This window comes from Sapajus apella, unplaced genomic scaffold, assembly GCF_009761245.1.
Source record: "Sapajus apella isolate SASKATOON/1434 unplaced genomic scaffold, GSC_monkey_1.0 scaffold137, whole genome shotgun sequence".
NCBI classification, from domain to species: domain Eukaryota; kingdom Metazoa; phylum Chordata; class Mammalia; order Primates; family Cebidae; genus Sapajus; species Sapajus apella.
The window spans coordinates 2,311,766-2,382,007 of record NW_022437077.1 but is presented as its reverse complement, the minus strand read 5'-3'; the positions used below and the strand labels follow the sequence as shown (position 1 = coordinate 2,382,007).

At 42.6% G+C, this 70,242-nt stretch overlaps 1 long non-coding RNA gene across 1 annotated transcript; it reads right to left on the bottom strand.

Annotated features, from left to right (window-relative positions):
• Window positions 1–44,826: 44,826 nt before the first annotated feature.
• On the bottom strand, window positions 44,827–60,501 carry LOC116540221. The gene is made up of 3 exons (XR_004264351.1): window positions 60,465–60,501; window positions 58,519–58,687; window positions 44,827–45,259 (listed from the first exon to the last, which is right to left on the bottom strand). It is a non-coding gene; the product is annotated as an uncharacterized LOC116540221 (long non-coding RNA).
• Window positions 60,502–70,242: the final 9,741 nt, after the last annotated feature.

The following is a 70,242-nucleotide window of genomic DNA, read 5'->3' as shown; positions in this document are numbered from 1 at the left end:
CACCCCTCACACACGCAGGGACAGACACGTCCACGGACACACGCAGACTCACGCAGAGACCTGCAGACACGCTCAGGGAGGTAGGCAGGACACCCCTGGTGCCCGGCCTCCCACATGGGGAGACTCTCAGATGCCACAAAACCCCAGAAAAGTTCAGATAGGCATACACAGTCTCACGCATTCACACTTACTCACAGACACAGCAGAATTCATACACAGTCATACGCTCAGATGAACACACAAGTCAGACCCTGCACACACTCTGTGTCACCTCCCCCGTGACCACCTCAGCACTGTCAAACACTGACACGGCCAGATGCACACACCGTCACCCTTGGACACACAAGTAGCACACACAGGCCAAGACACTGCCACACAGACTCCATCCCTCCCAGCGTGGTGCATCCTGACTGATGCACTGACACCCTCAGACTCAGGCACAGTGAGACACACTCTGCAGGCTCACACTCACAGACTCTGCCCTTATCACCCTGGACCCCCCACAGTCCTCAGACACACATGGGCTCAGACACTCGCAGCCCCAGGACACAGATGAGCAGAATCCAAAACCCACGCTCCATTCCCTGCATGTGACCTGGGACATGATGGTCCCTGCCCACCTAATCAGGCCCCAGATGTCAAACAAATTCCCAGCTGCTCACATACCTCTTTATGAAGCCATCTGGTGACATGGAAACAGTTCAGGCCTCAGAAAGAGAAAGCCCAGAGTTTGAATCTCAGCTGCAGTGCTGTCTTTCTGGGTGGCCTATGGCAAAATCCTTTACCTCACAGGTCTTGTTTCTCATCTGTACAATGGGGACAGGAACCTTCCATCTTGGACAGTTGTGAAGCGTCTGTAAGATAACACGGGTGTTTGTTTTCTATTGCTGCCTAACAAATCAAGTGGCTTAAAAACACCAATCTAGTGGTTTGTGATCCTGTAGGCTCAGAAGTCTGGGTAGCCCCAGCTGGGTTCTCTGCTTAGGGCCTCACAAGGTATTGGCCGGACTGGGCTCTTCTCTGCAGGCTCTGGAGAAGAGTCCACTTCCAGGATCATCCAGGTTGTTGGCAGGATTCAGTTCCTTGTGGTTGCAGGACTAAGGTTCCTGTTTCCTTGCTGACTGTCAGTCAGAAGTCTATCTCAGCTCCTAGAGGTAGCTTTCTGGTCCTTACACACGGCCCCCTCCACCTTCAAGGCCAGCCTCAGAATATCAAGCCCTTCTCATCCTTCAGTAGAATCTTTCTACCTTGCCTTCTGCTTACTGACCTGAGAAACTGCTTTTAAAGATCTCATGTGGCTGGGTGTGGTGGCTCATGCCTGTAATCTCAGCACTTTGGGAGGCTGAGGTGGGTGGATCATGAGGTCAGGAGTTTGAGACCAGCTTGAACAACATGGTAAAACCATGTCTCTACTAAAAATACAAAAATTAGCCAGATGTGGTGGCGTGTGCCTGTAATCCCAGCTAATCAGGAAGCTGACGCAGGAGAATCGCTTGAACCCAGGAGGCAGAGGTTGCAGTGAGCTGAGATTGTGCCATTTCAATCCAGCCTGGGTGACAGAGCGAGATTCCATCTCAAAAAAAAAAAAAAAAAAAAAAAAAAAAAAAAAAAAAAAAAAAAAAAAAAAAACCTCATGTGATTAGAGATCAGGTCCACTCGCATGATGTCCCTTTGACATATAATGTTAATATAATCATGGTAGCAATTTCTGATCATGGTCACAGTTTCCACCCACACTCACACAAGGGCAGGCTCATACAAGGGATTATACAAGGGCAAGGATCACTGGAGTTATTCTGACACATCTGCCCATCACAGTATGCAAAACATCTAGCACAGTGCTGGCCTTCAGCAGGTGCTCCTGAGCTCTAGCCCCTTCCCAGGGAGCAGACTTAGACTTTGAGGCTGCCTGGTGTCACTGTTAAGAGGGCTGGTATCATCATCCCCACCTTGGTCAATGCATTTTTCCACTTGTTCAGATCAGAAATCTTACATACTTAACTCCTCTCTCACACACACCACATTTATCCACCAGCATCTCCTGTCATTTCTATACACAAAATATAACCAGAAACTGACCACTTCTCTACTTAAAACCCTCCCATCTCACAGTCAAAGTCCAAGTTCTACAAGGTCCTAACTTCTTTGGCTGTGCCACCCCTCTGTCCTCATACCCAGGACACCCCGGTGGCTCACTTGGCTTCAGAACTTCTGTTCTGCTGTTCCTGCTGCCTGAAGCCCTCTCCCTTGCAGAGGGAGCATAGCTCACTCACAGATCTCTGCCCCAATGTCACCTTGCCTCTGAGGTCCTCCCTCAGCACTCTTTATGAAGTAGCAAAACCCCTCCCTGAAATGCCAAATCCTCTCTACTCTGCTTTATTTTTCTCTGAAGCCCTCATCACCATCTGACACGTTTTATATATATGTGTGTGTGGTACATGTATCTATACGGACACACACATATGTATGTACATGTGTGTGTATGTGTTTGGATATATATACACACACGCATACACAACACACACGTTTTTTCTTGTTTATTTGTTTATTGTCTCCTTCTCCCCCTCCCCAGGGCCCAGAAGGATTCCTGGCAAAAAGTTGGTGTTCAGTAAATAGTTGTTGATTGAATGCATAAACTCTCACACCAGCCTTAGGAAGGAAGGAGATGCATTTTCTTTGCATCCTCTTCCCATTTTACAGATGAAGAACTGAGGCTTACAGAGGGGAATGGACTTACTCAAGGTCACAGTGAGTGGGTGTCTGGTCAAAAATGGTGGGTGGGTCCGGGCATAGTGGCTCACACCAGTAATCCTAGCACTTTGGGAGGCTGAGGTGGGTGGATCACATGACTTCAGGAGTTCGAGACCAGCCTGGCCAACATGGCGAAACCTTGTCTCTACTAAAAATACAAAGATTAGGCAGGTGTGGTGGTGGACACCTGTAATCCCAGCTACTTGGGAGACTGAGGCAGGAGAATCACTTGAACTCAGGAGGTGGAGGGTGCAGTGAGCCGAGATCTAACCACTGTGCTCCAGCCTGGGCAACAGAGGAAAAACTCCATCTCAAAAAAAAAAAAAAAAAAAAAAAAAAGTGGTGGGTGGGAATCTAACCCAGCATAAGGAGATGGAAGAAGGCTTCCCTGAGGATGTGATGTTTAAGCTGAAAATAGCACCTCCTATGTGCCTGGACTTCTTGGTGTGATTTCTCCTTTCTTGGTTAGCTCATGCCTAAAATTCCATCAATAGGGTTTGGGGCTTTGTAAATCATTACCCTTTGTAAATATGTAATGTTTTCCAATGGGGAATTTAAGTGGTCAGCCACTTACACCTGAGTATGAATAATGCATTATAAGAACAAGTTTGAGGGGTGGAGAGGGATGCTTGAGAATATGAATGAGGGAAATGGTGGATGTGGAACCAGAGAAGGAAGGGATGGGAAACCAGGGACAAACCTCCAGGTTGGACTTCACAGCCCAGTGAGATGGAGGATGCCGGGAACCAGGCAGCTCAGCGGAATGGAGTGGAAGAAGCATTGCCTGACTTGGGTTTAAACGTCTGTCCTTGTTTTATTTATGTGACCTTGGGTAAGTTCCCTCAAGGTTCTCATCAAAAAATGAGAATAATAGGCCAGGCACAGTGAGTCACACCTGTAATCCCAGCACTTTGGGAAGCTGAGGCAGGAGGACTACTTGAGGTCAGTAGTTTGAGACCAGCCTGGCCAACATGGCAAAACCCTGTCTCTACTAGGAATAAAAAAATTCCCCAGGCATGGTGGTGCACGCCTGTAACCCCAGCTACCTGGGAGGCTGAGGCACAAGAATTGCTTGAACCCAGGAGGCAGAGGTTGGAGTGAGTTGAGAGCATGCCACTGCACTCCAGCCTGGGTGACAGAGTAAGACTCTGTCTCTGAAAAAAAAGAATAATTAACACTTCTTTGCACAATCGTGGTGGAGATTGGATGTATACAGAGTGTGTCGCATATAATAGGTACTTGATTGATAGATACATTTATTGAATGTAAGCTCCAAATGCTCACTTTTGTACCCAGCTCTACAAATACAGGGATGAATAAAACAGACCTGGTCTCTGCCTTCATGAAGCTTATTGTTTGGTAATGTTAAACAAATAATTATGACAATAATTATTTAAATTATTTAATTACTACCTTATCTAATAGTCACATAATAATAAGAATTTGAATTGCAATTGTGATAAGTGCCATAAAAAGATATGAATCTATATAGAGTGTGTGTGTGTGTGTGTGTGTGTGTGTGTGTGTGTTTGATATAGGGTGAGATAGGGTCTTGCTATGTTGCCTAGGCTGGTCTTAAACTCCCAGTCTCAAGCAATCCTCCAGTCTTGGCCTCTCAAAGTAGGTAGGATTACAGGCATGTGCCCCCATGCCCAGCCCAGTACCTATATACTTTGCAGTGCACATGTGTACATGTGTGTGCAGTTGCCAGTGGGTGGAGAATCTGACCCAGCATTACAGGATGGAAAAAGGGTCCCCTGAGGATGTTGAAAATGGTACTTCCTATGTGCCTGGACTGTTCTTGGCCCTGTTCTTAGTCAAACTTGTTCTTGGAACACATTTTACTTATTTATATCAGTAAGTAATCCAAATCACTACCCTCACATTTGCATTTTAAAATAACTCTGGGGCCGGATGCTGTGGCTCATGCCTGTAATCCCAGCACTTTGGGAGGCCAAGGTGGGTGGGTCACCTGAGGTCAGGAGTTTGAGACCAGCCTGGCCAATGTGGCAAAACCCTGTCTCTACTAAAATTACAAAAATTTGCTGGGCATGGTAGCAGGCGCCTATAATCCCAGCTGCTCGGTAGAAGCTGAGACAGGAGAATCACTTGAACCTGGGAGGCAGAGGTTGCAGTGAGCCAAGATTGTACCACTGCACTCCATCCTAGGGGATAGAGCAAGACTCTGTCTCCAAAAAAATAAAATAAAATAACTCTAAGGGTGCTCTGGGAGGGATGGATTTGAGTGAATTCAGAGAGTTGCCCTGCCTCTTCTCTTCAGATCTTCAGGTAAGTCCTGATTTGAACCAAAAAGCCATTGCTTGGTTTTTTGCCTCCTAGCAGAGGAAGATGGCTGAGAAAGGATGTGCTGGTGGAAAGGTGAAGTGGAGGAGGTTGAGGGACCGAGGGTCCTAAGGCCAGGTAGGAGGCCATGGCTGTGGGAGGCTGAGACATGGATGGGAGGTAACAAGGCCTTGGCTAAGGAGAGGCCTAAAACTTCAGGAGATCACCTGAGCAGGAGTTGGTGACAGAGTGGATGGGATGAGGGTTGAGAAGGAAAAGGAGGAGCAAAGACACCGCCAAGCTCTGAGCATCAAGAGTAACAGCACATACAGTTGGAGCTTTCCTCTTCAGGAGCCTTTCCCTAAGCCTTGAGGAGGGTGGTCCTTAAATTTTACATATTTTGCAAGACCCAGCTGAGTGGCTTTCATCTAGAGAAAGTGGTAAGTGGCTGGAATGTAGTTAAACCTCTAGGGGGTCCTATTTGCAGTTTCTTCCAAGAGAAAAAGACTGATCTTGTCTGTGTCCTGCCCGTGTGTGTGTGTGTGTGTGTGTGTGTGTGTGTGTGTGTGTCTGTGTGTGAAACTTTCCTGCTAATGTGTCCATGTCTCTGGATAGATAAGCATTTCTGCATATCTGTGTCATTGTCTTTGAGGCAATAACCTTGTTTCTGAATACGTCCTTGCAAGGTGCATGTCCTTGTGTTAAATGTGTTCAGTCTAGTTTCGAATGTGACATGTATACTGGTCTTTGCATATACTGATATTGTATATGTATGTGTGTGTGAAAAACACAAACACACATACACAAAGACAGAGAAAGACAGTACCTGTTTCTGTGTGCACATGACCCATGTATTCCCATTTCCATGTGGTTCTGTGTTGTGTTTGTGTCTTCTGTTGATGGCGTGTTCTTCTCTGTGTTTGCCTCATCTCTAAGCATATCAGTGTCTCTGTGGAACTGAGTTTAGTTAGCTGTATTCAAGTGTCAGCATAAGGTTTCTGTAATGCCTATGCTTGTGTGTGTGTCTTTGCATCCTGTCAGTGTGAATGCATCCCTGACTGTGTGTGAATGTTGCTTTGTGTGAACTTATCCATGTTGACTGGTAGCTTGACAGGGGACTCCTATTTTCTTGGATTAACTTCAGTCTTCTCCTTTTTCACTCCTCCACTATGCCTTAGATCTATTAGGGATAGAGATATTAAAATCTGTTGTAAACTCCAAATCCCCTAAACTACTTATCTTATTAATTTATTCTTTCATCTACCCATCCATCCATCCATTCATCCCTCCATCCATCTATCCATCCATCCATCCATCCATCCATCTATTCATCTCTCCCTCCCTCCCTCCCTTTTGATTGCACTGGCATTTAGTAACTATGTAGTTATTTCTCCTAGGCATGGGTTTTCTCATCTATAAAACAACGATGATAAAGTAGCTACCTGATAGGGCTGGGGGTATGGGGTAGAAATTCAGCAGAATAGCACATATAAGATACTCAACATGTTGCCTAGCACATAGTAAGTACTCACTATATTACCTACTATTGTCACATCATTGTGGTCACTATGATTCAGCAAATTCTCATCAACACTTCACTAAGGGCCACCCCTGAGCTAGAAGCTGGTGAGGCCCTATCCATTAAGTGCTTCTGCCACCACCTTCTTGTGTGACCTTGGACAAAGCCTATGCCCTGTCTGAACCCATAGAATGGGTAGAGCACCCTTGCCCCATCTTCTTACAGAGATTCTGGGTGCATCTACACTTCCTAACCTGCAAGGAGCTGTGCCGTTATGTAGCAGATCAGGGGACATTCCAAAGCTTTAAAATGGCAGACGCCTGTCCTGGGTCATCAAGAGGGTCAGGCAGAGCTGGGACAAAGCCAGATCCCCTGGAACTTCAGGCCAAAACCAGATGCCCCAGCACTGACAGGACTTCCTGTCGTTTCTAGTCCCTGATCTCCCTCTGGGGACACACTGAACGGGAAGCCATGGGGCAGGAGCACACCTTCTTACTTCTCTGCTCTCTGTCTCTCACTTACTATTTGATAAGGATCCTGGCCTTATATTTAAAAGAAAAAGAAAAAAGAGAACTAGGCAAGTGGTGTGATTTCCACTCCAATAAGCTATCACTGTGGACAAGAGACAGACAGAGACACAGAAAGAAGAGAAAGGGTAGAAAGAGACAGAAATTAGGAAGGAGACATGGGACACCATCACAGAGACACACAAAGAGACAAGGAATGGAAGAAGCAGAGGCAGAAACAGGAGAGAGGGAGGGAGATGACTGGGGACAGGAAGAGAGCCGAATGAAGTCAGGCTTTCTTGCAGACCTGATTTGGGCTGCCCCAACTGACAAAGCTGTGAGAGCCCTGTAGCAAAGACTACCACTGTCCTCAGGCCACCCTCATCCAACACACACGCATACTCACACAGTCACATTCACACACTCTTAAACAAACTCACACTCAAATGCTCATACACACATGCTCACAAATGGAGGAAGAAGCAGGGGCGTCAAGGTTGGTGTGAGTTCTGGCCATCGGGAAACCCCTGTGTGACCTTATGCAATGCCAAGCCACATCCCATTTGAGTCTCAGTTTCCTCATTTGGAAAATAAGCCCATGGACCTCATTCAGTGGTTTCAAGGCTAAAGGGGATAATGGATGTAAAGAAGTTTTAGAAATAATGGGAAAATTTGGAAAAGGGCCTTTGGAACTAGGCAAGCTAATGATACAGTTCTCATGGAAAATTGCTGGGAAAATGTGGAGTTGAGGAAAGTGGGAAGGATAATGAGTGATCATGAGCCCTATCCAATCCCAAAACATTCTAAAACTACAGTAAGTTCTTATAAAGGCAAAAAAAAAAAAAGGGCCGGGCGCGGTGGCTCAAGCCTGTAATCCCAGCACTTTGGGAGGCCGAGGCGGGCGGATCACAAGGTCAAGAGATCAAGACCATCCTGGTCAACATGGTGAAACCCCGTCTCTACTAAAGCTACAAAAAATTAGCTGGGCATGGTGGCGCGTGCCTGTAATCCCAGCTACTCAGGAGGCTGAGGCAGGAGAATTGCCTGAACCCAGGAGGCGGAGGTTGCGGTGAGCCGAGATCGCGCCATTGCACTCCAGCCTGGGTAACAAGAGCGAAACTCCGTCTCAAAAAAAAAAAAAAAAGATGGATTCCCTTCATATATAAAGAGCACTTACAAAACAGTATAAAAAGGCCATCACTCCTATAGGAAATGGAGAAAGGCCCTTAACAGGCAATTCACAGGAAAAAAAAAATACAAATGACATATAAACAGCAAAAAGTTATTCAGCATTTTTCATTATGAACAGAATGTCAATTAAAACAAATGCAAGCCATCCTTATTTACCTATCAGTCTAACAAAGAAATTGCTTGAAAATAAACTGTATGGGGAAAGGAGTGGAGAAATAGACACAGTCACACATTGTTAGTGGGAGTATATATTAATTGATGAAAACTTTGGAGATTAATTTGTTAGTATCTATCAAAATATTTAAATCCACAAACCATTTAACTTAACAATTCACCATTTGAACAGAGCAATTCCACTTCTAGGAATTTATTCTACATTCTACATATATACTTGCACATGTGCAGGAAGAGAATATATACAAGAATGTTTTGCAGAATTGTTTATAATAGCAAGGGATTGAAAATAAGCCGGGTACCCATCAAATAAGCTGTAATACATCCATATAGGGGAATTCTATAGTCATTAACATGAACGAGGTAGATGGGTTTGGCACTGATAGCCTAGATATATAATGAAATAAGAAAGCAATGTCTGAACAGTATGTATAGTGCACTTCCATCTGTGTCTAAAATATATATGTATGTAGGTATTTAAATATAAATCTTTGAATGGGCACACAAATTTCAGGAGCCATACACAGGAAGCTATTAATGGTGATTTCCTTAGGTACATAAGACTGAAAACTTCTGGGGGGTAGTCAGTGTCTTTTGCTTTATGCCCTTCTCTATGTTGTGAATTTTTTTTTTTTTTACCATGAGCATGTATTGCTTGGAATAAGATAATTTTAAGTACCTAAATTTTTCACCTAAAAAAAGGAGTTAGTATCCATGGTTAGTAAATAATTACAGTGTAAATGTGTTACCTGGGCCAGGGTTGCCTACAAACTTCCTGTTATCTGTGACTTCAGAACATGGATTAGGTTCCGAATCCCCCTCGGGACCACCCTCAGGGTGGGAGCATGCTTTGCGGCTCAGTCTCCTGGGAGTGGGAAAGTAGGCTAGGCTGCCCAAAATAACCACCTGCCATTTCCCAAGCTGGTCACTTTCTCTCCTGAGCCAAGGGAGGCTCCAGCTGGGTGGAAAAGGTGGATTTTTCTTTCCAGGACCCACAACCTTTTTCTACCGCACCCCTCTTTCCCCTGACCAAGCAACCCTGACATCTAAACCTGTCCCTTGATGCCATCCAGACCAGAAGAAGGCGATGGCTGGAGTCTAGAAATACAGTGCAAGATTAAAATCCGCTCTGCCACAGGTTTGTATTGTGACCTTAGGGAAGCCACTGTCTCCCTTTGGGCCTCAACTTCCCCACATGTCTGAAGGGGGATGGAATAGGATGATTGGTAAAATCCCTCCCAGCTCTGACCCATCTAACTTGTTAGATAGTCAGAGTTCAAATTTGATCTCTGAAACCATTGGGCAAACCACTTCACCTCCCTGAGCTTTAATTTGATCATTTATAAAACAGAGAAAGTAATAAACTTCATAGAGTAGTTGAAGCATTAAAACTGTAAAGCATTAAAACTGTACATAGCACATAGTAACACCTCAATAAATGGCAGCCATCATCATCATCCAGACTTACTTGGACCTGATTCCTCAGAAGTAGCCCTAGTTTAAGGACCTTTCCCACACATCTCCCACACTGTACCCAACAGCTCTCCTGGGAGGGCCATGTGCTCTGACCTAGGAATCAATAAGCATAAAACATTATACTTGCTACTGAATTCACATGGAATCAGGCCGGTGTGGTGACTCACGTCTGTAATCCCAGCACTTTGGGAGGCTGAGGAGGGTGGATCACATGAGGTCAGAAGTTGGAGACCAGCCTGGCCACCATGGTGAAACCCTGTCTCTACTAAAAATACAAAAATTAGCTGGGCATGTTGTTGCATGCCTGTAATCCCAGCTACTTGGGAGGCTGAGACATGAGAATCACTTGAACTTGGGAGGCAGAGGTTGCAGTGAGCTGAGATAATGGCACTGCACTCCAGCCTGGGTGACAGAGCAAGACTCTGTCTCTAAATCAATCAATTAATTAATAAAATGAATTCATATGGAATCATAGGTTAATGTGTGGTCCCATCCAAATCACCTATGAGTATTATAATTGATTAATAAAGAATAAACCTCTGGGATGGTCAGGAAAGGCTGACGGGTGGGAAGGATTTGGGGACAGGGGCCTCTTGGAATTCAACTGGGCTTCATTCACAATATCTTTTCCAGGAGTGGTACCTTCCCTCTAGGTGCTGTGACAAGCCCTTAAGATTCAGGGAAGGTGCACAAAGACAGCTTTTGATCCTGCATAAATTATGTTACCGTGATCACCTCCACATGGAATTGTCTCCAGTAGAAAAAGTTGGGTATTCCTCCACATTTCTCTGTCTCCACTCCCACAAACCCATCCCAACTTAATAACAAGCAAGTGGGCTCACTCTCCTTGCTGTGCCAGGTACCTATCTTTAATGCTGGCTTTAGTGTCCCCTTAGGCCTCAGTTTCCCTAGCTTTACAAAAAGGCAGGTTTTTTTCTTCTTCTTTTGTTTCTAGACAGAATCTTGCTCTGTTGCCCTGGCTGGAGTGCAGTGGCGTGATCTCAGCTCACTGCAACCTCCGCCTCCTGGATTCAAGCAATTCTCCTGCCTCAGCCTCCCGAGTAGCTGGGACTACAGGTGTGAGTCACCACACCCAGCTAATTTTTGTATTTTTAGTAGAGACAAGATGGGGTTTCACCATGTTGGCCAGGCTGGTCTTGAACTCCTGACCTCAAATGATCTGCCCATCTCAGCTTCCTAAAGTGCTAGAATTACAGGTATGAGCCATTGCTCCTGCCCTACAAAAAAAATTTTTTTTAATTAGCCAGGCCTAGAGGCACCCACCTGTTAAATGCTTTTTGTCACCAAAAGCCTCCTAACGAGTAGACCTACCTGCTCACCTGACTATCTTCCGGCCCATGACCTCTTTGACATTCTCTTGCATTCCTTCAATTAAACCCCTCCTCGTTTTGTTTCTTCAAACCAAATAACCTCACGCCCAGCTAGAGCTTCTCCAAGCAACCCCTGAGTATAGAGTTTCATGGAAGGCATCTTTGATTCTGATTTGGGGAAGAAAGTGGCAGGCATTAGGAAGAAATGTAGGGCAGGCTCTGGATCGTGGACATAACATGTAGGGCAAAAAAGTGAGGTAGTGGTGGCATCTCCCCAGCCTTGCGCCTCCAAACCAGGCTGAAACACACCATGGAGCCCTTGGATAGTAATTTTTTTTTTTTTTTTTTTGAGACAGAGTCTCATTTTGTCACCTAGGCTAGAGTGCAGTGGCATGATCTCAGCTCACTGCAATCTTCACCTCCCAGGTTCAAGCAATTCTCCTGCCTCAGCCTCACGAGTAACTGGGATTAAAGGCACCTGCCATCACGCCCAGCTAATTTTTATATTTTTAATAGACATGGGGTTTCACCATGTTGGCCAGGCTGGTCTTTTGAGACTTCAGGCCTCGTGATCCGCCCACCTCGGCCTCCCAAAGTGCTGGGATTACAGGTGTGAGCCACTGTGCCCAGCCAATAGTAATATTTAGTGAGCACCTCTGAGCCATGCATGGTTCTAGGCCCAGGAATTCAGAAAATACCCCAACAGACAGAAATGTCTGCCTTCATGAAGCATCCTTAACTAGTAAGGATAAACAGACAATTAACCTAGTGTTCCATTATTGGAATGCTAAGCTTGTGGGAGTTATTTATATGCTACTGCTCAAGGTCATCACCAAGGCCTGATTTCACACACACACAAAATTGCAACCTCTGGCATACATGGATTAAAAAGAGAAACAAGTAAAAATTACACTGTTTTAGATGTAAGCGCTATTGGAAAATGTATATAAAGTAGAGGAGAATGGGGGGGGGGGGACATCTATAATGTTGTGCAGGATGGCCAGGGAAAGCATCATGAGATGGTGACATTCAAGTAAAGACCTGAATGGGGGAGGATTCCTGCAGATGTCTGGAGAAAGAGTATTACAAGCAGAGGGAACGACACGTGCAAAGGCCCTGAGGTGGGAGTGCCCCTGATGTATCAGAGAATTGGAAAGAAGGCTAGTACAGTGAATGTCGACGACTGAAGGGCAGGTGGGAGCACATGAAGTCAGGGAGCAATGATGGGAAGATGATATAATCCTTCTTGATGTGTGCAATATTCTTTTTTTTTTCTTTTTTGGAGATAGGGTCTCACTCTGTTGCCCAGTCTGGAGTGCAGTGGCATGATGTTCTTGGCTCACTGCAGCCTTGACATCCTGGGCCCAAGTAATCCTTCTGCCCCAGCCTTGTGAGTAGCTGGGACTATAGGTGCATACTCCCGCACCCAGCTAATTTTTAAATTTTTTGTAGAGATGGGGTTTCACCATGTTGCCCGGGCTGGTCTCAAACTCCTGGGCTCAAGTTACCTGCCTCCTAAAGTGCTGGGATTATAGGCTTAAGCCACCATGCCTGGCCATCAATTTGTGCAATACTCATATGCCATAAATATTATTATTTTGTTACTCTTCCTTAAATTGGTTTGCTTTTTGTTTGGATACATTTGAAATGAAAATTTTATATCACTAGTATAAATGAAGGACCAGTATCACTTGCAAGAAATAGAAGGTAACCAAATAAATAAATACAACACTGAAGCAAGTATTAAATTATAGAGAGATGCAGTGACCTGCAGGAGGCTTAAGTCTGATTGACAGTCTTAGAAAAGTGACAAGACATCTGAGTCATGGCACCAAAAAAAATACAAAAAATAAAGAAAAGTGACAAGATATACTAGCACCCAGCTCCTACTTCACGTACCAAAGGGGCAAAAAACATTCTAGCACCAAATTGGGAATTTCTCTGAGATGGTATTTAGCGTTACACTACAGAAAATCATCTCCAGCTACTCGGGAGGCTGAGGCAAGAGAATTGCTTGAACCCAGGAGGCAGAGGTTGCAGTGAGCTGAGATTGCGTCACTGCACTCCAGCTGGGGTGACAGAGCGAGACTGTCTCAAAAAAAAAAAAAAAAAAAGAAAAGAAAATCATCTCATGTCCCACTAGGCAGGATGACCAATTTGTTCTGGTTTTCCCAGGACTGAGGGGTTTCCTGGGAGGTACGTTTAAGCTGTCACTGGGTCAGTCCTGGACAAACCAGGATAGTTGGTCCTCCTATCACCAGCAGTCCCTCTCCCACCTTGTAGTCTAAGACCATTTGCCTTCAGCTTGTCCTTCTCTATGTTGCCCTTTGCCGTGGCTGACTCTAAGGTGATCCTTGCCTCCTGGGGTTGGTGTCCCTGGGTCATTCCCTCCCCCTGAGTGTAGGTCGGATGTGAAACTTGTTTCTTACCAATCAAATGCAGCAAAAGTGATGGGATGTCACTTCTGTGATTAGATTCCATGTAAGATGGTGACTTCCACATTGCTAACTCCTCTCTTTAGTGCCTTCTCACCTTGGCAACTCTATTGCCTTCTTAGCCTGCATGCTTTTGATGAAGCCAGTGGCTGTGCTGTGGGAGACCAACGACAACCTCTGGTAAACAGCCAGCTCTGAACCGGCTCAGTTCAGAGGCCTCTAAGGAACCGACTGTTGCCAACAACTGTGGAAGCCTGGAAGCAGATGCTTCCCTCACCGAGCCTGCAGATTGAGACACCAGCCCTGGCTGAGGCATTGATTGCAGCCTCATGAGAGACCCAAAAGTAGATCACCCAGCTAAGCCTGCCCATAGTCCTGACCCACAGAAACTGTGAGATAATAAACGTGTGTGTGTTTTAAGACATTAAGTCTATGGCTTTTGATTCTCAGGATTACTAATACTAAAATACCCTTTCCTAACTATTGCTTTTCTGGGTATATTAGTCCATTTTCATGCTGCTGATAAAGACATACCAGAGATTGGGTAATTTATTTATTATTATTATTATTTTATTTTTAGATGGAGTCTCACTCTGTTGCAGACTGGAATGCAGTGGTGGCACAATCTTGGCTCACTGCAACCTCCACCTCCCAGGTTCAAGCGATTCTCCTGCCTCATTCTCCCAAGTAGCTGGGATTACAGGCTCACACCACCTCGCCCAGCTAATTTTTGTATTTTTAGTAGAGACAGGGTTTCATCATATTGGTCAGGCTGGATTCAAACTCCTGGCCTCAAGTAACCTGCCTGCCTTGCCCTTCCAAAGTGGTAGAATTACAGGCATAAGCACTGCACCCAGCCTGGCCTGGGTGATCTATAAAGAAAAAGAGGTTTAATGAACTCACAGTTTCATGTGGCTGGGGAGGCCTCACAGTCCTGGTGGAAGGTGAAAGGCACGTCTTACATGGTGGCAGGCAAGAGAGAATATGAGAGCCGAGTGAGAAGGGAAACCCCTTATTAAACCATCAGATCCTGTGAGACTTATTCACTACCATGAGAACAGTATGGGGGAAACCGCCCCTGTGATTCAATTATCTCCCACTAGCTCCCTCCCACAACATGTGGGAATTATGGGAGCTACGATTCAAGATGAGATTTGGGTGGGGACACAGCCAAACCATATCACTGGGTCCCAGTTATTTGCATAGCTCATTTATGGACCCTGATGTCTTGAGACGATTGCTCAGCTTCCCACACCTGACCTTCAAGGAACCCTCCGCTATTTCATTCTGGCTGCACCTGGCTGAGGTGGACAGTAGCTGAGGTTTCCCTTGGTAGACAGAGCTCAGTCTCCCTGGGAGTGAGAGGATCTTCACTCTCAGCCCAACAAACAGGAGAATGATTGGAAATTAAGGCCTGGAGATGTTGGAGTCTAGGCCACTGGGCAAGCTGCCTAAAGGAGTAGGGCTCTAGCCTCTGGTCTGGGGACAGAGACAGGACTCTGTACTTTTAACCACTCCCTCCTGGCCATGCCCCAAATTGCAGAGTCCCTGTAAGTTACCACTACAAGGCCATCTGTTCTCTAGGCCTTGCTTCTCACCCTCCCTGTTTCCAACCTTCTTGCCCACCCTGATGGTTTTGTGCCTGGTTCTCTTTTCTCAGCCTAGTTCCATCCATTTGACACATCATCTGGACAGCTGCCCAGATGCCCAATTTGCAGATCAAAATAAATTCATTTTATTACAAGAATAATTTTTGCACATTTTAGGAAAGGGAAAAAATAAAATAATCACAAAGAAAAAAATAGAAAATCATCTTACACCACCCAGAAATAACCACTTTTAAACCTGATGTGTTTTTTGACCATATATGATATACGAATATTTCTAATGGTATTATACTGTAAGTGCTTTTATGGCCTGTGTTTTGTTTATTTTTCCACTTAGCTTTCTATCATAAACATCTTCTCACAGCAATAAATACACCTCCATCTCATCGTTTTAAGTTTCTGAACAACAGCTGACATAATTTAACTGATCTCTAATGCTGGACATTTAAATTGTTACCAGTTTTTTGCTGTCATGTTAAAGTTTAAAGAAACACTTTTGCAATTAGATTGCTGAACACATCCATGACTTCACTAGCAGGACAACTGCTGGGTCAAAATGTTGCATGGTTTGAAGGCTTTTAATAAGTTTTGGCAAATTTCCTCTAATAACATTGTACCAATCTTCACTCTCCAGGAGCATATGACATTCACTCTCCAGGAGCATATGACATTATTTCCCATCCTCATTCTGTAAAGCCAGCAATTTTCTTTGTGATTCTGTCTTTTATGGTCTGCCATCAGCAATACCATAATTTCACACCTTCCATTTCTCACTATATTAAGCCATTCTTGGGTTGCTATAAAGGAATATAAAGGCTAGGTAATTTATAAAGAGGTTTAATTGGCTTACAGTTCTGCAGGCTGCACAAACATGACACCAATGTCTGCCTGGCTTCTGGTGAGGCCTCGGGAAGCTTATAATCATGGCAGAAGGTGAAGCAGGAGTGGGCATGCTCACATGGTAATAGCATGTGCAAGAGAAAGGGGAGATGGTACCATGCACTTTTTGTTTTGTTGAGACAGGGTCTCACTCTGTTGCCCAGGCTAGAGAGCAGACATACAATATCAGCTCACTGCAGTTTCATCCTCCTAGGCTCAAGCAGTCTTCCCACCTCAGCCTCCTTAGTAGTTGAGACTACAGGTACATGCCACCATGCTCAGCTAATTTTGCTTTTATTTTTTGTAGAGATGGGGTCTCCCTATGTTGCCCAGTCTGGTCAGGGCTCAAGCAATTCTCCTGTCTCAGCCTTCCGAAGTGCTGAAATTACAAGCATGAGCCACTGTGCCCGGCTGCCACAAACTTTTAAACAACCAGATCTCAGGTGAGCTCACTCATCATCAAGGGGATGGCATTAAACCATTCATGAGGGATCTGCCTCCATGATCCAAACACCTCCAATAATGCCCCACCTCTAACACTGGCATTTGGAGGAGACCAGTATCCAGGCCATATCATTCTGCTCCTTGTCCCCAAATCTCATGTCCTTCTCACATTGCAAAATACAATCATCTTGTCACAGCCATCCCACAAAGCCTTAATTCATTCTAACATCAAATCCAAAGTCCTAAGTCTCATCTGAGACTCATCTCCTTTCACATGAGTAAAACAAGTTATTTACTCCCAAGATACATTTCCCTTTCCCTTTCCCAAAGGGAGAAATCAGCCAAAAGAAAGTGGTAATAGACCCCATGCAAGTCTGAAACTCAACAGGACAGGCATTAAATTTTAAAGCTCCAACATAATCCTTAACCACATGTCCCACATCCTCGTTCAAGGGATGTATCCTGGTGCAAGCCACCCCTGTGGCTTTGTAGATTGCAGCCTATGTGGCTGCTCTCACAGGTTGGAGTTTAGTGCTTGTGGCTTTCCCAGGCATAGAGTGTAAGCCGCTGGTAAATCTATCATTCTGGGGTCTGGAAGATGTTGGCCCTTTTCCCATAGCTCCTCTAGGCAGTTCCCTGGTAAACACTCTGTGGGTGCTCCAACTCTACAGCAGGCTTCTTCTGCCTGGGCACTCTGGCTTCTCCACATAGCCTCTGAAATCTAGGGGGAAGCTGCCAAGCCTCCTTCACTCTTGCATTTCATGCACCCACAGGCTTAATGTCATGTGGAAGCCACCACAGCTTATGGTGGCTTGTGCTTTCCAAAGCAGCAGCTGGTTCTATACCTGGGGCCCTTTGAACTTAGGCTAGAACTGGAGCAGTGGGGATGCAAGGAGCAACCTCCTGGGATGGTGCACTGTGGCACAGGACAGCAGGGCACAACCATTCTTTCCTCCTAGGCCTCTCAGCCTGTGATAAGAGGGGCTGCCTCACAGATCTCTGAAATGCCTTCAAGGCCTTTCCCCCTTTGCTTTGACTAGCAGGACCTGGATCCCTTTTATTGATGCAAATCTCTCTAGCATGTGGTTGCTCCACAGCCTGCTTGGATTCTTTCTCTGAAAATGGGCTTTTCTTTTCTACCACTCAGCTAGGCTACAAATATTCCAAACTTTTATGCTCTGCTTCCCTTTGAAATATAAGTTCCAACTTTAAGTCATTTATTTTCTCTCACATCTAAGCGTAAGTTGTTAGAAGCAGTCAGGCATTATCTTGAATGTTTTGCTGCTTAGAAATTTCTTCCACCAGATACCCTAAGTCATCACTCTTAAGTTCAAATTTCCACAGATCCCTAGGATATGAACACAATACAGCCAAGTTCTTCGCTAGGGTGTAACGGGGTGACATTTCCTCCAGTTCCCAATATGTTCCTCATTTCCATCTGAGACCTAGTCAGCTTGGACTTTACTGTCCATACCACTGTCAGTATTTTGGTCACAACCATTTAACTAGTCTCTAAGGTGTTCTAAGCATTCCCTCATCTTCCTCTTTTCTTTTGAGCCCTCCAAACGCTTCCAACCTCTGCACATTACCCAGTTCCAAAGGTGTGTCCACATTTCAGGTATCTTTATAGCAATGCTCCACAGTACCAATTTTCTGTTAGGCTATTCTTGGGTTGCTAAAGAGAAATACCTGCCAGGCACAGTGGCTCATGCCTAAATTCCTAGAACTTTGGAAGGCCAAGGAGGGTGGATCACCTGAGGTCAGGAGTTTGAGACCAGCCTGACCAACATGGTGAAACCTGGTCTCTACAAAAAATACAAAAATTAGCCAGGTGTAGTGGAGTGTGCCTGTAATCCCAGCTAATTGGAAGGCTGAGGCAGGAGAATTGCTTCCACTCAGGAGTGTGCTGAGATTGCACCATTGCACCCCAGCCTAGGCAAAGGAGCAAAACTCCATCTCAAAAACAAACCAAAAAACAGAGAACTATCTGAGGCTGGATAATTTATAAAGAAAAGAAGTTTAATTGGCTTACAGTTCTGTAGTCTGTACAAGAACGGGTGCCAGCATCTGCTCAGCTTCTGGGGAGGGCCTCAAGAAGTTTACAATCTATGGCAGAAGGTGAAGTGGGAGTAGGCACATCACATGACAAGAGTGGGAGCAGGAGAGAGAGGAGTGAAGTGCCACACACTTTCAAACAATCAGATCTCGCATTAACTCACTCATCAGCAAGGAGATGGTGCTAAACCAATCACGAGAGATCTGCTCCCATGATCCACCAGGCCTCACCTCCAACAGTGGGGACTACAGTTTTTTTTGTTTGTTTGTTTTTTGTTTTTGAGATGGAGTCTCACTGTCACCAGAGTGGAGTGCAGTGGCCCAATCTCATCTCACTGCAACCTCCGCTTCCTGGGTTCAAGTGATTCTCCTACCTCAGTCTCCCAAGTAGCTGAGACTACAGATGCACACCACCACGCCCAGCTAATTTTTGTATTTTTAGTAGACAAGGGGTTTCACCATGTTGGCAAGGATGGTCCCAATCTCTTGACCTCATGATCCACCTGCCTCGGCCTCCCAAAGTGCTGGGATTACAGACGTGAGCCACCAGGCCCAGCCAGGGACTACAATTTAACATGAGATTTGGAGGGCACAGATATCAAAAACATATTACCTGCCATTAATAGCCACCCACTCTGATGTATTAAATGTGTGAACTTAGACCATCCTTAAAAGCTTTCTTTACATATATGTGTGTTCACAAACAATATATAATATTGCTTTGGAAGGGCATTTTAAAACCCCATGTACATGCTATCATACTGTATATATTATTCTGTTGCCTCTTGTAGTTCAATCAGTACTGTTTTTGAGATTTATGTTAAATTATATAATTCTATTCATTTTAACTACCGTTACATTTCGTCTTCATTTTTAAAATTCGTTTTCAGACTAAACTTGTTGCCTTTTGCTATTATAAACAATGCTGTGATGAACATCTTCATACCTATATTTTTACTAGGGTTTCTATGCAGAAGTGGCTTGCTAGTTGGTAGGGTTAACACTGTTTTTCAAGCTTTTTTGATTGTGAACTATGATAATAAACACATTTTACATCATAATCTCCACATACACAAATAAAACAAAAGTTTCATGAAATAGCCCTTATCTTTACTACTAGAAACGTGTTCTGATGTGTTTTATTCTATTTCATTCAACTTCCTTTTTAAAATGTTAATTACAACTCATAAGCTGATTTTACAACATATTAATGGGTCATAGCTCATAATTTGAAAAACGATGGATTAAAACATGGTTGGTTTCACTAAATGCTTTGAAATTACTCTTTAGGGTAGATACACTAATTTACAAGACAGGTTACCATTGCCTTACACCCTAACAAACACCTGATTTTATATTTTTTTCTTTTTGCCAGTCTGATGAGTATAAAGCAGCATGTCATTGTTGTTTTAATTTTTCTTCCTCTAATTACTAATAAATTGAGCTTTCTTTATATGTTTATTCACTAATTGAGTTCTTCAGAGAGTGAGTTTGCCTATTTTTCTGCTTTGGGTTGCCAGATTTTTTTCTTGATGATTTACTGCTGAGTTTCTTATATAATTTAGATTTTAAATCCTTTGTTGTTAAAATATACTTAAAATACCTTTCTCAGTCTGTTAATCATTTGTTAACTTTTGTCTGTGTTGTCATTTATAGAGCAGAAAACCACCAATTGCTTTATAGTTTGGACTTTTTGTCTCTTACTTAAGAAATGCTTCCCTAATCCAGTATTGTAATGATTTCCCTATAAATGTTTTAGCTTCTTAAACTAGCTGAAGTTTCTTTTACATGGTGTGAGATAGGATCTATTTTTATTTTTTCTGTACAACCAGATATTTTCCCCAACACCATTAAAATAATCCACCTTTTCCTTACTGATTTCTGTTGTCAATTCTACCATATACCAAATATCTACATACATGGTTCTGTTTCTGGATTTTTTTCTTCTGTTACATTAGTGCACCTCTGGTAGCGTGATCCCTATCTTTCCTCTTATTTTTGAGAATAGTTCTCTTAGCTATTCAAGGAACTTTATTCTTCCATGCAAACCTTATAATTTGCTTATCTAATTCCTCTCCCCAAAATATTTGGTTATAATTACACGAATTGACACCACTACACTGCTATTTCTTACCATCTACAAACAGAACATTTCTTCATTTAGCCAGGTCTTCTTTTATCTCCTTTGATAGGTTTTCTCTGACATGCTTGATTAATTCTAGATAAGTCATTTTTTTAACCTTCTTTTTCTTTTCTCCTTAAAAAAAATAGTCTCCAATTTAATAGGAGGAAATAGTATCTTCTTCCGACATAGTCAGGTTTTATTTTTTCTTTACTGGTTTGTTTGTTTAGTAGAGATGAGATTTCACCATGTTGACCAGGCTGGTCTTGAACTCCTGACCTCAAGTGATCCACCTGCCTCAGCCTCCCAAAGTGCTGGGGTAACAGGCATTAACCACCGTGCCAAGTAAATTATTATCATTTTTTTTTTTAGGAGTCAGGATCTTGCTCTGTTGCCCAAGCTGGAGTGCAGTAGTGTGATCATAGCTCACTGTAGCCTTGAATTCCTGGATGACTCAAAGGATCCTCCCACCTCAGCCTCCCAAGTAGCTGTGATTATAGGCATGAGCCACCACTCCTAGATAATTGACTTAATTTTTTTTTTTTTTTTGAAAGAGGGTCTCATTATATTACCATGGCTGGCCTTGAACTCCTAGGCTCAAGTGATCCTCCTGCCTAAGCCTCCCAGAGTATTGGAATTACAGACATGAGCCACAGTGCCTGACCCTCGGCCAGGTTTTCAATACCCTTCTCCTCATGACACTGCCTCCTGGATCACCTCTTTAGCAAGAGATGACCCCAGAAATCCAGACCCTACACAAACCAAACAGAACCAGTAAGACAATAATCAGATGGGCACCTATAAAAGGTGTTAAACGATCTCTGGGACTCTAAAAGTACTTTAGAAATAAAACGACACGGAGAAAATTATATTAACCTGAATTATTCTCAAGGCTATCACTATATGTATTTGAAGGTAATATAGTTGACTCTTGTATTTTATGGGGGTTGGGCAGTTGAAACCCTGAGGATAACTTAATTCCCCCTAAACTTAACTACTAATAGCCTACTGCTGACCACAAGCCTTACTGAGAACATAAACAGTCAATTAACACATATTTTGTATATGTATCATATACTATATTCTTATAATATAGTAAGCTAGAGAAAAGCAAATGGTCTGGGCACCAAGGCTCATGCCTACAATCCCAACACTTTGGGAGGCTGAGGCAGGCAGATCCCTTGAGTCCAGGAGCTTGAGACTAGCCTGGGCAACATGGTAAAACCCTGTCTCTATAAAAAATACAAAAAAATTAGCTGAGCATGGTGGTGGGCTCCTGTAGTCCCGGCTACATAGGAGGCTGAGGTGGGAGGATCACTTGAGCCCAGGGATGTTAAGGATGCAGAGAGCAGAGATGACGCCACTGTGCTCCTGTCTAGACAACAGGGTGAAATCCTGACTCAAAAAAAAGAAAGAAAGAAAAAGAAAATCATAAGGGAGAGAAAATATATTTGCCATACTGTACTTATTGAAACCATAAGTGGATTTACAAGATAAATTGTCTATCTGAAAAGGCAGGCAACCTCAGCTGCAGACCTCAACCTTTGATACATACCAAGCAATTCCACTCTTTCCTATAATGTCACATTTTTTCTCCACTTCTTGGGAGCACTTTCGGCATCACTGGTGGCACTTCTTATGGGTCCCATGATGTCATTCAAGGTTTATGGCATTGCACTAAACACAATGAAAAATACCTAAGAACCTTGTGAGATCACTTTGTAATGCCAGAGGCAATTTTCTGGAGAGATGAACTGCTCATGCAGAGATGATTAGCAGCACACAGCGTCTTAAGTGGAAACTTGCAACACTTGCACTCAACAGCAATAGCAACAGGAGCTGGCTATGAAATTATTACAGTAGTACAGTATGTACTACAGTTTTTTGTTTGTGCTTTTTCTGAAACAGAGCCTTGCTCTGTTGCACAGGCTGGAGTGCAGTGGTGTGGTCACAGCTCATTGCAGCCTCGAACCCCTGGGCGCTAATGATCCTTCCACCTCAGCCTCCTGAGTAGCTAGGACTATAGTCATATGTCACTACACCTGGCTATTTTTTTTAACTATAGTTAATTTTATGCAATTATGAATTAATACTGCATCTTCACATTTGCTCACATTTCTCTTTAATTGTGAATGGCGCCATGCACTATCTGTTTGTGTGTAAGTTTTGATGAATTTTAACTTTTTATAATAGATTTGTACATATTTTATGATAATAAATGATAAAAATAGATAAGTATTTGCAAATGTTTCATACATTGATGACATATCTCACTTTTTCTTTTCTTTTTTTGATATTTTCAGGGTATGTTTCATCTGTGGGTTTTTTCCAAATTGTCACAAATCTTAAAAAAAATTTCAATTTTTTTTGAAAAAAATCTGGACATAATCAGACCTATGCAGTTCAAACCTGTGTTGTTCAGAGGTTAAGTATACTTTTAAAACAAATACTTAAGAGTACTGGGAGAAGGGAAGAGGATGTTAAACTGTCTTACAGGAAGACAGCTATGCTGAACTATAGGACTCTAGTTTCTTCAAGCCAGTAATGCAAGTTTGGGGCCAGGGCTGAATTGCTTGCACAGATGAAGCAAAGTATTGTCACAAGAGGTCTTCCTTCCCGTTTTTTCCTTCATGCATGACCTAGCTTCTCTTCTAAACAAATGTTGAGCGAATGTTTATTTAAAGGAAAAGGTGACACTGATTTCTCAGTTGGTCTGGGCCTCTGCATATCTCAGGTTAGCAAGGTATGGGGAAAAAAGAGACAGATAGGAAGCGGTCTCGGCAAGAATGAAGCCAACGCCAAAACCTAGATGAGCCATAAAATCAGGCAGACTGCCAAGGTGACAACTTGGGACAAGGACCAAGATCAAAGCCCTGTCACAGGAACTGTGGAACAGACTTCTTGAATTGGGTAGTGGTCCAGTTATTGAAACACCAGCTCACATCCCAAGAGAAAAAAACCATGAAAGAGCTGACTAGACAAATTTCCAAATGAAGAAAAACAAATGGCCAATATGAAAAAAGGAAATGTTCAGCCTCGTTGGAAAGCAAAACAACAAGGGATTTATTTTTTCCTTATCTGATTGCCAGAATGTCTTTTTTCTTTCCCTCCCTTCCTCCTTCCCTCCCTTCCTTTCTCCTTCCTTCCTCCCTTCCTTCCTTCCCTCATTCCTTCCGATATTCATTGTTGAGGGAGTGGTAAAAGGGTATTCTCAAGCACAGCTGGTAGTTCCGTGAATTGGCATGGCTTTTTTGGAGGGCAATTTGGCAGACTGTATTTAAAAATTCTAAAGACAAGCACTCTTTCTGATCTAGGAATTCTACTTCTAGGATTTTCTCCTAAGGAAATAATTAGAAGTGAACACAAAGATGAATAATAGTAGCTTAACATTTACGGGGTGTTCACTCTGTGCAAACAGTATGCTAAGCACTTACTTACACTTAACTCATTTAGCCCTTATAGCAACATGCAATGTGAGGAGGATTGTCAAGTCCATTTTTAGGTGCGGAAACTGGGTCCCAAGAAAGTGGTGTAAGTTGATTAAGCTCAAGTAGCGGGTAAGTGACAGGATGCTCAAATCCTGATCTCTTTAACTGCAAAACCCATTCTCTGAACCACCTTCTTCTCCTATCCTCTGGAACACTGGGTGTAAAAAAGATGCTGTACATAGTACTGTTTAAAATGGCAAAAATTCTGAAATAACCCAAATGTGCAAGAATTGGGAAACATTAAATAAATCATGTAGAATCATAGGATCAAATACATAGTCATTAAAAATAAGTTCTAAAAGAACAATGACACCAGGAAATGTTCATGATATATCAAATGGGGAAAATGATGTATAACAGTTATGTCCCATTTTAAATTTAAAATGCGTATGTGCCATTTTTATAAAGTTTAAAAATAGGAAAGACCTGTGTGTAATGATGAAGGTTGGAGGGGAAAGGGGTCGTCGATTGGGAAGCATGCTGGGTTGCATGGATGTATACCTATGTAAAGAATTAAGCCAGCTGTACAGTTAAAATTATGTGCTTAATACAAGTTTATCTAAGTTATTTCTCACTTTAAAAATACATAAATGCATAGAAAAAGCCCTGGCCAAAAAAAAAAAAGAACAATGTTAGCAGTGATCATTGCTAAGTATAATTTTAATTTTATTCTCTATACTATTCTGTGTATTTGTGGGCTTTTTCAATTTTTTTATTTTTTATTTTTTTGTTTTGGGGATTTTCTTTAGAGACGGGGGCTTGCTATGTTGCCTAGGCTGGACTCGAACTCCTGGGCTCAAGCAATCCTCCTGCCTCAGCCTCCTGAGTAGCTGGGATTACAGGCATGTGCCTCCATGCCTGGCTTTCTCTGCTTTCTTTCCCCTGCATTCCCTACCCCACAATGAGCCTGTATTATCTTATTCTTGAGAGCTGGGGGAGAATATGCACATGACGGCCAAACTGGAGTCCAGACATGGAACCCTGGAGGTGGCAGAGTTGTTTAAGGACTCCAGTGCTGGGCACCGACCTGAGTCTGGTCTCGAAGGCAGAACACCGTGGTTCCAAGGATACTGAGAATAGTGGAGAAAAGCCCAGTGGCCAGCCCTGTTTGGAGGTAAATGTGAATGAGAGTCCCTGAGTAGCCTTAGATGAACTAGAAACAACACCCTTAAGATAAATTCCTCTGACTTCAAAATCCAAATGGGCAAAGGCTGCATGGAGCTGTTCTGGTCACAGTAACAATTCATTGTTCAGCTGCCAGTTGGATGCCTTGTTACTCACTGGTGATGACATCAGGTTTCCAGGGAGCACACTGGCTGTCAATCAGAAGCCCTTTTCTGGCAGCAGTGAGCCATCTCCGCCTCCTCTCTCTTTTAAAGGGGCAGCTTCTGCCTGGGCAAGGGAGCTAGGTTTGGGCCACCTTGATTCTTTTTTTTTATTTCAAGTCTAATTCCAGAGCAATGGAGAAATTAGAGAAGTGCAAGATAGGTTGCTGAGGGTGATTCTCAACATCCCAGCTTCAGCTCACTCCTGACAATAAAATCTTGCCAACCGAGAAGTGGATTAAAATAAAGATGGATCTAAAAAATTAAAATCTAGTGGATCTAAAAAAATTTCACTAAATGTTTTTAGTGGATCTAAAATATAAATATAAAAAATTATATATATTTATATATTTTTTAAATTTAATATATAATATTAATATATATTTAATATATAATTTTAATTTTATATATAATTATATATTTAATTTATATATACAATTAATTTTATATAAATATATAATTATAAGCATATACAAATTATACATAAATATATAATTATAAATATATAAAAATTATATATATTATAAAATTTTATATTAAAAAACTTTGGTATATAAAATTGCTGGTAAATACTAAACAGGCTTAAATATAAAATGAGGAAAAATAACTGAGAATTATCGGTTCTTTCCATTTTCCTTATTAAGAAATATTAAGTTGATTGAGGCCATCAAATGTGTCCAGTTAAAAAAAATTCTACATTTCAGAGCTTCTGTTGCAGCTAGGGGTAGCATATAACACAATTATGGTCAGTGAAATACAGACTAGGAATTCACAGAAAACTTTTCTTTTCTGATTTAGTCATTCTCTCCTTTTTCCTGGGTGGAATAAGAACATGACAGATGGAGCTGCAGCAGCTGTTTTGCTATCACAAGGAAAATCCCAGGAGAATTACACAGACCACCCTCCCTTCCCCCAACCCTGACATCCTTGAAGCACTGAAATGGTGACGACAACTGCCTAACTCTTCACTACTTGTTTATTTAAGACACTGGCTACTCGAGTTTTCTGTAATTCATGGCTAAAAGCAATCTCTTTTTTTTTTTTTTTTGAGATGGAGTTTCTCTCTCATTGCCCAAACAGGAGTGCAATAGTGCAATCTCAGTTCACTGCAACCACTGCCTCCCGGGTTCAAGCAATTCTCCTGCCTCAGCCTCCTGAGTAGCTGAAATTACAGGTGTGCACCACCACACCTGGCTAATGTTTTGTATTTTTAGTAGAAATGGGGTTTCACCATGTTAGCCAGGCTGGTCTCCAACTTCTGACCTCAGGTGATCTGCCCTCCTCAGCCTCCCAAAGTGCTGGGATCACAGACATTAGCCACTGTACCCAGCCTAAAAGCAATCTTTAATGGATTAACTCCATTAAAGTGAAAATAACAACATAGTAAAAACAGCAACAAAACCTGGGAAGTTTTGGGAGAAGAGATAGAAAGAGTATAATAGTGCCAATGCTTTATCGCATGCAGTCACCATCTAAAATTGATTTATTTGGCTAAAAACAACAATGTCTGCAACCTGTTAATGTTTTCTGGAGGGATCTTTAAGGAGTTCATATATTTCTTTTGGTGGAGAAATTGCTATCTAAAGTCTATAAATTCTTTCTTTACATTCGTTTCTAAAATTCCATTAAATATAAGTAAAATAAATGAAATAACCTTCAAAACTTAAGGACAGTATTACAATATGAAGTAATTTTTAGAAATTATTTCTGATTACCTGTTTATAAACATGCATTGAAAAATGCTTGGAGTGATGCTCATTTCATTGGAATTATGCTCATTTCTGGCTTTTTATTTTTGTTACTAAACTTTTAATTTTGAAATGATTGTAGATTTACAGAAAAGTATTAAAGATGGGACCGAAAGTTCTGATTTACTCTTCACTCAACTTCCTCTAATGTCAACATCTTATGTTATCATGCTACATGTATAAAAATTAAGACATTAACTTGGCAATTATTATAGTATGATGCTATTAACCACAATACATATTTCATTCAGATTTTCTAATTTTTCCACTGATGTCTTTTTTTATATTTCAGTTTCCAAACCAGAATACCACATTGCATTTAAATATCATGCCTCCTTCATCTCCTCTGGCCTATGACAGTTTCTTGGTTTTTCCTTTCCTTTCATAGCCTTGACACTTTTGAAAAGTAGTGGTCAGATACTTTTGAGAATGCCCCTCAATTTTGGCATGTCTGGTGTTTTCTCATGATTTGACTGAGGTTTTAGACTTTGGGGAAGAAAACCACAGAAGTGATATGCTCTTGTCATTCCATTCTATGAAAGGGCACGTGAGCGCCACATGACTGAATTCTCACTGGTGACACTGACCTTGATCATTTGACTTTTTTACTTTATTCTTTGTACTTTTTAATATTGCTTTAATTCCTTCTAATGAGTATGTCAAAAAAAAAACAAACGTGAATTTAGAAGTGCTACATTTACTGAAGAACTCCACAAATGTGAGGGTTAAATTTTTTATTTGAAAGACAGGATTGATGTCCAAGTCTTGGCTGAAAGAGGGAAGAGAGGATAAGTATAGCTACGACATCAATGTTTAATTGCCGAGAGGCCAGCCAGGGTGGCAGGGGAAGATGGAGATGACTTTGAGATTTATGCAGCCGCTAGCAGTGCAAAGAGTTAGGGCCTCATACAAACATTTCTTAATATTGATACATTTCCCTTTAGCCTATACCCCTGGGTAAGAGTGGGGGTTACCCCACTGGCCAAATTGGAAATGGCTTGAAAGCAGAGAGCTGATTCTGTTGCAAAAGCGAGCAGGTATGGTAACTAATGTTGACTAAGCACCAGGTATGTTCCAAGTGCTGGACTAAATCATCATGACTGCCTGCCAAGCATGCTGATCATCTCCATTTTACCGGGAAATGGAGACTCAGAGGAGTGAAGTAACTTGCCTAAAGCCACTTGACCAGTTAACCATCAAATATCTATCAGGCAATGTAAGAGGCAAGCACAGGAAAGCTACCATTTGAATCTAGATTTCTGTGACATTAAAGCCACGCTGTCCCCCCCGTTCCAACATACACACACTTACACCATCTGCTTCCCAGGAAGGGCTGCAGAAACGTACAGGAATCCCAATCATGGGGAAAGATGATGAGCTTCTGCAACTATTCCCATCCATAGGACTTTTCTAATTCTTCACAATCTCTGTCTCAAGGATCAGAGAGATCCATCAATCCCCAGGTCAGGATCCCACCACCCTCTAAACAATTTGAACAGCTACTGTCTGCAATCAGATGGGGCCTAGGGCTTGGGATAGCTGGGACAGCCTTCCCCTATCCCTGCTCTTGACAAGACCATAGGATGCAGGGAGAAACAAAGAAAGAGATGGATGGGGTGGGGGGGGGGGAAGGGAGAGAGGGAGAGAGAGAAACTGCTTAGTTTTGGATTCCTTTTTCCAGTTAGCCCTAAGACAAGCTCCCAGTCCCTCCTAAGGATGGATTTAAGCCAAAGAGGAACCTAAAGCTAGTTCAAATTTGGTTCCTGTAACTTGAAACCAATATAGGCATCTGGGCGGGGCCCCAGTATCATTTACTATCTAGTGATAGCCATGCTGCTGCTGATTTTTATGGTGAAACTGATGAGGTGGAGATGCTAGAAGCAATTTTATCTTCAGGCGGTGCTACTGCTGTTGTTGCTGCCACTGCTAGCAACATGGGGCTTGGTGGTGGTGACAGGTGATGGTGCTGTGTGACGATTATTGGAGGGGCTAGCGATTATGGGCATCAAAATTCCTTGGCAGAGATGCTGGTTATTGGAGGCGCTAAAGATTATGGGTACCAACATCCCTATTTCTTCAAGGTTTGTCTCTTTCTTTTATGCTTTGTTTTTCTACAATGGCCCTGGGGAGTGAAATGACTTAAAATTTCATCTTGTCAAGACTGGTAAATGAAAACATGACTGAGGAGTTGAAATGCATTCATCCCACCAGTGAAGTCCTGTTGCGTGTATTTTTTAACAACATGCGCATTCCCTGGGGCTGGCATTTATTCTACTTGCCAGGATGCCATGGTTCACTGTGAAACGTAGGAACGTGGTGACTTCACACTGCTCAACACGTCAAACCTATGAGCAGAGTGTAACCTGCCAACATTGTGCCCGGAAATCCTAAAGACTTCTAGGATGGATTCACCCTGCATCAACGAGGGCTTTTTGCTTTCAGCTAAAGCTTGTGAGTATGAAGGTATAGGGACTGTGCTTGTGAGTAAGCCAGCCAGCGTGCTGCTGGGTGCACTAGGTGGAGAGACTGAAGCATGTGCATCTGTTCCTCTCTCTCAATGTCTACCTGAATCTCCTTCTCTCTCCCTGGAGTGAAGCAGTGAGGCAGGAGCAATGCTCACATTTCACTCCAAGCACCTACATCGTTGTATTTTCAACAAAATAGCTTTCTATGTAAGAAATATTCTGGGACAAATGTAATGTTTATTCATCCATTCAATTAATATCAATGATGAGCCATGCACTCGTCTAGGTGCTGGGGGTATAAGAGTGGAAGGAAGAAACCCCCAAATCCCTGCTCTTATACAGCTAACATTCTATTGCATTTAAACAAGTCTCATTCTCATCACACATAGGTGAGAAAACTGAGGTTAATGGATTTAACTGAGGACAAACAGTAAAGGGCAGAGCTAAGATTTTAAGTAAGGTCAGCCTGATCCCAAAACCACACCTCTGACCAATTCTATATTATCTTCAGTGAACATTTTTCAAAAATCTGTACTGCCCAACATCTTCTCACCATTCTTCAGGTACTAGAAACCTCCATTGCTTCTGGTAAACCACTCTTTCCAATCTCCAGTGTCATCTAGAAAAACTGCCAATAAAGGCAGCCTGTCCTCCTTCAACTGAAGAATGAGTTCATAACCGAAACATGTCATTCCAGTGCTGGTTTTTGCTACCAAGACCTCCAAGAAGAAGGACTCTTTGCTCTCAAGTTGATTTTTTGGCTTTGACTATGATTCTGTAAGCCATCCCATATTTTTCCAACAAACTGTTTTTTATCCAGTTATGCAGAGTTCACTTCTGTTGCTTATAATCAAAGAACGGAACGAACACATAGTCCCTTCACCCTCTAGGTCTTCATTCGACTCAAAGCAAGTTTTGTTATCTACTAACTGGAAAGCATTGCACCCACCGTGTGGGAAGGAAATCTTGTTTACTTGAGCCAGGCCTGCTGACATCCCTGGTTTCTGGCCCCTTGTTCAGACCCTAGCCTTCCAGGAAAAGCTTCCCCACTCTGCACCGGGGCTTCCAGACTTGCAGATGCTGCACACTCAGCAAAAGCAGTGGAGAAGCCTGAGCTATATTTGAGCTTTTCTGAGAAAACACAGACGCAGCCTCCTGTGCTCTGGCTGGCCGAGGGGACTGGTAATTAACAGTACTCTTGTTCAGAGCACAAATGGAACAGGTGATGGCTCAGCAAGTTCAGAATCAGAGCTACAGCCAATCTCTCCATCCCCAAGTCTATTTCTGGGTCACCAAAGATGCTTATTAACACCAAATATTATAGCTACAGGACAGACAAGAGACTTGTCTTGGAAAACTTGTCAGTCAAAATTACATTGAGTTGTATGTAACAAGTCTGACCAGATACAGTTTTTTCCCCTCACCTAACTAAAAGTCTAGTGGTAGGCAGTCCAGGCTGGTATAGAGGCTCAAAGAAATTCTTAAGAGCTGAAGCTCTTTTTATCTTCCTGCTCTGCTATCCTTAGCAGCTGGCTCTCACCCTCAGAGTCACAAGATGGCTGCCCCACTTCCAGAAATCTCACCTACATTCCAGGTAGAAATAAAAGCAAAAGCAAAGAAGAGAAGGCATGTGCCTGATGAGTTTCCCCTACCTCTGTATGAGGAAGACAAGAGATTCCCAGAAAGCCTCATCCAGATTTTCCTCTACATCTCATTGGTCAGAACTGGGTCAGAGGACCAGCTGCAAGGGTATTTTTAACTAGGCATATTGTCATTCAAACAAAATTGGGATTCTGTTACTAAGTAAGAAAGGGAGTAAAGGCACTGGTTAAGTAACTAGTAGTGTCTGTCACAAAAGGTAAGATGGGAAATGGGTCATCAACGAGGGAAGCCTCCAAGGGACTGAGTCACAGGTTCTCAGGAGCACACGAGCTGGACCCATTTCCAGGGTCCCTACATGGAAAGGCAGAGGGCTGGAGGATGGTCTTATGGCTGCTGTTCACAGCCCACCCTCGTTCTCATGGTAACTTACAGAGAAAACCAGGAGCCATGTGAATCTGTCTTTATTTATTTATTTAAAGATGGAGTCTCACTCTGTCGCCCAAGTTGGAGTGCAGTGGCACGATATCGGCTCACTGCAACCTCCGCCTCCTGGGTTTAAGCGATTCTCGTGCCTCAGCCTCCCGAGTAGCTGGGATTATAGACATGTGCCACCACACCTGGCTAATTTTTGTATTTTTAGTAGAGACACGGTTTCACCATGTTGTCCAGGCTGATCTTGAATTCCTGACTTCAGGTGATCTGCCCGCCTCAGTCTCCCAAAGTGCTGGAATTACAGGCATGAGCCACTGTGCCTCACCAAATCTGTCCTTTAAAGATGGAATTGATCTCAGGGAAACATGGGAAAAGTAGAGGGTGTTAAGCATGCTTTGAATGAGGAGACCACCTAAACAGGCTTTGTGTGAGCAACAAGGCTGTTTTATTCGCCCGGCTGTGAGTGGGCTGAGTCCAAAAAGAGAGTCAGCAGAGGGTGGTGTGATAGGAATTGGTTTTATGGGTTTGGGGTAGGCAGTGGAAAGTTACAGAAATTACAGTTCAGGGTGGTTTTTGTAAGCTGGGATGGGGGGGTGTCGCTGAGTGGGGTGTCACAAAGTCCAAGGTCCAGTGTCACAAGGTTGGCTTAACAGTTGAGGCAGGAATGGTTGAGGCAGGAAAAATGGCAGAATGTTGCAAGGTCGGTTAATCAGGTACTGCAGGAGCTAGCCATTCTTCTTCTTTTATGATTTCCCTATTACTTCGGACTTTCTGGCTCCTGAAGGCCAACTGGAGGTGTACGTGCGGGTCACAGGGGTCACCATGGCTTGACCATGGTGTAGTCCCTGGTGCAGTTCGTTAGTTCAAAGAACATTGCAGAGGGGTTCACCAAAAAAGAGTCAAACAGCCCTGGGTTCAAATCCAAGCTCTGCCAAATACCAATACTCTGACTTTGGGCAAACCACTTAACCTCTCTAAAATGGGGGTGATACCTCACATAGGTTTCGAGAGGCTCAAACAAGACTTTAAGTATATGTTGCATATTGTAACTATCCAAAAAATGGCAGTTATTATGACGTTAATCCCCTCCTTTTTCTAAATGGTGAAAGTGAAGCCCAGAGAGGGGAAGCAAGGTGACCCAAATCACACAGCAAAACAGCGACCAGGCTCAGGCTGTCTGATTTCCACCCTGAGGGATGTTGCCTATCACCACTGCCTGTCTCTGTAACAAAATGATTAACTTTCATTAAAGTGTGAAATTAGGCTCGAATGGTAGAACAAAGTTGCTGATTTAGAATTTTATTTAAAAACACAAGCCTCAAATTTCAGATACTGAGGATGCCAAAAGTCAAGGAGAAAAGGTAGAGGCATCCTGGTATGACCCTCCTGGTGAATTGGACTCATTGTTACTATCATTTAGTAAGCGCACCAACTATGTACCTGGCATCATGCTAAAGGGTCGACCTAACTGCAGTAGTTAACATTTATGGAACACTATGTTAGTCTCCTGTGGCTGCTATAACAAAATGCCACAAACTTAGTGGCTTAAAATCATACCTTTTTTTTTTTAGAGACAGAGTCTCTGTTGCCCAGGCTGGAGTGCAGTGGCATGATCATAGGTCACTGTAGCCTCGACCTCTCAGGCTCAAGTGAGCCTCCTGCCTCAGTCTCCTGAGTAGCTGGAATTATAGGCATGTACTGCCATGTCTAGCTAATAAAAAAAATTTTTTTTGAGAGATAGGGTCTTTATGTTTCCCAGGCTGGTCTTGAACTCCTGGGCTCAAGCCATCCTACTGCCTCCACCTCTGAAAGTGTCGGGATTACAGGAGTGAGCCACCACACCCAGCCTAAAACACAAATTTATTCTCTTACAGTTCTGGAGGTCACAGTCAGCAGGGCTGTGTTTAGCGAGATCATTCCCTTGCTGTTTTCAGATTCTACAGGCCACCTGCATTCCTTGGCTTGTGGCCCCTTCTTTTGTCTTCAAAGCTGGCAGTGTAGCACGTTCAAATCAATCTCTCCCCGCCACACATAAACACGCTCACCCTGTTTTCATTGTCACATCTCCTTCTCAGATTCTAACCCTCCTGCCTCCCTCTTTCATTTTCAATCATATTGAGTCCACCAGGATAATGCCCCCATCTCAAAATCCTAATTTAATCACACCTACTAGGTCCCTTTTGCCATGTAAGGTAACAGTCACAGGTTCTGGAGATTAGGATGTGGACATCTTTGGTAGACCATGATTGTATCTACCACAACAACTTATATGCACCTGGAATTGCTATGAATTCATATGACCCTCTGGACAAACCTATGAAGTACATACTGGGGCAGGATAGGTAGGCAAGGAAGTAACACGTTCTCAGGCCACAGGAACCATGGCTGTGACTGTGACCAACAACACAATAAGCCCCAGATTTGCACTGTAGTCAAGTACATTCAAGCAAAGCTACCTCCAGTAGAGGATTTCTCTTATGGAGAGCATGTGCATTTTGATTTTACCTGCCCTCAGACTGAGCTTTGCTCATTATAATAGTAAAAAACACACCCCTGGGTGGAGATTTAAGATGCTACTGAGACATGCAGTGTATGAACAAGCATGTGCTACTGCACATGTTCACCCAGAGAACCGCCCGAAGCATCCTTGCTAGTAACACCTCTTCCCATCGCCTTATGAATAACCAGATAAGACTCCCATAAAGGGGATTTCCTGCTCTGAATCGTCCCTCAGGGTGGACTGTCTATTCTGCACCTAGCTTTCAGAATATTCTTTCTCCTTTGCCATAAATTGCTCTGTGCTGCATCTCCTTTGCTGTGTGTCTCTTGTTTAACCCATTTGTCATTTAGAGAAAAAAAGTGCAGCTCGCTGCCAGTGCACTTTTAACTTTACATTATCATGTTCTTTGAAGCTGAAGCAAATCTGACAGATTTTCAAAGTGAAAATAAAATATAAAAACTGTTCTTGGAGTTATTTATTTATTTGTTTTTGAGACAAGGTCTTGCTCTGTCGCCAAGGCTGGAATGCAGTGGTGTGATCTCGGCTCACTGCAACCTCTGCCTCCAGGGTTCAAGCAATTCTCCTGCTTCAGCCTCCCAAGTAGCTGGGATTACAGGTGCCCACCACCACACCTAGCTAATTTTGTACTTTTAGTAGAGATGGGGTTTCACCATGTTGGCCACTCTGGTTTCCACCTCCTGGCCTCCAGTGACCCACCTGCCTCAGCCTCCCAAAGTGCTGAGATTATAGGCGTGAGCCACCGCGTGCAATTATTTCTAAACAGAACTTGTCTCTAATCCTAATGTAACAGAAGTGTATATGATGATCAGTATTTAATTTTTTTCATGTGATAAATTGCAAAGCATGGAACAACACAAAGCAGAACATCACATTCCACACAAAAGTGTCGCCTCTCTCTTCAGATCTTCTTGCCATCCTTGTGTGAGTGGTAAACTTTCCAGCCACCAGTGGGATTCTGTTTCCCTGATGTGGGTGGTATGCTCTTGGGGAAATGTCTTCCAGACAGGTGAAGAGGTGTGACATCATCAGAGCACGGACTTCCAGACAGATGAAGAGATGTGACATCATTAGAGCATGGACAACCTTGAAGACGTTACTGCCGTGGCTTGTGGCACTTTTCCAGCATTCTTTCAATCAGTGTCAGTCTGAAATTTACATGGCTCATCATGTGCTCAGGATTGTCCTTCTTGAGCAGGATGTAGGAGTTCAGCACTGCCATGTTTAGAAGGTGGCAAAAGGGTTTCTTTTAGCAAACCTTGTGCCTTTTGCACTTTGTTGGATAAGAAGAGAGCATCTGATGAACCGAGTCCACTGCTCCCGTATTCTCTTTATATTCCACAATGACACATGGCCTCTTCGTTTTATTTCCATTTCTGTGGTCTAGTTCAATCACAGTAATGTTGTGGAAGGTTGAAAACACTGTCACCTCCTTGTCATACCATTTTGGTGCCATAAATTCATAACAGAATAAACATCATGCATAGGAATGCTATGTTTTCTAGGATTTGACATTTTCAGTGACTGAGAATCACTATATTTTGTAAATGGAAATACCACTACTAAAAAGAGAATGCTGTAGAATGATGTCTACCCGAGAGTTATCTCAGAGTAAATGCTGCAGCCTCACAAGTATTCTCAGGGCCAATGGGAAATGGGTTAAATTAGTTTACTTTATTATTAATATTTTTTGACAAAATCTCACTCTGTCACCCAGGCTGGAGTACAGTGGCGTGATCTCGGCTCACTGCAACTTCCGCCTCCTGGGTTAAAGCAAGTCTCCTGCCTCAGCCTCCCAAGTAGCTGGGATTTCAGGCCACCATGCCTGGCTAATTTTTCTATTTCAGTAGAGATAAGGTTTCACCATGTTGGCCAGGCTGGTCTCGAACTCCTGACCTCAAGTGATCCACCTGCCTCAGCATCCCAAAGTACTCAGATTACAGGCTTAAGCCATTGTGCCTGCCTGGTTAAATTATTCTAAACTAAGAATATAAGAACGGAGGTTTCACAACAGCTATTACCAATACCATCATTTTGCCCATTTTCAACTGACAAGCCATGTTAGTTTCCTATTGCTGCTATAATAAATCATACAAACTTTGTGGCTTAAACAGTGCAAATGTACCATCTTACAGTTCTGCAGGTTATAAGTCTATACCAGCACCTTGGGCTGCATTCCTTCCCGGGACCACCTTCATTCCTTGGCTAGTGACCTTGTTCATCTACCCAGCAACAATGATCAAGTCTTTCTTATCACTCCAGCCGTTCTTCTGTAGTCACATCTTCTCTCTGAATTTCCTTTCCTGCCTCCCTCTTCCACTTTTAAAGACCTTCGTGATTACACTGGGTCCACTCAGAGAGTAACACAGAATACTCTCCCTGCCTTAAGGTCAGGCAATTAGGAGGGGTTTTTTTGTTTTTGTTTTTTGAGACACAGTCTGGCTTTGTCACCCAGGCTGGAGTGCAATGCGTGATCTTGGCTCCCTGTAACCTCCACCTGTAGGACTCAAGCGAGCTTCCTACCTCAGTCTCCCAAGTAGCTGGGACTACAAGTAGACACCACCATGCCTAGCTACTTTTTTGTGAATTTTTGGTAGAGATGGGGTTTTGTCATACTGCCTAGGCTGGTTTTGAACTTCTGGGCTCACGCGATCCTCCCGCCTCGATCTCCCAAAGTACTGGGATTACAGGTGTGAGCCACCACACCTGGCAGATTAGCAGTCTTAATTCCATCTGCAGCCTCAATTCCCTCTTGCCATGTAACCAAACATATTCACAGGTTTGGTTTTAGGACATGGACATTTTTGGGAGGTCATGATTATGCCTACCACACAAGCCAAAGACCCAAAGGGGCTAAATAATTTGCCACAGGTTATATGGCTAGAAAATGGTAGGGCCAGACTTCGAATGCAGGCTGACTCCAGCACTCACGTTGTTAATTATTGCACTACATTTCCCTAGCTCATTTTCCCTTCTTAGGAACCCTACTGTGAGGTAAGTGTGGTTATGACAGCTACGTGCAGTTTACAGTTGAAGATATTAAGACTCTTAGGGATGATGTGGCTTCCCCAAAGTTCACATAGGTAGTGGAAAGCACAGGAACCAAGTTAGTTGGACACAGGTAAGAGATGTAACCAAAGCTGGGCACAGTGGCTCACACCTATAATCCCAGCTCTGTGGGAGGCAAAGACGGGAGGATAACTTGGACTCTAGAGTTCGAGACCAGCCTGGACAACATAGGTAGACCATCTCTCTGCAAAAAAATTTAAAAAATACCCAGCTGTGGTGGCATGCACTTGTAGTCCCAGCTACTCGGAAGGCTGAGGGGGGAGGATTACTTGAGCCTGAGAGGTCAAGGCTGCAGTGAACTATAATCACACCACTGCACTCCAGCCTGGGCAACAGAGCAAGACCTTGTCTCAAAAAAAAAAAAAAAAAAAAAAAAAAGAACAGCAAGAGAAAGACATACCCAAAATGAAAGAAACTGGCTACTGTGAGAGCGAGACTATCATCCTTAAACCAAGAGCATTTCAAATACTTTTGTGAAAATCAACAGCTCTTCCCCTAGGTATCCCACAGTACTGGATTACTCTCATTTCCTTCAGACCTCTTCTCAAATGTCAGCTACTCAGGGACACCCTGACCACCCTATCCAAAATAGCAGCTCTCATGCCCCAACACCCCCATTCTCTTGTCTCTTCTGTTACTACTTGTCATAATTGTATAAATTTTTGTGCTAGAACAAATCCTTCATGAGGGCAGGGGCTGTGTCTTTTTTGTACATTGTTGCATTCCCAGGGTCTGGCACCCAGCAGGCACTTCATAATTTTTTAGTCTGAAATCAATAATAACTTAATCCAATCTCAATAGTCTCATCAATGGATTTTAAAATAAGCAAATGTTATTAATGTATCTACATTAGATATTGGGGCTCTTGGCATTTTAGTTGAAAAAGGCTTTTGGAGATATGAAGGACAGCAAGAGATTCTCCAAAGTTTCCAGCCTTGGCTGGTCATCAAAATTGTAAGGGAAGGCCCCAGGCACAGTGGCTGATGCCTGTAATCCCAGCACTTAGGGAGGTCAAGGCAGGCAGATGGCTTGAGCTCAGGAGTTCAAGACCAGCCTGGGCAACATGGTGAAACCCCATCTCTACAAAAAATACAAAAAATTAGCCAGGCATGGTGGTGCATGCTTGTAGTCCCAGCTACTCAGGAGGCTGAGGTGGGAAGATGGCTAGAGCCCAGGAGGCAGAAGTTGCAGTGAGCCAATATCATGCCACTGCACCCCAGCCTGGGTAACAGAGCCAGACCATGTCAAGAAAAAAATTGTAACTTGATTAAAACACCAATACCCAGTGCCTACCCTCAAAGATTCTCATTTAATTGGTCTGGAGAGAGCTCTGAACATCAGCATTTTTAAGGCTCTCAAGGTGATGCTAATGTGCCTCTGTGGTTGATATTCACAGCCCTGGACCTCCTAAAACAGAATCCCTGGGACAGAGGTTTTCAATCTTGACAGAGCTTTGGAAAATACTGATGTTGGAGTACCACCTCCAAAGATTTTGATGTAATTAAACTGGGTGAGGCCCAGGGAATAGATTTTTCATTTTAGTTATTATTCTCATCTTCAGACTGTCTATGTAGTTCTATACATTGTTTTCCTAATTTCCTTTAGTTCTTTGTCCAAGATTTCCTTCAGTTCTTTGAGCACATCAAACACAGCTAATGTAAAATCTTTGGATAGTAAGTCCAATGTCTGGACTTCCTCAGGGACAATTTCTGTCCATTAATTTTACTCCTTTTTTGACTGAAAAATTAAAGTTAACTTTCTACTTGATGGGTACCAAAAGTGTTGCACCAAGATAAGCTGCAGACAGACAAGAGCAGAGCTTTCAATGGAAATTGTAAACAAATAAGACCAAGATCCTGAAGCGTTTCTCCAAAGAACTGTAACAGGGATGAAACAGTTACCAGTACAATCCTGAAGACAAAGCACAATCAAAGCAATGGCTACCAAGAGATGGAAGTGGTTCAGTCAAAGCAAAAGCAGACTGGTCAAGAGCAAAGATCATGGCAACAGTTTTTGGGAGGATGCTCATTTTACTTGCTGACTTTCTGGAGAGCCAAAAGATAACAACATCCACCTACTGTGAGAGTGTTTTGAGAAAGTTAGCCAAAGCTTTAGCAGAAAAAAAGCCCAGGAATCTTCACCAGAGTCCTTCTCCACCATGGCAATGTTCCTGTTCATTTCTCTCATCAAACAAGGTCAATTTTGCAAGAGTTTCAAGAGGAAATCATTAAGCATCCACCTTACAGTTCTGATTTGGCTTCTTCTGATGGCTTTTTTGTTTTCTAATCTCAAAATATATTTAAAGGGCACTCAGTTTTCTTTAGTTAATAATGTAAAAAAGATGGCATTGACATGGCTAAATCCTCAGGCCTCAGTTTTTAGGGATGGACTAAATGGCTGGTATCATCACTTACAAAAGTGTCTTGAACTTGACAGAGCTTATGTTGAGAAATAAAGTTTATTTTTTTAATTTTTTTTTTTATTTTTTAATCTTTTTTTTTTCTTTTTTTGTTATTTTAAGTTTAGGTTTTCTATTTTTATCTTTAATTTCACTTTCCTCCAAACTCTTTGAAGTCCCCATGTACATGTATCTTTATATAAGTTATGTGTGCATATGTATATTTATGTCTATATGCATAGATTGCTGTCTGGAATGACGTTTACCAAACAAGTAGGGAAGTTAAGGGTGATTTTTACTGTCCTTATTGCACTTCCCTTACTCGCTTATGATGTACACATACTATTTTCACAAAAGAAAGCTGGCCTTCGCATTTAGAGGACTGATTAAACACATCAGTTCATGTCTTTTCTCTCCAAATATCCCATTGAAATAACACAAGCATTTCAAAATTCTAATAAAAACTTACAAAATAATAATAATACATACCTCTTAGAATTGTGAATTTTAAAATCTGGCACATAGTGCTTAATGATTATTATCTGCATTTCCCCATCCACTTATAGCTGTAAAGAGAACACTATTATATATTCTCTTAACCCCTCTTGTGCCTTGAACCCCTCTGCAGTCTGATGGAGTTCAAGGATGCCTTCTCAGCATAATATTTTTTAAATGAATAAAATTGTATACATAGGATTACAAAAGAAATCATTCATATTAAAGTACACCTATCAAAATATTTAAAAAGCAAATCAGTCATAGACTAACATATGTGCTTCTAAAAGATTTAGAACATGTCTAATAATGACCATAATTTCAAAGTTGTGATGAACATTAAGTAATATTTTAAAATAATTTCAGCAATAGCAATGTGATAGGAAAATATCTGATTTCTTTTTTTTTTTTTTTTTTTTTTTTTTTTTTGGAGACCGAGTTTCGCTCGTTACCCAGGCTGGAGTGCAATGGCGCGATCTCGGCTCACCGCAACCTCCGCCTCCTGGGTTCAGGCAATTCTCCTGCCTCAGCCTCCTGAGTAGCTGGGATTACAGGCACGCGCCACCATGCCCAGCTAATTTTTTGTATTTTTAGTAGAGACGGGGTTTCACCATGTTGACCAGGATGGTCTCGATCTCCTGACCTCGTGATCCACCCGCCTCGGCCTCCCAAAGTGCTGGGATTACAGGCTTGAGCCACCGCGCCCGGCCGAAAATATCTGATTTCTATTGGTGATGAAGTCACAGGAACACTAATACTGCTATGGTCTATTGTGTTCATAATTGAAGGAAGTGCTAAGTTTAAGTTGAACTTTGTGAAAATAAAGACAATTTTTCTCATAATCCAACATCATGGATCTCCTAATTTAATAAAGTAGGTTTCCATATATCTTTGTCTGTTTGGTCTCTTTCTTATTTATTACAGGCTTTCCTCAAATCTACTATTCTTTACATTGTATTAACCTAAGTAACAAAATAATAAAAAACCTATGATGATCCTTGACTGTTTGCTTATATCGAAGGATAAGACTTAGACTAAAAGCTATTGGAAGCTATGTGCATATGAGGAGGGCTTATTAACTATGAGTTTGATGTGACTATCCATTAGGGAGCCTCAATATCAAAATCTTTAGGTCTTTCCTTCTGAATTGCTTAAATTCTCCAGAAAAGACTCTTCTAGCTTCTTTTTGGGAGAGGACAATCATCCCGTAGAGAGTATAGTTCTGTGCAGTTTTCCTTCTTTTTTTTCTTTTCTTTTTTTTTTTTTTTTTTTTTTTAGACATGGTCTCACTCTGTCACACAGGCTGGAGTGCAGTGATCACGGCTCACCGCAGCCTTGATCTCCCAGACCCAGGCGATCCTCCCACCTCAGCCTCCTGAGTAGTTGGGACTACAAGCCCATGCCACCATACCTGCTAATAGTCTTTTTTTTTTTTTTTAACCTATAAGTCTCATTATTTGTTTAGGGTCAGCGTTATTTGTTCCGAGTCAGCATTCTGGAGTCTAGGCTAGAAAAGAAGCCCAAGAAGCAACTGGGCAGGTCATCTCAACCATCCTGATGTGAACTTTCTCTTCATCCTTCTGCTTGCAGTCCGAAGCCCCTATCTTCACTAAGCTTGGTGTCTCTCAAGCCAGATACCCTTTCTCTTGCACTCTACAACTGTGCTATCCAATAGAGTAGTCTCTGGTCACATGTGGCGATTTAAATTTAATTAAAATAGGCTGGGTGCAATGGCTCACACCTGTGATCCCAGTACTTTGGGAGTCCGAGGCAGGTGGATCACTTGAGGTCAGGAGTTCAAGACCAGCCTGGCCAATATGGTAAAAACCCCCATCTCTACTAAAAACACAAAAATTAGCTAGGCTTGGTGGTGAGTGTCTGTGATCCCAGCTACTCGGGAGGCTGAGGCAGGGGGACTGCTTGAGCTCAGGAGGCGAAGGTTGCAGTGAGCTGAGATTGTGCCACTACACTTCAGCCTGGGCAACGGAGCAAGAGTCAGTCTCAGAAATAAGTAAAAAAGTTAATTAATTAAATTTAATTAATTAAATGAAATAAAATGAAATAAACTTTCAGTTTGTCAACTGCACTAGCCACGTTTCAAGTGCTCTATAGCCACACAAAGCTAGTGGTTGGCTACTGCATCAGGGAGTGCAGAACATTTCCATCACTGCAGAAAATTCTATTGAACAGTGCTGTTCAGAGCTGGGGTTGGCACATTTTCTCCGTAAAAGGCAGATAGTAAACTTCCATCACTGCAGAAAATTCTATTGAACAGTGCTGTTCAGAACTGGGGTTGGCACATTTTCTCAGTAAAAGGCAGATAGTAAACATTCTTGGCTTTGCATGCTGTATGGTCTCCATTGCATCCACTCAACTCTGTCACTGCAGTATGAAAACAGCCACAGACAATAGTGGACAATATTCTTAGCTTGCAGACTGTACATAAACAGGCAACAGGCTGGATCTGGCCTGCGGACCATAGTTTGCTGAGCCCTGTCCGAATGCACTGTCTTTAAAAAAAAATCCCCAGCCAGGCACGGTGGCTCACACCTGTAATCCCAGCACTTTGGGAGGCCGAGGCAGGTGGTTCATGAGGTCAGGAGTTCAATACCAGCCTGGCCAAGGTGGTGAAACCTCATCTCTACTAAAAGTAAAAAAAAATTAGCCAGGCCTGGTGGCGTGTACCTGTAATCCCAGCTACTAGAGAGGCTGAGGCAGGAGAATTGCTTGACCCAGGAGGCAGAGGTAGCAGTGAACCAAGATCGCACCACTGCACTCCAGCCTGGGAGACAGAGTAAGACTGCATTAAAACAAAAACAAAACAAAAAAAACCCTGTACTGTTATTTTAGTGGATCCAGGGAGAAAGCAGAGCCTAAGATATGCAGTCTTTTTTTTCTTTAACCTACAAATCTGATGAAACATTCAAGCTTGTCTTTTTCGTACACTTTAGAATCCACGAGCACAGAGCCCTGTCTTTCTTATTCACTATTCTCCACCTAGTGTCCAGCACAGTGCTTGACATGTAATTGTCTTTTAGTAGATCATGTTGAATGATTAAATGCTCACCAAGCCACCCTCTGTGTAATTTGACTTTTCACTTGGATCTGCCTTCAGGAAAGAATGTGCTGGTTGTGCTGAGTAGATGCCAGTCTGCTTAACAATTATATTTCATGCCATCAGTGAATACATTGACATTCCAATTTTCCATCTCAGTCTCATGAGCTTGGTAAATGTAATTCCACTTCCGAGGGAAGACAGCTGCTAAGACTGTGTAGAATCAAACAAATCTTGGTTGCAGAAGTGTGAGGTCACAATTGGATTTGATAAGAAGACTTGTAAAGAGAAGGGGAACAATTTGGGGGACATAAGTACCTGGAGAATTTTAAATAGTGTGTTGAAATTGCCCTCTCAGCAAGATAAGGAAGAGAAGGTTATGTAGAATGTTAATATGCTGTGACTGTAATAGAACAACATGCCAAGGGCATTGTTGGAAACTAGTCTGGTGGGGCAAGAGCCACAGGGTAGATGAAAACTATACATGCCCAGAAGAGCGGTTATCTTAGAGCTTACCGACTGGGAGGGGATGGGAGGGAGGCCTCTGGGGTGCTAGGGATGTTCTATATATATTTTTTTTTAATTTTATTTTTTGGGGGGATGTTCTATATTTTAATCTGGTGGTGGTTTCACAGGTATACACGTGTGTACTATTTCATTCCGCTGTGCTGATAAGATATGGCACTTTATCTTATATCTGTATGTAAGACATTTCTTAATTGCTTTTTTTAAAAAGAGAGGAATCATTAGGGAATGCAAATCAAGCCACAATGAGATATCACCTCACACCTGTTAGGATGGCTATTATGAATAAATAAAAAATAGCAAGTGTCACATAGGATGTAGAGAAACTGGATCCCTTGGGCATTGTTGTTGGGAAGTAAAATGATGCAGCCACTATGGAAAACAGAATGGCAGTTCTCAAAAAAATTAAAAAATAGAATTACCATATGATGCAGCAATTCCCCTTCTGGGTATATATTCAAAAGAATTTGATGCAGAGCTTGAGAGAGATATGTGTATACCAAAGTTCACAGCAACATTATTCATAGTAGCCAAAGGTGAAAGCAACCCAAGTATCCTTGACAAATGAATGAATAAACAGAGTGTGATACATGCACACAATGGAACATTCTTTAGTCTTAAAAAGGAAGCAAATTCTGACCCACGCTACCATATGGGTGAACCTTGCGGACATGATGCTAAGTGAAATAAGCCAGTTACAAAAAGACAAATGCCTTATGATTCCACTTATATGAGGTACCTAGATTAGCCAAATTCACAGAGACAGAAAGTATAATCGGGGATGCCGGGGGCCGGGTGGAGGGAAGAATGGGGAGATATTATTAAATAGGTACAGAGTTTCAGTTTTGCAAGACTAAACAAGACTTTTGATATGAATGTACTTAATACCACTGACCTGTACACTTGAAAATTGTTAAGATGGTTAATTTTATGTTATGTGTATTTTATCATAATTTTTTTAAAGTAAGAAGTAATATATACATATATTTTTCCTGATTATTACAGTTGCTCATTCTTTCCTCATGTTCAGCAAGAAGACAGGTGGCTTTCTGCAAGATACAAGTATGGGACTATACAGATTGTAAATACAATCTTTAAACCATAAAACTCATAACCGTTTAGTTAAGTTATAAAACATGTTTGTTCAAGAAAATTTTAACTGGCAACTTGAGTTGTAAAAAGCAGAGATGACCAGTTTTGTTAGTTATTTTTGCCCAATAAAGAAGGTGTGAATTCTTCACTAGACAGAGAGCACTGCCAAACATATAGTCATGCTGGGGCCTCCCAGTGGTTGCTACTATAGAGATGGAAGTTGTCTTTGAGAGATCTGATCTAGTTGCCACGGCAAGCTTTGTTTCTCCCACACCTGCAAGATTGAGAGCTAGGATTGAGCAAATACTCTGTATTAAGGAAATCCGATCTAAGAGGTGTCTTGGAAGACAGATAGCCTTAGCAGGCCACACTTCTCTGCCCCAGTGAACTTCTATATCTACACTAAATATGTATTACTTCTTTAACGAAAAAAAATCATGCATACTTCTAATCAAGCACTTACATAGTGCTTGCTATGTACCATTCACAGTCCTCAGTATTTTACAAACATTAATTTATTGGCCAGGCATGGTGGCTCATGTTTGTAATCCTGGCACTTTGGGAGGCTGAGGCAGGTGGATCACCTGAGGTCAGGAGTTCAAGACCAGCCTGGCAAATATGGTGAAACCATCTCTACTGAAAATATTAAAAAATTAGCTGGGCATGGTGGTGTGTGCCTGTAACCCCAGCTACTCAGGAGGCTAACACAGGAGAATTGCTTGGACCCAGGAGGCGGAGGTTGCAGTGAGCCCAAGATCATGCCACTGCACTCCAGAGCAGGACTTCATCTCAGAAACAAAAACAAAAAAACCATTAATTTCTTTAACTCTCGTAACAACCCTAAGAAGATGCCTAATATTACACAGAATGGTAAAGTAACCAGCCCAAAGACAGCTTGTAAATGGCAGAGCTAGGACTTGGACCCAGACATTTCGCACCTGTACCTGCATGTCAACAACTCTGCTGCTTCCTAGTCAGGCAGAATGCATTTCTCAGTACTGGGGAGTATCTGAGTTCATTTGTGCTACTATAGCAAAGTAGCTGAGACTGGGTAATTTATAAAGATAAATTTATTTTTTCACAGTTCTGGAGGCTAGGAAGCCCAAGATTAAGATGCAGATACTAGCAGATTTGGTGTCTGGTAAGGGCTGCTCTCTGCTCTCATCATGGCACCTTCTTTGTTGTTTGAGATGGAGTCTTGCTGTATTCCCCAGGCTGGAGAGCAGTGGTATAATCTCAGCTCACTGCAACCTCCACCCCCCAGGTTCAAGTGATTCTTATGACTTAGCCTCCCATGTAGCTAGGATTACAGGCATACGCCACCACTCTCAGCTAATTTTTGTATTTTCAGTAGAGATGGGGCTTTGCCATGTTGGCCAGGCTAGTCTTGAACTCCTGGCCTCAAGTGATCCACCCATCTCAGCCTTCCAAAGTGCTGTGATTACTGGTGTGAGCCATCACACCCGGCCTCATGATGGCATCTCCTTGCTGCATCTTCATGTGGTGGAAGGGGACAAAAAAGAATGAATACTGTGTCCTCACATGACAGAAGGGATGGAAGGTCTGAAAGGACCTAGCTAGTTCCCACAAGCCCTTTTATAAGGGCACTAAACCTATTCATGAAGGTAGATCCCTCATTACTTAATCACCCTAAAGTCCCCTACCTCTTAATACTATCACATCAGGTCTTTCGTTCCAATATATGAATTCAGGGAAGACACACACATTCAAACCACAGCAAGGAGAGGGCACCTTCATGTTTCCTTTCTCCTTCTCTCTCTCCTTTCCCCACCCTTCTTGGTCCTTAATTTCAAGGTGGGGAAATTGTGCAATTTTGATCTAGACTGGTCAAATCCTACACTATAAAGGGTTTTTTTCCAGGATGGTTTTGAAGAGAGTTAAAAGGTCTATAGCAGTGTTGTTCAGACTTTCAGATCTTCCAGATGTATAATTTTTTTCTCAAAAGTGTTGGGCAAAGACTCCTGCTTCCCGTAATGATAGAGTAATACAGACCGGATTTACTCTCCCTTAAACAATTAGGAAAATAGGCAAAATTATATGAGACAATGCTTTCCATATATTGGACAATAGACAATGAAGACTATGATTCCTGAGAGATAGGAAACAAATGAGATGAGCCTTATGATCACTCCTTCCTGTATGGAGACAGTTTTTACAATGCAGCTCATAGAAGGGAAACAAGCAGAATGGACAAAGTGGCTAGAATTTACAGGGAAGAGTGCTGAAGAGGAGCTCAGGCTTCTCAACTTCAGGGATCTCCAAGGTCCTCTTGAGTCTTTGGCTGGGTACTGATTTATATATATGTGAGAAAAAAGTACCCAAGGCCAAGGGGGAAGCTGCTGGAAAGCAGTAGGCTAAAGAGTTCATATAAGGTCAGAAATTATTTCTTATTCCAACAGTTAAAATGGAGACACTTCTTAATGTATTGAGCATCAAGCAGAGTCATCATAAGGGGACTCATCTCAGTCATCAGGCTAAATTAGCCCTAGACTAAAGGCAATTCTGAAACTGCCTCTGAAAAGTTTAAAAGCAAGGCTAAAATGATCCCCATGTAACTTAACAGTGTCCCAAAACAAAGTTCAATACTCTTTAAAGGAATACAATAAAATCCAGCACCCAATAACAAAATTTACAATGTCCAGTGCTCTTAAATGAACTGTTTTCCCTGAAATTCACATGTTGAAACCAACGTGATGGTAACTGGAGATGGTGTCTTTGGAGGGTAATTGAGTCGTGAGGGTTGAGACCTCATGACAGGATTCGTGCCCTTACAAGAAGAGGCATGAGATTTCTCTCTTTCTCTCTCTCTCTCTCTCTCTCTTTCTCTCTCTCTCTCTCCCCCCACCATGTGAGAATACAACAAAAAAGCAGCCACCTGCAAGAAAGGAAGAAGGCCCTCGCCAGAATCTAACCATTCTGGCACCCTGATTGTAGACTTCCCAGCCTCTAAAATGGTGAGAAATTAAATTTCTGTTGTTTAAGCCACATGGAACATCACATTTTGTTATATTGCAGCCTGAGCTGACTCAAACAATTAGCATTCTTGGCCAGGCATGATGGCTTAAGCCTGTAATTTCAGCACTTTGGGAGGCTGAGGCAGGCGGATCATTTAGGCCAGAAGTTTGAGACTAGCCTGGCCAACACAGTGAAACCTCCTCTCTATTAAAAATACAAAAGAAATACCTGGGTGTGGTGGCATATACCTGTAATCTCAGCTACTCGGGAGGCTGAGGCAGGAGAATCGCTTGAACCCAGGAGGCAGAGGTTGTGCTGAGCTGAGACAGTGCCGACGCACTCCAGCCTGGGCCACAGAGTGAGACTTGTCTCCAAAAAACCCCACAAAAAGCACTTAGCATCCTATAAAAAATTATCAGACATGAAAAGAAGCAGAAAAATAAGACCCACAACCAGAAGAACTATCAATTCATAAAAATAGACTCAGAAATCATAGAAATGATGGAATTAGCAGACAAGGGTGTTAATGCAGCTATTACAAATAGGCTTCTTCTTTTTTTTTTTTTTTTTTTAAGATGGAGTCTCACTCTGTCTCCAAGGCTGGAGTGCAGTGGTGTGATCTCAACTCACTGCAGCCTTCACCTCCTGGGTTCAAGTGATTCTCCTGCCTCAGCCTCCCAAGTAGCTGGGATTATAGGCACACACAGCCACACCCAGCTAATTTCTATATTTTTAGTAGAGACGGTGTTTCACCACGTTGACCAGGCTGGTCTTAAACTCTGGACTTCAGGTGATTCACCCACCTTGGCCTCCCGAAGTCCTGGGATTATAGGCGTGAGCCACCATGCCTGGCCACAAATAGGCTTCTTATAACAAAATGACATAGAGGAAACCATCAACATGGTGAGGAAAGAAATGGAAGATATAATAAAAGACCTAAATGGAATTTCTAGAGATGAAAATATGTAAGACCTGAAAAGAAAGATACACTAGATGGGATTAACAGAAGATTAGACACTGCCAAATAAAAGATTAAAAACTTCAAGGCATAGTAATAGAAGAGATCTAAAATGAAGCACAGAGAGGAAAAGAGTAGGAAAAGATGAAAGATATTGGGTGATATCAAGTGGTCTAAAATACATGTGATCCAAAAGTCCCAAAAAAGTAGAAGAGAGAAAGGGAAGAGACCACAAAAATATTTTAAGAAATAATGACTAAAATTTTCCCAATTGTGATGAAAAGTGTAAACTCACAGGTCCCAGAGCCTGAAAGATTTCCAAGTGGAAAAAATCATAAAGAAAAGTATGCCAATGCATGTAAAATCAAAGCTATTGAAAACTAGTGATAAAAAGAAATTTTTAAAAGTGGAGAAAAAAGAGTTGGGAAACTTTTGGGGTGATAGAGGCTGTTCTATACCTTTATTGTGGAGCGGATGTGTTTATCAAAACTGCATATGTTAATCAAAACTCATAAAACTGTTTATTTAAAAGGATGAATTTTACTTCATGTACATTATACCCGAAGAAACTTGACCCAAAAAATGTGGAAGGAGGAGATGGGAAGGAGTGGGGAGAAAAGAAGGAAAAAGGAGGAGGAAGGAATAAGTGGAATGAGGGGGCCCAACATGGCCAGGCAAGGACAGAGAAAAGAAACAGGCCATTTACTCTCACAATAATTTCATTAAACATAAGGACTATTTGGAAATAGAAAAGTTGGTGAAAGAAACCAAGGAAAAAAAGTCAGCTATCTAACATTTTTACTTTTCAAATCATTATTATTATTCTTTCTTTTTTGAGAGGAAATCTCCCTCTGTCGCCCAGACTGGAGTGCAATGGCGTGATCTCGGCTCACTGCAACCTTCAACCAGATGATCCGCTTGCCTTGGTCTCCCAAAGTGATGGGATTACAGGTGTGAGCCACTGTGCTTAGCCTCTTCCAATTATTATTAATAAATGTGCTGTTAGGAGAAATTCCCTGTTCCTGTTAATATCTGCTGAAATTTTTTATTTCCAGCCTCCTTGGAAGCTTGGAATGAATATTAGCTACTATTTGTTGAGTATTTACATGCCAGCAATGTTCTAAGCACTTTATTTGCATCATATCTCTTAATCCTTTTAACAACACTAAGGTAGATATTCCTGTAGCTGCACTAGAGGGATGTGGCATAACTTTTATGCAATGAAGTTGTGAATTGTTTTCTGTTACCATGGATTCCCAGGTTGAAGGTCACATAACCTAAACATGCCCAGATGAACCAAACGTACAACCACAGGGGGAACCTAAGCCCTGGGACCAAGGAACAGGGACTGAATTAAAAAGCTCAGGAGTTCTTGACCAGCCTGGGCAATAGAACAAGACTTCATCTCTACCAAAAAAAATTTTTTTAATTAAAAAAAAACAGAAGAGGAAGAACAGACGCTGCATTATTATAGATGCTCTTAACCCTTCTTATGCCATGAACCTTTTGCAGTTTGGTAGAGCTCAAGGATGCCTTCTCAGCACAATATTTTTTAAATGAATAAAATTGTATACATAGGATTACAAAATAAATCATTCATATTAGAGTATATTGGCTGGGCTTGGTGGCTCATGCCTGTAATCCCAGCTGTGCTATAGTTTGGACATGGTTTGTTTGACTCCTCCAAATCTCAGGTTGAAATGTAGTACCCAGTGTTGGAGGGGTGCTAATAGAAGTTGTTTGGGTTTTGGGTAGGATCTCTCATGAATGGCTTGGTGTTGTCTTGCTCTATTAGTTCCCTGGTTGTTAAAAAGAGCATATGACCCTCCCCCTCTCTCTTGGTTCATATCTCCCCATGTGATCTCTGCATATACCAGTTCCCCTTTGCCTTCCTCCATGAGTAGAAGCAGCCTGAAGACCTCACCAGACACAGATACTGACACCATGAGCCAAAATAAACCCAGCCTGAAGAACTATGAGCCAAAATAAACCCAGCCTCGAGTATTCTTTTACAGCAACACAAATGGACTAAGACAGGCAGCTATAACAAAATATCGTAAACTGGGCAGCTTCTAAACAATAGAGATTTATTTCTCACAGTTCTGCAGGCTGAGGAGTCTAAGATCAAGACGCTTGCAGATTCAGTGTCTGGTGAGAGTCTCTTTCTGATTCATAGACAGCACCTTCTTACTATGTCTTTACATGGTGAAAGGTCAAGAGGTCTCACTCAGGCCTCTTTTATAAAGCCACCTTCTCATACCATCACCTTGGAGGCTAGGATTTCAACATATGAATTTTAAGGGGATACAAATATTCAGACCATGGGACTGTTATTTATATTTAAGGAGAAAATCAAAATGATTAAAAGAGGTAGTCTCCAGGGAGTGGTACTGAAGTTGGAAAATAATATAATCTTTTTTTTTTTTTTTGAGACAGAGTCTCACTCTGTTGTCCAGGCTGGAATGCAGTAGAGCAATCTTGGCTCACTGCAACCTCCATCTCCCAGGTTCAAGTGATTCTCCTGCCTCACCCTCCCAAGCAGCTAGGATCACAAGAATGTGCCACCATGCCCAGGTAATTTTGTATTTTTAATGGAAATGGGGTTTCGCCATGTTGGTCAGGCTGGTCTCAAACTCCTGAATTCAGGTGATCCACCTGCCTCTGCCTTCCAAAGTGCTGGGATTACAGGCATGAGCCACCACACCCGACCTCAAATAGTGTAGTCTCTGGGGTCATACATACAAGCTTTCATGTGGGAAAATTGCTGGGCGCAGTCACCTGAGGTCAGGAGTTTGAGTCCAGCCTAACCAACATTGTGAAACCTCGTCTCTACTAAAAATACCAAAATTGGCTGGGGGTGGTGGCAGGTGCCTGAAATCCCAGCTACTCTGGAGGCTGAGGCAGGAGAATTGCTTAAACCCAGGAGAAAGAGGTTGCAGTGAGCCAAGATCGCGCCATTGCACTCCAGCCTGGGTGACAGAGCAAGATTCCATCTCAAAAAAAAAAAATTGCCATTGCTTAACTTCCCTGAGCTTCAGCTTTCTTTTCTGTAAGGTGGGGTGATACTCTCTACTTCCTGAATTTGTGTGAGGATTAAGTGAAATTATGTATGGCTAGAGCTTGGCAGAGCAGCTGGCACATGGCTAGAGGTACGGGCTACAGGGACGAGGCCCAACTGATGTCAGGACCAGATCCAAGTCCTGATGGAAGAGCAGAGACCTCAGATTCTTGAAGACATCGGACCTACTGCTTTCCTGACCATCGAGCACATGGGGCTCAGTCTTCTCCACAGCCACACAAGGAATCAGTCTGCAAGACCAGGACTCAAACTGGCTCCTGACACCCAACGCAGGGCCCTGCTGGCCTCCCCTGTCATCTCTGAATCATTGACTACATTTGGCTTTGGACATGGAGAAAAGGGAGCGATTTGGGAAGAATGGAAACATTTCCTCCTGTGCAAGTTGTTTCTTTTTGTTCTGGCAGGTCCAAGGTGTTCTGACAAAGGTCAAAAGTATTTATTTTCTTGAATATCACGGGCTGAGCATGTGACACAGATGAGGGGGAGTGAGGGGGAGGAATGGAGGGAGGTGGGAGGGCTGTTGCCAACTTCAATAGCTGAAAGAGCTTCTTTTAATTACAGGAAGTGTTTGTTTTGGGCGCACAGAAACAACCTCTCGTTTTCTATCAAAAGGAGCAGAAATTACAACCAGGAAAATCACAGATTTTATGAACAGACTGACAGTTCGGTCAAGGCTATGCTCCATGTGGCCCTGCCCACCTCCCCAGCTCGGCTCCCGTTTCTCACCTGCATCTGAGCTTTGCCAGCCCACTGGGTTCCAGACCCACTGCATTCCCCTGTGCTGTTGCCTCTGACTATACTGCCGGACCCCAGTGCCAACTCAGACACTGTTTTTGACCTACCTAAGTCCTCCTCTAGGCCTCCTCCTCAAAGACCTTCCAGCTCTTCTTCTGCGCATCACACCACATCTTTCTGTCTTTGTACTTATCAAACTGCATCTAAATTGCCCCTACACCCATCTGTCTCTCCCAGTGGACAGCAGATCATACACTGGACCCTCAGGCTCAGGTCTGGCATTCAGACAGAATCCTGCTTTTTTTGGCCTGCTCCATTTGGGGCCACATGGTGTTTTTGAGCTGTTTGCATTCATCTCCAGAAACTAAAAATTAAGAGATTTCACATAAAAATCCAGATTTCCGGCTTCTCTTAACAAACTGGAAATCCGGCAACACGGGTCTAGCTCTCATAGCAGCGGTCCCTTTTGGATAGAGCATGCCTTTTCCATTTCTTCATAGTCCCTGCCACGCCCTATTGTCTCTCTGACATTAAAGCCTCATGTTAGGAGCCATTTGTCATCATTGTTGCAATACTGTTCCTTCTTATGGTAACAAAGTGAAATATTGCTTTTACTCATGTTCCTTTCTCACACCTGGCCCACTTCCCTGTTTACGTTACCAGACTAGAACCTACAAGTACCTGGGCTTTCCACCCTTGCACCAGGCTGAAAACTTCTTAAAAACAGATACAGGCCAAATGCAGCGGCTCACACTTGCAATCTCAGCACTTAGAAATGCTGAGGTGGAGGCCAGGTGCAGTGGCTCACGCCTGTAATTCCATCACTTTGGGAGGCTGAGGTGGGTGGATCACCTGAGGTCAGGAGTTTGAGACCAGCCTGACCAATATGTTGAAACTGTCTCTACTAAAAATGCAAAAATTAGCCAGGCGTGGTGGCATGCGCCTGTAGTCCCAACTCCTCAGGAGGCTGAAACGGGAGAAGTTCTTGAACCCAGACGGGGGGGCCTGCAGTGAGTTGAGATTGTGCCACTGCACTCCAGCCTGGGCAACAGAGCAAGACTCTGTCTCAAAGAGAAAAGAAAGGCTGAGGTGAAAGATCGCTTCAGCCCAGGAGTTTGACACCATCCTGGGAAACATAGTGAGATCTCATCTCTACCAAACAAACAAACAAATTCAAAAAAATTAGCTAGGTGTGGCACCCATCTGTGGTCCCAGCTACTTGGGAGGGTGAGGTGGGAGGATTGCTTCAGTAAGGGAGGTTGAGGTTACAGTGAACCATGATCGCTCCACTGTATTCAGCCTGGGCAACAGAGCCAGATCCTGTCTCAAAAAAAAGTAAATAGATACAGTGCTTCGTATTATCTCTGTAGCTCCAAGAGCTGGCACAGTATGTGGCTCAGAGTAGGTCCCTCACAATGAATATAACTCTTGCTACTAGAAGAAGGAGCCTCTTTTATCTTTTATTCTTTTATCTTCTTCATCATCCGTTCAACAACTATTTTCTGAGTTTACCTGTAAGTCCATTTCCTTCCTCAGTGTTCTTTCTCTTTGGTGTCCTGATACCTCTTGTAAACTCCAAATACTCGAAACCCCTCCCTAGACTGCCCTTTCAGGTACCTCTTACAAAACCTTGGTCTTAGCAGTTACATAAGAGAAGGTCATAAAAACCATTAATTAGTAGTAACAGTATTAATACCAGTAATAAGTAGATATTAATATTATTTACTGAGAGCTTCCCATGTATATCAGTCTGTTCTCACACTACTAATGAAGACATACCTGAGTCTGGATAATTTATAAAGAAAAGAGGTTTAACTGACTCACAGTTCACAATCATGGCAGAAGGTGAATGAGGAGCAGCAAAGTCACGTCTTATACGGCAGCAGGCAAGAGGGCATGTACAGAAGAACTCCCCTATAAAACCATCAGATATCATGAGACTTATATCACAAGAACAGCATGGAAAAAAACCCGTGCCCATGATTTAATTACCTCCCATCAGGTCCCTTCCATGACACATGGGAATTACAGGAGCTACAATTCAAGATGAGATTTGGGTGGGGACACGGCCAAACCATATCACCATGTACCAAGAACTTTACACAGATTTTCTCACTCCAGCTTTACAACAATCCTGTGTAACATTAGTCCTCACATTAGTTAGAACTGTAAGTTGCAAGTAGAAAAAAAAAAAAAAGTAACTACCAAATCTCAAATAGTTTAAGCCAAAAGGTTCACATAACTGAAAAATCAGATCTAGCATTCATTAAACCATTATATGGATGATATCATTGTAATAATTTCACATGTATTAATTCTTTTAATCCTGTGAATAATATTTTGAGGAAGGTACTAATATAATTTCCATTTTGCAGACAGGGAAACTTGGGTACTGAGATTTCAAGAATTTTACTGTGAGTATCCAGCTAGTAAGACTCTGTTACCAGCTGGATGCATCTGAACACACTTCCTGTGTGTAAGGGAATTACCTATTTCATTAAACTCCTTGGAACCCAGAATTCAACTCTGCAGAGGCAGAAAATGCCATGTCCCCCTTGCATGGCAGATATCAGTGTGTGACTTAGGCATTGCTCACCAGGTGCATCTGACATGGACTTCAATTTTCAAACTTATATGGAGACTGTTCTCTGGCAGGTGTGGTGGGAGAGTAAGATCAAGTTCCAGAGACAACAATCCAGTGGGGTTACGGGCAGCACTGGGTGTCTGGAGCCAGAAGGCCAGCAGTGTCCCTAGGCCAATTCTGTTGATGCGAATGTAGACACCATGCCTGGCTTCTCAACCTCTGAGTTTAGTTTCCCTGTGACTCTATAATCTACTCTATACACTTTCAACAAAACTCATGTGAATCAATATTCCATAATAAACTCCCTTACATATATACATCTATCCTATTAGTTCTGTCCCGCTAGAGAAACTTGACTAATGCACTGTCTCATTAAATAAAAGTTAAAGAGGAAGAAACTGAGGATCAGAGAAGTTAAGTAATTCCTTCAGAGTCACACAGTCATGGAATAGAGAAATCAGAATTTGAATGGCTCAGCTGTGTTACTGTTTTTCTCATTTGGCTTACAATAATGTTCTTAATTTTGTTTGTTCCCGCTTTCCTGATTTAAATGCTCCCTATAAAAATTTAAATATATAAAGTTATAAGGAAGAAAGTTAACAGTCTTTGAAATCTCATGAGCCTATGATAACTTCTGTTAACATTTTAATGGGCATCTTTCATGCCTGTCTTAATGTATATGGGCAATAGAAATAACCATTTTCATACATCAAAACAAATAATACACATTCTTTTAGTCAAGAGGACACTTTTTAAATATGATTTTTTTGTTGTTGTTGCAGAAAGGTGATTTTATTTAGGTAGAGAAAAGAGAAGGAAAGGAGGAGAAAGGCTTCCACGAAGAGTGTGGAAGGGGATTCCAAAGGGGAAATCCCAGAGGGAGCTCCCACCATGTGGGAGGGGATTCCAGAAAGTTGGAAATCCCATGATTTTTTTCTTACCTATCCTCTTCCTCTTCCTTTTCCAAACTCCATTAATCTCCCTTACTCATTCCACACTTTCTGACTCATGATAACCCCCTATTAACAACTGATATGTACATTTGTAGACTTTTCTCCAAACCAGTATAATTATACATTTCTATAAAGAAGTCCTGTTCTTAACTCCTGCAATACTCACATTAAAGGACACTAATGGGTCATGCACAGTAGCTCATGCCTGTAATCCCAGCACTTTGGGAGGCCAAGATGGGCAGATCATTTGAGGTCAGGAGTTGGATACCAGCCTGGCCAACATGGTGAAACCTCGTCTCTACAAAAAATAGAAAACTTAGCCTGGCATGGTGGCACAAACCTGCGGTCCCAACTACTCGGGAGGCTGATGCTGGAGAAGTGTTTGAACCCAGGAGGCAGAGATTGCAGCGAGCTGAGATCATGCCACTGCACTCCAATCTGGGTGAGAGAATGAGACTGTCTCAAAAAAAAAAAAAAAAAAAAAAGAAAAAAAAAAAAATGAAAAAAAAGACACTAGCGGTGCCATTTGGGGTACCAGACAGAGACTGATTGTTAAAAGATATTTCACCCGTAGAAGCAGCCTTTCTTGACACCCGTAAAACTGCACTGCTGAGGTGATCCTCAGGTGAGCTACTGTCACAGTTCTGGAGTGAGTGTGAGAAGGCTGAGGGGGAGCCCCTCTATCCCCACCATAGAAATAGATCGCCAGGCCCTGGTCTTGTGGTTTCCAGGTTTGCTTGTGGGCCTGCCTGCGAAGCTCAAGGACCTGCAGAGTCCCCTCTGTCTGGAGCTCCTGAATGCAGTCCAGCTAACCTTCCCTCCACTGGAGCCCTCCAACATCTCTTCTCCATTCCCCTTATGGATTTTGTTCTTCTTTCACCTGCTCAGCAATTTTCACCAGTCCAGGGACCAAATGCTCTGCTCTCAGATCAATAGCCCTTGGGAAGTACTGTGGACAGTCTCTGAGATGCACCCCAGCTGCTCCTACAAGGGCGTCATTTTCTTTCCGACTTAGTTTCACTTGAATTATGCTTCGTCTGCTTTTTAAAGTAGCCTCCTTCCAGAGCATGAGTTGATATCAATCCAGAACCAGAAAGAAATCGGTGGCTAGAGGTTGCCTTAGTCATCTCTGGAAAGTCCAGCTCTCCAGCAGGGGTTTAGAATTCTATCCCCTTTTTTGTTTCTTAGTCATGTTTGAGAAGGCATTTAAAGATGCTCTTTGGCTAGAGTAAGCGCTCAGTAAGCATTTGTCGTGAAGGAATAAGAGAATAAATGATGGAATAATCAGCATTTGGTAAATGGTTGGTGAAAGAGAATCAAATAAGATAACACATGTGAAGTTGATATGTAATCTGTGAACAGTGAAAATTGTTGCTGGCCAGGCATGGTGGCTCACACCTGTAATCCCAGCACTCTGGGAGGCCGAGGCGGGTGGATCACTTGAGGCCAGGAGTTCAAGACCAGCTTGGTCAACATACTGAGACCTTCTCTCTACTAAAAACACAGCAATGAGCTGGGCGTGGTGGCACATGCATGTAATCCCAGCTACTTGGGAGGCTGAGGCAGGAGAATCGCTTGAACCTGGGAGACAGAGGAGGTTGCAGTGAGCCGAGATTGCACCATTGTACTCCAGCCTGGGCGACAGAGACTCCAGCTCAAAAAATAAAAAGAAAAGAAAATTGTTCCTGAAAGGGACTGGACTGTAGCATTATCTGCTGGCGCCATCTTCTGGAAACAAGTTAACACAACAGGTCTACTTCTGCTTTAGCCGGGCGTGAGGGCACTGGAAATGCAGGCAAGGAGGGGAAAGGAGAGAATTAATTTTAGCAAAATCTCTCCATCTCCTCTGCCCTGGCTCTCCCAATTACTCTACTAAGATTATAGGTTTAATGTAATACTAACTACTAACATGCTGGCACCTGTGTTGAGCACCTAGCATGTGCTCTGTGCTTTACAAGTGTGATTTCATCCTCAGTAACTGCAAGAAATGTATATAGTAAGTTCTCACTTAACTTCATTGATGGGTTCTTGGAAACTTTGACTTGGAGTAAAATGATGTGCAGCATGTCCTGAAGTAATGACCTTTCCATTACGATTATGAGGGGAAAATGGTTTCATTATGCATTATTTCACTTAAAGTTGGAGTTTCTAAGAAACTATCAACATTCAGTGAGGACTTACTGTAATAGTATTATTGCATTTTTATATATTAAAAATGTGAGGCATACAAGGTATACAGTGGACTTACCATCTCTAGGATTACATATCTAGTTGGTGTTTCGGATAAGACTGAAACCCAGTTCTGTCTGACTTCAGAGCCTGTGGTGGGCTGTTGTGAGCCAGGTCCCCAGGAATCAGACTCCAAGATGGAGAGTTGCAGCCAGGAAGTCTATTGCAGAGTGCTGTCAGGATCACATCTGTGGAAGGGAAAAGTCAAACTGCAATGGAGCCTCAGCAGAAGCCTCAGCTAATGCCATGAGGAATATGGAGCTGGGATGGCAAGAGGACAGGATGTTGGAACGTCCACATTGAACAGTCATAGGGACTCAGCTGAGAGCTGACAGCAGCCAATGCTCCCAGCAGCTGAGGTAATAAATGCCCTATCCTGGGGAGGGGTCTCCTGGGGAGGGGTCTGAGTGGTATGCACTGCAGAGCCCGCTACCTATTCCCCATGCATTGTTGCTCAAATAAGGGAGATGGCTGGAAGGTAGACAAAATCAGTGATAGGGTAGTGGAAGAGGAATTTAGAGAGTAAAAATGCGGCCAGGTGCGGTGGCTCATGCCTGTAATCCCAGCACTTTGGAAGGCAAAGGCGGGTGGAGCACAAGGTCAGGAGTTCGAGACCAGCCTTGCCAACATGGTGAAACCCTATCTCTACTAAAAGCACAAAAATTAGCTGGGTGTGGTGGCGGGTGCCTGTAATCCCAGCTACTTGGGAGGCTAAGGCAGGAGAATTGTTTGAACCCAAAAGGCAGAGGTCGCAGTAAGGCACTATTCTGCCACTGCACTCCAGCCTGGGTGACAGGGCAAGATTCTGTCTCAAAAAGAAAAGAGTAAAAATAGTTTTGTCTGTTATCCACCCACCTGTGACCTAGGCTATTCCTGCCATCCAGCTGTAATAATCAATACATTTTGGCCATTCATGTTGAAATAATGTATGAATTATTTTATGGGTTGCAAACCATTAACAAATAAATAAAATGCAACGTTCCACTGGCTGATTGGAGATGAATTCTTTGACATTCTCCAATAAGAAATGGAAGAATTAGTGGGGCACAGTGGCTCACGCCTGTAATTCTAACAGTTTGGGAGGCCAAGGGCGGGGGGATCACTTGAGGTCAGGAGTTTGAAACCAGCCTGGCCAACATGGTGAAACCCCCATCCCCACTAAAAATACAAAGAAATTAGCTGCGTGTGGTCGCAGGCACCTGTAATCCCAGCTACTTAGAAGGCTGAGGCAGGAGAATCACTTAAACTCAGGAGAGGTGGAGGTTGCACTGAGCCAAGATTGCGTGCCACTGCACTCCTGGGTGACAGAGCAAGACTCTGTCTCAATAAATAAATAAATATTAAATAATAAAAAGATGGTGACATCTTCCCTGACTTTTAAAAAATTACAAAATTAAATTAAAAAGAGATGGATCTCTTTGTATAACATGGAAAGACTTCTAAGACATATTTTTGCACGAAGAAAGTAAGATTCAGTACCCTAATGAATTATATAAAAACGGTATCTATTTTTAGAGTTTTACACACTCTATAAAAGTATGGAAATTTTTTTATTGACTTGCCCTATGGAAGGATTCTACATCCCCACCCACACAAATCAGGCATAGCCATATGATTTGCTTTGGCCAAGGGAATATGAGTGGAAGTGACATGGGAGACATCCAAGCAGAAGCTTTAAGAGGTTCCCACATTCTCTCTTTTCCTTCTTCCATGAAATCAGCATGTTCCAGCTGCTTCTTCCAGCTGTGTCCATAGATACAGCTGAATGCAACCTATGACAAACATGCAATCAAGATATAAATTTTTAGGCTGGGCACAGTGGCTCAGGCCTGTAACCCCAGCACTCTGGGAGGCTGTGGCAGATGGATTGTTTGAGCCCTGGAGTTCAAGACCAACCTGAGCAACATGGTGAAACCTCGTCTCCACAAAAAACATAAAAGATTAGGTGGGTGTTGTGGCACACACCTGTAGTCCCAGCTACTTGGGAGGCTGAGGTGGGAGGATCACCTGAGCCCAGGAGGTCAAGGCTACGGTGAGCCATGATCATGCCATTGCACTCCAGACTGAAGACAGAGTGAGACCCTGTCTCAAAAAACAAAGAAACAAAAAAAGACATAAATTCTTGCTATTATAAGACACTGAGACTTTGAGGATATTTGATATTACAGCATATCTTCACCTACCATTACTGATACATGTTGCTACATATAATTGATATGTGGTTACTTCTGGGGAGGAGAAATGATGGCATTGGGGGGGTGGTTGATCACAAAGGATTTTAGTTTTTAATCTTTAATATTTTAGTTTTCTTACAATAAAAATATATCATGTATTACTATGTAATACATTATTTAAGGCTGGGCATGGTGGCTCACGCCTGTAATCCCAGCACTTTGGGAGGCTGAGCAGGTGGATCTCCTGAGGTTGGGAGTTCAAGACCAGCCTGGCCAACATGGAGAAACCCTGTTTCTGCTAAAAATATATAATTAGCTAGGTGTGGTGGCACATGCGTGTAATTCCAGCTACTGGGGAGGCTGAGGCAGGAGAATTGCTTGAACCCGGGAGGTGGAGGTTGCGGTGAGCCAAGATCGCACCATTGCACTCCAGCCCAGGCAACAAGAGCAAAACCCCATCTCAAAACAACAATAGCAACAACAACAAACATTATTTAAAATGAATACAGCAGGTGTTTTTCTACTTAAATGCTAAAAGATATCATTCTTAAAAGATACATACAAATAATCAATAAATTAATGGTTCTTTTTTGCCCAGCTGGCACCCTAAAGAAAGAGACTGGAGGCAGATAGCTCTGTGAACTTTCCAACGCATGGGGAAATACTGAGCATGACAAGTCTTGCCACTTGCTCTGCATGTAGAAATCTGCAGAGTCTAGACTCATTGTAAGACTTACTTCTGGTTCAGCTATAATGAAATTGAAATGCAGTTCAGAATCCTTTTTCTACTGTTTTCTTTTAATATTAACATTACTTGCCTTTCTAGTGGCTTCATTTATATGAGAACAGAGGTGATTATATGCCCAAAATTCAATTCAGTAAGTGCAGAGGAATTCTGGTCTCCTTGACACAGCCTACCCTTGTCTAGCATAGTTAGTGATAGCTGTAGGAGCTGTATTTCTGATTAAACCTATAGACCTCTCTGAGTTAGAATCTTAGCCCCTGTTCCATTAAAATGAAAAGCCACAATTGGTTGGATGTATATCAAACACCTTGAAATATCATAAACTGGCTTGCAATTTCACCTTCTCATTCAAGCCAAACAGCCCTCTTTATCTTTGAACTTTACTTCTGAGCAAAATCAAAGTGGCTAGACTCCCTGATCCATTGCCTAGTCCCCAGCTTCCTGTGTGTCAGATAGTTACAATGATCAGAGCAGGAGTTGCAGCAGCACCTCTGACCTCTCAATCACATCTATGGTGACTTTGAAACAAAAGCCTCCTGGACTTCTGCAACTCTTGCTCTTCTCATGAGTTTGTAACCACCTAATTCCCTGTAGTCAATCCCTTCCTGCCTGCAATACCTAGGGTGGTTTCTCTTCCTGTCTCCTGCACAGAAGCTTGACTTAGTACAGGTTGGAAGATAATACTCAGAGAGTAGACCCAAAGACAAAAAATGAAAAATTGGAAAGACAAAGAGAAAAAAAAAAAACAGTGAAAGCAGAAAGTCATTCCAAGAGGTCAAACACCTGAATAATTCCAGTTCTGGAAAGTGAAGATACAGATAATGGGGAGAGGAGGAAAGAAAATACTCAAAGAAATAATTCATGAAAATTATTACAGAACTGAAGAAATTTTATTTTCAAATTGGGAGAGATCGTTGAGGAACAATTAGATATTATGTGCCTCCTATGATGACACCATAGAAAATAGAAATCCTTTCTATAAAATATTTTTGCCAAAAGCTGAACTGAAATCTAATCAGGCCTCTGGATTGAGCTACCAGTTTACAGGACATTGGAGGGATGGTGTCACATTTTAAAAACACCATGAGAGGCCGGGCACGGTGGCAAATGCCTGTAATCCTAGCACTTTGGGAGGCCAAGGTAGATGGATTTTCTGACCTCAGGAGTTCAACACCAGCCTGGGCAACATGACGAAACTTCATCTCTACTAAAAATACAAAAAATTGGCTGGCGCGGTGGCTTACACCTGTAATCCCAGCACTTTGGGAGGTCAAGGCGGGCAGATGACCTGAGGTCAGGAGTTTGAGACCAGTCTGACCAACAAAGAGAAACCCCATGTCTACTAAAAACACAAAATTAGCTGGACATGGTGGCGCATGCCTGTAATCCCAGCTACTCGGAAGGCTGAGGCAGGAGAATCACTTGAACCTGGGAGGCGGAGGTTGCGGTGAGCCAAGATTACACCATCGCACTCTAGCCTGGGTGACAGAGTCAGACTCCGTCTCAAATAAAGTAAAATAAAATAAAATAAAACTGTCTTCATAAAAAGTGAAAGGAAGGAAGGAAGGGAGGGAGGGAGGGAAGAAGCGAGGGAGGGAAGAAAGGAATAAGGGAGGGAGGAAAGAGAAAAGGAAAAAAGCAAAGGAAGGAAGGAAAGCAATAGTTGTTTCAAGGCCATTAATCATGAAATTTCAGAATATTGGGAATAAAAAGAACCTTTGGGAAAGACAAACCTGGTTCTTACAAAGGATTAAGAATCAGAAAGTCACCAGGCACAGTGGCTGACACTTCTAATACGAGCACTTTGGAAGGTTGAGGCAGGAGGATTGCTTGAGACCAGGATTTTGAGATCAACAGAACAAGACACCATCTCTAAAAAAAGAAAAAGTTGTAATCAGAAAGACATCAGATTTTTCAACAGCGAAATGGATACTAGAGGAGCATGAGAACAAATGACTTCACAGTTTTGGAAAAGGGATTTGCAACCTAGAATCTTATACCTAGGCAAACTATCAACCAGGCATGAGGGTAAAATAAAAATCTTTTGAGACTGGTAATGTTTCAAAAAGTTTATCTCATAGACATTTTTTCCCCTCAGGAAGCCACTGCAGAATGTTCCTCACAAAAAATGATGAATTAAACTTAAAAAGAGAAAGAGGGTCTAGGAACCGGGGCATCCAATCTGAGAGGAGAAAGGTGTCCCCAGGATAGTGATGAAGGTGGCCTCCAAGGTGACAGCGTAGGCTTAGACAGCAGTCAGGCTGACTGGCGCAGGTCAGACATCTCCAGGAAGATTTCTTCAATAAATCGAAATTGATAGAAAAATCAACTGAATTTGAAGATATTGAGATTTAAAGAACATCCTATTATAGTGTAAGCATTTGGGGATAAGGATTTTTTTTTTTGTCTTATCAAATGCTATAACCCCAGGACTCAGAACAGCACCACGTACATAAAAGAGGCTTAGTAAATATTTGTTGAATAATGAATGTGCCAGGGAGAGCATATGTAGTATGTAGAATGTTTACCAAAAGATAGATGTCTAAGCTGGGCGCAGTGGCTTACGCCTGTAATCCCAGTACTTTGGGAGGCTGAGGTGGGTGGATCGCCTGAGGTCAGGAGTTTCAAGACCAGCCTGACCAACATGGCAAAACCCCGTCTCTGCTACAAATGCAAAAATTAGCCATACGTGGTGGCAGGCGCCTGTAATCCCAGCTACTTAGGAGGCTGAGGCAAGAGAATCACTAGAGCCTGGCAGGCAGAGGTTGCAGTGAGCCAAGATCACGCCATTGCACGTCAGCCTAGGGAACAGAGCAAGACTCCATCTCAAAAAAAAAAAAAAAAAAGAAACAAAACAAAGCAAGAGAGATGTATATACCCCAATCCCTGGAACCTGTGGATATATTATGTTACATGGCAAAAGAAACTTGGCAGATGTGATTGAGGTGCAGACCTTAAAACAGGTAGGTTATCCTGATTATCTGGGTGGGCTCAACCTGAACCCTTAAAAGCAGAGCACTTTCTCCAGCTGAAGTGAGAGAGATGTGGCAGAAGAGGAAGCAAGAGAGATGATGAAGGAGGGGAAGTGGCAACGATTCTAACTGTGAGAGGGACTTGAGCCCCATTGCCAGGGGAAGAGGAGTACATAAAAGGCATGAGAAGGAATGCAGGTGGCCTCTAGGAGCAAAGACCAACCCCTGGATTCCACCCAGGAAGGAAATGACTGCAAGAAATGAAATCTGAGCAATAACTTCCATGAGCTTGAAGGTGGATTCAACTCCATGACCTCCAGAAAGGAATGCAGCCCAGCTGACACCTTGATTTTTGCTTTGTGAGACTCTAAGTGGAGGATCCCAGCAGAAACACTCTACTCAGTCTTCTTACCGACAGAATTGTGAAATAAGAAGTGGTTCTGTTTAAGCTACTAAATTTGTAGTAATTTGTTACAGCAGCAATAGAGAACAATCATTAGCAATGAGAATATAGAAAACTCAGCAAACAAGAAACAAAAACTGTGTTAATATTAGGCAAAACAAAAAGTTGTATAATGAAGGGAAAGCCATCATGGAATACAACTGCGCAAGGCTGACAATAGTGTTTTCATGGTCATAAAACTGTAAACACCAAATACTCATTTAACTAAAATTATGATATGATATAATCATTTTGAAACGATGTACAGGGGCCGGGAGTAGTGGCTCACGTCTGTAATCCCAGCACTTCGGGAGGCTGGGTGGGTGGATCACTTGAGCCCAGGAGTTCAAGACCAGCCTGGGCAACATGGTGAAACCCTGTCACTACAAAAAATACAAAACTTAGCCAGACACAGTGGTGCACGCCTGTTGTCCCAGTTACAGGGGCGCTGAGGTGGGAGGACTGATTGAGGCCAAGAGGTTGAGGCTGCATGAGCTGAGATCATGCCACTGCACTTCAGCAAGGGTGACAGAGGCCCTGTCTCAAAAACAAAAAGAAAAGAAGGGAAGGGAGGAAAGGAAGGAAAGGAAGGGAAGGAAAGAAGGAAGGAAGGAAGGGAGGGAGGGAGGGAGGAAGGGAAAAGGAAAAAGGGAGGGAGAGAGGGAAGGAAGGAAGGAGGGAGGGAGGGAGGGAAGGACAAAAGGAAGGGAGGGAGAGAGGCAGGAAGGAAGGAAGGGGAAGGAGGGAGGAAGGGAGGCAAGGAAGGAAGGATAGGGAGAGACAGAACATGGACATTTATCTGTGGGATTTGGGGGATTTGGAGAAGACGCTGTGTAGGGTGTATGAGAAACAGACAGTCTTTATATTCCATAAAAATTACTCAATCAATATTGCTAAAAGTAAGAAAATTAGGAAATTATAAATTAAGAGCAAAATTTTGGTACCAGAAGGTGGGTTGCTCATAGAAGCAGAATATAGGAAAAGGCGTTAAAGACTTTTAAGGTTGGGTGCAGTAGCTCATGCCTGTAATCCCAGCACTTTGGGAGGCCGAGGTGGGCAGATCACCTGAGTTGGGAGTTTGAGCCTAGCCTCATCAACATGGAGAAACCCCATCTCTACTAAAAATACAAAATTAGCCAGGCATGGTGGCGCATGCCTGTAATCCCAGCTACTCGGGAGGCTGAGGCAGGAGAATTGCATGAACCCGGGAGGTGGAGGTTGTGGTGAGTCAGGATCACGCCACTGCATTCCAGCCTGAGCGAAACTCTGTCCCCCGCCCCCCAAAAAAAGACTTTTAAAATACACATATAAAATAAGCCTTGAAGAACTATTTTTCTCTAACAACTATGTGCAGGTTTAGCTTTAAATAAGAATAAAATCTAATTTGAAAGCAATTGTTAACTCCAGGGAAAAACATTTCCAAGTAACATAATATATAAATAAATTGGAAGAATGCTGTAGTGGTACATGTGTAAAGTGATTTTAGAAAGCAAAATCTATTAGTCCTTAGTAGGAAGTCAATAGAAACTTATCCAAAATTAAGAATTTAAGAAGAAATTGTGGGCTTTATTTTTATTTTTGAGACGGAGTTTTTCGCTCGTTGCCCAGGCTAGAGTGCCATGGCATGACCTCAGCTCACTGCAACCTCTGCCTCCCAGGTTCAAGCAATTCTCCTGCCTCAGCCTCCTCTAATCCCAACTTTTTTTAAAAAATAAAGAGACAGCTGTTTATGTTATTTAGAAATATGGAGGCAAATAGCAGAAGTAACAGCTAAACGAGTTGAAAATCATCATCCCTTGGGATAGGTTAGCAAAAGGATGATGGGTAGGGGACTGCCCTTTTTCATAATGAAAACAACATTATTTGGTTTTTGAAATTATGCATATACGTTACTTAGACAAAAAGAATTTACTACATTGCATTGCTGAGATGCTCTTGATTTCAAGATATTATATATATGTATACACACACGCACACACACACATATATAGTTTTATGTATTCCTAAGGATGTGGGTGGGAGGGGGGATGCTGCCAATTAAACCATGACATGCCACTGATGGTGAAACACATCATAATTTCAGAGATATTAAAATATGAAAATATGCACATCTTTGAATCTGTGAAATAGAGTACTTTTAAAATATATATATACTGTATTTTGAGGCAAGGTCTTGGTCTCTCACCCAGGCTGGAGTGCAGTGGCATGATCAAGTTTGCTGCAACCTCGAACTCTTGGGCTCAAGTGATCCTCAGAGAATTGAGGTCATAGGGTACACTACCCACCTGAAAACCAGAAAGACAGGAGACTACACAGAATAACAGTTTACCAGGAGCAGAAGCAGCTGGAAACAATAACTAGTGGGAACATTTAAACAGTAATTGTGAACTGCTGGAGGCTGAGTGTGGACTAGCTTGAGGGTTTAAAAAACTCAGGTAGCTATTCTTGGGGGGATAGGGCGGGGAGGTACATTTTTGTGCTTCACCACCTGGAGTCCCACCAGTTTCTCACAGTAAAGATCTGAACAAAATCCCCTCACACTTCACACTTCGCAGAGGAGGAGGGTAAACCATATGGAAATAAGCCCAGAGTGCTCTGTTCTTTGTAACAAAGTTCCTGCCCTCTATGGAAACTACTTTTCCAGCATCTGACTAGCTTAAGGGAAGGGCAATTAGACAACTACACGGCCTTCTTTAGCTTTCCTATCTCATGTGGGGGAGATAAGACAAAGCTAAGAAATTCTTTCAGAGGTTATAGCCCAGGGGCTCTGGTCCATTAAAAAACAAACCCCTCAAAATGGAGATTTAATTACAAGATTAAGGTTTCCCCTCACCAACACCTCACCACCACAGCAACAGGGCTCCAGTGTAAAAACAGTGGATTACAACTGAGACAGTTGCAAGACACAAACCAGAGTTCCTGAGTTTCCAGAGAAACTGCCAGACAACAAGGGAGACAAAAACAAGAACATTCGAGGAAACTGAAGTCTCTGACATAACTGCAGCAAACAGTAAACACAGCCTAACTCCTAGGTACACAAACAAAAACCACGAAAGCCCGATTTACCTGAGTTACTATTGCCTGACACATCATGCCCGACTATCAACAAAATTTACGACACGTTAACAGACACAGTCTGAAGAGACAAAGCCAGTGGCAGAGATTTTGGAATTATTGGATCCGAAATTTAAAATTACTGTGATTAGTGTGCTAAGGTCTCTAATGGAAAAAGTAGACAACAGGCCAGAAACGGTGGCTCACATCTATATTCCCAGCACTTTGGGAGGCTGAGGTGGGTGGATCACCTGAGGTCAGGAGTTCGAGACCATCCTGGCCAACATGGTGAAACCCCATCCCTACTAAAAATAAAAAATTAGCCTGGTGTAGTGGCATGCGCCTGTAATCCCGGCTACTCAGGAGGCTGAGACACAAGAATCACTTAAACTTGGAGGCAGAGGTTGCAGTGAGCTGAGATCGCGCCACTGCACTCCAGCCTGGGCAACAGAGCGAAATTCCATCAAAAAAAAAAAAAAAGAAAAAGTAACAACATCCAAGAATCCAGACACCAACTACAGATTCAGGAAGCTCAGAGAATCCTAAGCAAGATAAATACCAAAGAATCTACATCTAGGAATAACATATTCAAATTGTAGAAAACCAGAGACAAACAGAAAATCTTGAAAGAAGTCAGAGAGGAAGAAAACAACTTAGTAAAAAGAAACAAGGATAAGAATTATGTTGAACTACTTTTCAAAAATCCATGCAAGCAAGAAGAGATGGGAGTAAAATATTTAAAGTGTTGAAAGAAACAAAACCCCACCAACCTAGAATTATGTATTTAGTGAAATTATCCTTCCCAAGTGAAGAAGAAATAGACTTTCTCTAACAAACAAACTGAAGAAATCTGTCTCCAGTAGAACTGCCTTGCAAGAAAGGTGTTCCTTGGCTCGCAGCTCATCACTCTAGTCTTGGCCTCCGTTGTCATTCCCCATCTGTGTCCTGTCTTCAGATGGCATTTTCCTCCTTCTTTAGGGCACCAGCCACGTTGGATTAGGGCCCACTCAAATGATCTCATTTTAATTGGTTATACTGCAAAAGCCCTTTTCCAAATAAGGTCAAATACACATACACCAACGGTGAAAACTTCAACATATCTTCTGGAGAATGCAAGTCAATCCTTAAGAATAGGTTAATGGGCCGGGCGCGGTGGCTCACATTGGTAATCCCAGTACTTTGGGAGGCTGAGGCGGGCAGATCATGAGGTAAAGAGATTGAGACCATCCTGGCCAACACACTGAAACCCCATCTCCACTAAAAATACAAAAAAAATTAGCCGGGCGTGGTGGCACGTGCCTATGGTCCCAGTTACTTGGGAGGCTGAGGTGGAAGAATCGTTTGAACCCAGGAGGTGGAGGTTACAATGAGCCAAGATTGCCCTACTGCACTCCAGCCTGGTGACAGAGCAAGTCTCCATCTCAAAAAAAAAAAAAAAAAAAAAATAGGTTAATGGATAAATAAACTGTAGTATATTCATATAAAGGTACATTTTAAAGCAGTCAAAAGAAAGAAGCTATCAAATCATAAAAAGACATGAAGGAAACTTAAATCACCTTGCTTAATAAAACAATCCAGTCAGAAAAGGCTACATATGGGCTGGGTGCAGTAGCTCATACCTTTATTACCCAGAACTTTGGGAGGCCAAGGCAAGAGGATTGCTTGAGCCTAGGAGTTCAAGACCAGCCTGGGTAATATGCCAAAACCCCATCTCTATAAAAAATACAAAAATTAGCCAGGCATGGTGGTGGTGCACACCTGTAGTCCCAGCTACTAAGAAGGCTGAAGTGGGAGAATCACTTGAACCCAGGAGATCAAGGCTGCAGTGAGCTGTGATTGCACCACTGCACTCCAGACTGGTGACAGAGTGAGACCCTATCTCAAAAAAAACAAAGAAAAGAAAGAAAAGGCAATGTATTGTATGATGCAACTATACGATGTACTGGAAAAGGTAAAACTTTAGTGTAAAAGGTCTGTGGTTGCCAAAGGTTGGAGTTAGAAGAGGGAATGAGGGATGAAGAGTTGAAGCAAAGATTTTTAAGACAGTAAAACTTTTACTTATATACATGACATTATGCATGTGTCAAAAACTATAGAACAGTGTACAACATAAAGAATGAACCCCAATGTAAACTATGGACTTTAGTTAATAATGATATATCAATACTGGCTCATCAATTGAAACAAATGTACCACTCTAACACAAGCTGTTAACAATAGGTGAAACTGTGTGTGGGAGGGAGAGGGAATGTGGAAACTGCAATATCTGGTCAATTTTTCTGTAAACCTAAAACTGTTCTAAAAAATTCAGTCTATTGGCCAGGCACGGTGGCTCACACCTGTAATCCCAGCACTT